Source organism: Lactuca sativa, chromosome 8 (assembly GCF_002870075.4).
Source record: "Lactuca sativa cultivar Salinas chromosome 8, Lsat_Salinas_v11, whole genome shotgun sequence".
NCBI classification, from domain to species: domain Eukaryota; kingdom Viridiplantae; phylum Streptophyta; class Magnoliopsida; order Asterales; family Asteraceae; genus Lactuca; species Lactuca sativa.
In genome coordinates, this window is record NC_056630.2 from 126165617 (window position 1) to 126237705 (window position 72089).

General features: G+C 38.3%; 2 protein-coding genes across 4 annotated transcripts in view; both read left to right on the top strand.

Annotated features, from left to right (window-relative positions):
• Window positions 1-3178, top strand: part of LOC111888018 (uncharacterized) — a 4742-nt gene extending 1564 nt beyond the window's left edge. For all 3 annotated transcript variants that reach the window (XM_023884133.2, XM_023884135.2, XM_023884136.2), the window contains 9 exons: window positions 1-537; window positions 641-880; window positions 958-1087; window positions 1176-1328; window positions 1404-1661; window positions 1747-1953; window positions 2045-2274; window positions 2361-2544; window positions 2630-3178. The exon at window positions 1-537 is cut by the window's left edge. In XM_023884133.2, coding sequence (XP_023739901.1) covers window positions 1-537; window positions 641-880; window positions 958-1087; window positions 1176-1328; window positions 1404-1661; window positions 1747-1953; window positions 2045-2274; window positions 2361-2544; window positions 2630-2827 — 2137 coding nt within the window. In that variant the 3' untranslated portion in view covers window positions 2828-3178. The remainder of the gene's footprint in view (window positions 538-640; window positions 881-957; window positions 1088-1175; window positions 1329-1403; window positions 1662-1746; window positions 1954-2044; window positions 2275-2360; window positions 2545-2629) is intronic.
• Window positions 3179-20855: 17677 nt separating this feature from the next.
• On the top strand, window positions 20856-24646 carry LOC111888013 (uncharacterized). The gene is made up of 11 exons (XM_023884128.3): window positions 20856-21313; window positions 21517-22191; window positions 22297-22423; window positions 22733-22885; window positions 22989-23209; window positions 23294-23351; window positions 23450-23656; window positions 23742-23938; window positions 24034-24112; window positions 24192-24332; window positions 24410-24646. The coding sequence occupies exons 1-11, from the start codon at window positions 21054-21056 to the stop codon at window positions 24458-24460; spliced, it is 2169 nt and encodes a 722-aa protein (XP_023739896.1). The 5' UTR covers window positions 20856-21053; the 3' UTR covers window positions 24461-24646.
• The last annotated feature ends 47443 nt before the right edge of the window (window positions 24647-72089 follow it).

Genomic DNA, 72089 nt, shown 5'->3' on the forward strand with positions numbered 1-72089 from the left:
AAGCAATGCTTCATTTACAGGCTTCAATACACCAGATATAAACATTCCGGTTTCTTTCACATCAGATATGTTTCCTGGTTTAGGTAAGAAGTTAGAATTCAGTAAAAACAATTCTGTAAGCCAAAGAAAGTTAAAAAAGACCAAGGCAAAAGTGAGACAACAATCTAGCAATCGTCCACAAGTTATCCTGACTCATTTATCTGAAGGAGTCACACAGTCTTGTGAGGAGTCTCCTGGATCTTGTTCACCTATGGATGTTTCTCCTTATTGGGGTGCTGCTGACTGTGCACCAACTTCTACCAACCCTGCAACCTCTCAGGTTCAAAATGAAGATGCTGTTGATACTACAGAGAAGCTTGGGGCCCAAAACTTTTCACCTTCTGTTACATCATTTGCTAGTGCTGACATGGCAGTGAGACAACGGCCACATCTGAAGAAGTATAAGCTGAGAACTGGTCGTGTTAATGTGTCCCATTCTCATAAACCTGAGCACACAAAGGCTACAGATCAAGAAACATGTGACAGTTGGCGAAAAAGGTGTTATTTTTAGCCCCCCACTCTTTTTTTTTTGTTATATATATTTTACATTTGTATAAACCTTATATGGTTTTGATTTCTGAAATAAATTGATTTGTTTCAGGGGAAACGAGGCTTATAAGAGTGGAGATTTATCAGAAGCTGAAGTATGTTATTCAAAGGGTATTAGTTCAATACAACATACAGAGACACCTGGCGTTTGTATACAGCCTCTTCTTTTGTGTTATAGCAATCGTGCAGCTACACGCATGGCTCTTGGAAGAATGAGGGAAGGTCTAAACGACTGTAGAATGGCTGCTGCATTAGATCCCAATTTCATGAAGGTCAACTTGAGATCTGCAAAGTACGATTTCTATCTGTCAGTTACTTATCAGATAAGAAAAATCATAATCTAATTTTCTTTTTACATCCTATTTCCAGCTGTCATTTACTTCTAGGAGAGGTAGATGATGCATCATACTATTATAACAAATGCTTGGAGTCCGAGGAAATCGTTTGCTTGGATAGGAGAATCACAATTGAAGCTGCAGAAGGCCTGCAAAAGGCACAGGTAACTAACTGCAATGCATACTTCATGTAGATGTAGCTTTGATGCATGTTTTGCCTTTGAAACTAAATTCCCAAATTACCCTTGGCAGAAAGTCTCGGATTATCTGAAGCTGGCTGCAGAGATTCTTGAACAGAAAACATATGAGTCAGCAACCAATGCATTGGGAACTATCACTGATGCTTTGTCAATAAGCTCCTATTCAGAGAAACTACTTAATATGAAAGGAGAGGCTCTTCTCATGGTATGTGAATGTGATTCATAATCTTTGTTAGTTTAATAATTGAAACTGACTGATTTGCCCTTACGTATTACACAGCTGGGGAAGCATAAAGAGGTGGTTCAACTGTGTGAGCAAACCCTAGATACAGCCGAAAAGAATTTTTCATCAGTATGCAAGATCTCATTAAGACTTTGGAGGTGGAACCTGATGTCAAAATCCTACTTTCATTTGGGTAGGCTTGAAATAGCTCTTGACTTAATGGAGAAACATGAGCAACTAAGAAGCAAGATTGTGGGTCCCGATGAGTCATTAGCTCATTTGGCTGTTACCATTCGTGAACTTTTACACTGCAAGGTACAGAATATGGATAGCTAATATTCTTGTTTGTTTCATATTAAATGTAATTCTAATTTTTTGTTGTTGTTGTTGAGGGAATCAGAATGCAGGAAATGAAGCCTTTCAGAATGGTAAGCATACAGAAGCAGTAGAGCATTACAGTGCTGCAATATCAAAGAGTATAGAATCACACTCGTTTGCAGCTGTTTGTTTCTGCAATCGTGCTGCTGCAAACCAATCTTTGGGAGAAATCATTGATGCAATTGGAGATTGCAGTATAGCTATAGCTCTCGACACAAGTTACCCAAAAGTATGCATCTTTCATTAATTTAATCCGTCTGTATTTAAATAATGATATACTACAAGTTCATAAAGTTGATTGCTATCTTCATATGGTGTAGGCACTTTCGAGAAGGGCCACCTTACTGGAAATGATTCGAGACTACAAACACGCATCTGATGATCTTCAAAGACTCATCTCCATTCTTGAAACACAATCACAGAATTCACAAAACTCTCACAAGTCTGCTAGTAATGGCAGTGTGAAAGATCTAAGAAGAGCTCGACGTCGTCTTTCTATTCTAGAAGAAAAAGCAAAAAAAGAAAGATCCTTAGACCTTTATCTCATTCTGTAAGTTTGTTATTAAAAAAAAAAATTAAATTAAATTAAAATTTCTTTTATCTTTACGTCTTATTATTATTGTGTATGATTGCTAGGGGATTAAAACCTACAGATGGAGCAGCGGATGTTAAAAAGGCATACCGAAAAGCAGCTCTGAGACATCATCCAGACAAAGTCAACCAACAATGGAAAGCGATTGCTGAATCGATTCAGATGGATGCTGACAGACTCTTCAAGATGATTGGAGAGGCATATGCTGTGCTTTCAGACCCCGCCAAGGTCTTTCTTCTACACTCTTCACCTTTTTTTTTTTCAACTTTTGAATCAAATTTCCTATTTTAACCTTGGGTTTGACTTTTTATAGAGGTCAAAGTATGATCTTGAAGAGGAAATGTGGGATGACATGGAGATAAACGTAGGCAGCAGTAACAGAAGAGGATCCGATTTTTTCGGTTCACAAGAATCGAGAAAGTCATACGGATACAGTAACGGTAACTCCCATTATTACTATTGGCAGCAGGAACCGAGAAAAAGTTACCATACCTCCTATCCACGTTGGTAAATTCATAACAAACACTGAAAGAAAATTTAATCACACATACATGACATCCAAACATCAAGAAAGGATCATATTTTTATTACATGATGATGAATAAGGTGGAGGGATGCCCTGGAGTTGCATACATGGTCTACAGATGTATACATGGTGAATTGGTGAAATCTGATTGATTATTTTTGTTCATTTATTATTGTGTTTATGCTTATCATTGTGACAGATACAATTGCTATTTGTCATTTTTAATGTTACTAAGTTGATTATCGGAGACTGGAAAATAACTCCCACTATATATTATATTATAGTATGTATATACATACACATCTCTTTTGAAAGTCAAAATAGCTCGCTTTTCTACTTGGATCTTAGATTAACCTTATATTGATCTACTCTTTAAACTTAGATATATGTCTAATTGACTTGATTTTTTAGTCTCATGAACATGATAATCAAAGTCACGCTCAAACTATGAAATATAATACTACAGTACAACTGTGTTTGGGCATTTTTAGATGGGTTAATTCATATATCGTACGCATATCATACTAAAAATATGGATTTTACACAATTTTGTTTAGGGCTGAGCAAAGGTTCAGTCCCGAAGCCGGACCGCTTTTAAACTAAATTGTTTCGGCTGTTGGTGCTTATTAATTATTAATTATGGTGCTGATTTTTGCATCCAAAACCGGGTTTCTTTCTCAGTTTCAGACTTCAAATGAGAAATAAAGTATACTCTTACTATTACTTTATACGGTTTTTACAATACAATAACTATTGGATTTCAACAACAATAACATTTTCCATGCCTCTGTTCAAGCATTTTTTTTTTAAATATTTTACACTCAAAATCAGTTTCTTACTTGTAAAAATAAGAAGTAAAGTAGACTCTTATATCTTTCGGATGATAACAACCTCATCTTTACTGGATTTTTCTATGATTTCGTATGATTTTTACAGGACAACATTTTACACAATTCTATGTCCAATTCCAAAACCTAGTATGGTTTAGTATTTTATTTGAAAACAGGAACAAGAAAACCTAAGAGGATACGGTACGGGACTATAACGCCATGGAGGTGCCTATGTGGCACCTCCATAACGCCGTCGTAACGCCACAAATACCGGCCCTGCTTCTCGTTTTGGTGTTGCTCGTTGCTCCTCGTTGCTGGCATAACGCCCCATAACGTCGGATTCTTTCTTTCTTCCTATTTCTTTTCCCTGTTTTTCTTCTTTTTATCTTCAGCTCAACGAGGTTAAGACTGGGAATACCATCCCCCTCTAGACGTCACGAATAGTTGCAGGTGATGTGGCAGCGTCGTGGATGGGTATGGGTGTGACCCATACCCAATGCTCTAAAAGTCTACTATTTGTTGAAAACCTAATATGGTACAGTCTGGTATATGTTCTTGGCCAGTCCGATTTGGTCCAAATGGTCATAATGCTAATGCCTAATTTTGTCTAAAACATGACTTTAGAAAATAAAATTAAATACCGTAAAACTTGAGCAAAATATGAAAGACTAGTTACAATTTTGTCTATAACATAACTTTCAGAAAATAAAATGAAATAAAACTTAGCAAAATATGAAAAGACTAATTACATAAAAGTACTTGGCCGTTTTATTTTTTTTACTTTTCTTGATTTAACGCTCTATTTTACTTATTATTATTATTTTTTAATAAAGACACCATATTTAAAAAAATGCATTTCCAACGTAACCACCATGATCCTCTAGGCCTTGTTTAGCAGACCACCATGATGAGGTGCAATCTATTATTATTATTTTTTCATTAAAGCCATCCAAATTACCAACTTTTTCTGTCAAAGACACCATATTTTGTGTTTTGTCATTCTTTTTTGTTAATAGACAATATTTTCCTTTTTTGGAAAATAGAGTTAACAACAGAAAACTTAAGTCATATATATATATATATATATATATATATATATATATATATATATATATATATATATATATATATATATATATATATATATATATATATATATAGAGAGAGAGAGAGAGAGAGAGAGAGAGAGAGAGAGAGAGAGAGAGAGAGAGAGAGAGAGAGAGAGAGAGAGAGAGAGAGAGAGAGAGAGAGGGGATCAACCGTAAAGACATATCTTAGCCTCTTATTAGAAATATTGAGTGGTTAAGATTAATCTAATATTCTTTTCTTTATTTCAATTTCAAAATGGCAACAATGGTAATTTTCTGCCAAAAAATCCAAAATTCCATCAAAGGGTTGAACTTCAAGGGCTAAATTCTTCAAAACAAAATTAAGATCAAGAGTCATATCCGCAGACGGTGAACCACGCACACACATTTTCTCTGCTCATTTTTTTTCACCCGTTAAGTTTTTCTACAATATTTTTATACTTTGAAAAAAAATGTAAAAATGTCAAAAGTTCTTAAACAATCTTTTAAAATTGTATTATCTTAATGATATATAACCAAACATAATTTTGTTCTCTAACAATTATAGTTTGATCTGTCATTTTTTCCTTATAAAATACATCAATAAATACTTTATTTCATTCACCTGCATAAACAAAATTTACACTCTATATATAAAATTAGTTAACTTTGAAAAAATATTTAATTACATGTTTACATAGAGACAAGTGTGAGAAATAAAGTCATTTGACCTAGAGACTATCACACCACCGAATATACTTCATGTCATCTAGGCATGATAGTTATGCGGGTAAATTAGATTTTAGGTTATCGGTTTGACGTCTGTTACTTAACCGAACCGTATTACTTCTGTTAATCCGCTTTTTGGTTGTTCAGGTCTAGTTTGAACAAATTTGGTTTCGTTACTCGAATAACACAATAAATCCAAAGTATTGAATTCGTCGTCTCTTACTCACGTAACCTCATCAACTTGTTTAATATCATATTTGTTATTGTATTTTTGGCACCCATTAACTTGGTCAAGCTTTGCATTCGCATACATCGAGTCTAGTGAATATATCATATATCATATATTAATATAGAGATATACTATATAGAGTAAAGCGTATGTAAATACTTATTTGAGTAAAAATATTAAACCACCCAAGTCACGTGTTTTAATGAATTAAATAATATAATACTATAACTTTTTTAAATTGAAAGTAATTATATAAACAATAATCACATTTTAAACGTATAACGTATTTATTTAGGTGAAAATAAAATTAAGCACAAAGGCTTAATAAAAAATGTTCTAAGAATGAGCAATATTGTCATTCTACTCAGTTAGAAGAATTAATAATAAGAATCCTAATTATTACTTGAAAGTAAAAAAAATCTTGTAGGTAAAGGAACATAAGGTTGAGATATATTACCACTCTAGATTTTGGTTTCAATGGAGATGTGAGAATCAACCCATGAAAACACACAAATAGAATACAAAAACTTCACCAAAAGTGAGGAAAAGATTAATAATAAGAATAAAAAGACTACGTATATTAAATCAATAACAAACCTTGTAACAAAAGAGTCGAAATTTTTTTAGTGGCAATACATTCATTGGTATACTTTGCAAGGAAATGAAATTATGCCTACACGTAGGTAAAGAAGTATTCTGAGGAAACCTTGAGAATGCAATGGCCATAAAATACCATCAAGTATATATGAGTTAAAAAATGAACATGATTTAATCAATTTGTTCCAAAAAAATATCATTAAGTTGTGGTGCAAGAAAAAATGCCTTATTTATAAGTATACTAGGTGAATACCCGCACGTTGCGCAAAATACAATAATATATTGACAAAATTGCAAAAATGGTCCCTATGGTATGCATTTTTTGGGGTTTTAGTCCAAACCATGACTTTTTTTGATTGGTGGTCATTTTGAGGTAGTTTCGTTGCGTTTCGGTCCCTCAATAAACTGAAATGAGTGTAATGCCCTTGGGATATTTATTTTCTATTTTTCTTTCATTTTCTTAAAATTTTATATTCATTTATTTATTTAAAAAATTAAAAAAATAAGTGGGCCCTCTCTCTCTCTCCACACACACAAACAAAATCTTACCGGCGACACACAAATGCCACACCTCTCCTTACCATTACCTATGCCTTTCTAAACATTTCTTCTCCACCCCAAGAGGCTTACCTTCTACACAATTTAAAACATATCGGAGCTGATATATAGCATATGAAGCAATAAACGACAATGGTAAGGGATCAACGGACGTGGAGGTCCTCATCCTTACCGACTACACAGAATAGATAAAACATTAGTGGATGTGGAGGTCCTCATCCCTACAACCGCTCTCTGGTAACTCCTACTTCCATCATCGATGCATCGGCTTTATGATTTTTCCCCTCCCGGTAACTCCTTATTCCATCATCGATGCCTAAAGGGTTTGCTATGATTGGTGTTTTGTGATGTTTAGCTTGAAATAGAATGTCAGAGAAGGAAGCCCTAGATTACGAAAACTTGGATTAATCTTGAATTTCTTGTACCAAAGCTCACATCGGTAATGATAAGAACATATATACATATATGACCTAAATTTCAAAATGTTAGGACCACTTTTTGGGGTGATTTGCTTGCTGTGATAGGTAGCAAAGACTTCCTAGTTTATCATAGTAGAAGCCGGTTTGGCTGTTGGGGTTTTGGGAGGAGTCAGCGACCTGAAAGTTGGAGGAGAGGAGGATGGGCGCGGAGACGTTGAAGCCGTAGATGGTGGCGTCTTGGAGGATAAATCGAGGTTTTTGGGCTGAAGAATTGCCCATTTGATGAGTATTCGCTTGATTATTTTACGTTTCTTACCACCGTGGTGGTGGCACTGTTTGACCGGCAAGGTGATTGGTGGTGTTCAATGGTGGTTTAGGTGGATCAGAGGGATAGTAGTCTAGTAGAAAGAAGTGTTGAAAATGAAGATGGGGTGGGGTTTTTTTTTTTTTTTTTTTTTTACTTTTTCTTTACTCTGGAGAAAGAGAGAGAGAGACCCCTATTATTTTTTTAATTATTAAAATACATAAATTAATATTAGATTTAAAAAGAAATGAAAGAAAAATGAAAAATAAATACCCCAATGGTATTACAGTCATTTTAATATGACAAAACTGCAAATTTGGTCCTTGTGGTTTGCCAAAACCTTTGGATGAGGTCCAAAAAGTTTCCAGCTTGCACCAAAGGTCCAAAATCAAGGTTTTCATGGGATTTTAGTCCATTCCGTCATTATCCGTTTGTTTGGAGCCGTTAGTGCCATCACGTGCCCTCCATGTGAGGGCATTTTGGTCATTTTAGGTCCTTATTTTAAATAATATCATATTTCTCCTTTATATACATACTCATACGCAATCCCCTTCTTCTTCTTCATTTTTATTTATAGAGAAGCAACAAAAAGGGCTTCTTCTTCTTCGTCTCTCAAAGGGATTCTTCTTATTCGTCTCTCATTTACTTCTACTGCTACGAGATTCAAAAATGGTGCTCTGCTTCTGTGGGAACGTTGCTGTTGTGCGAACCTCATGGACCTCACGAAACCCTTGTCGTCGTTTCTATGCATGCCCTAAAATGGTAAGCAAACTCATATTAGGTTATGATATTTCGGTAGTTATGCTATAACTCTTCTACTTTAATGTATTCTTGTAGGGATCCAGATTTGGATTTTGGGTGGTTCGATCCCCCTATGTGTCAAAGATCAACTGTTATCATACCAGGACTGTTGGGAATAATGAATAGGTATGAGGTTGAAGTGGGTCAGCTGAAGATGTGTTTGCTTCTTCTTCTTCGTCTCTCAAAGGGATTCTTCTTATTCGTCTCTCATCTACTTCTACTGCTACGAGATTCAAAAATGGTGCTCTGCTTCTGTGGGAACGTTGCTGTTGTGCGAACCTCATTGACCTCACGAAACCCTAGTCGGCGTTTCTATGCATGCCCTAAAATGGTAAGCAAACTCATATTAGGTTATGATATTTCGGTAGTTATGCAATAACTCTTCTACTTTAATGTATTCTTGTAGGGATCCAGATTTGGATTTTTTGGGTGGTTCGATCCCCCTATGTGTCAAAGATCAATTGTTATCATACCAGGACTGTTGAGAACAATGAATAGGTATGAGGTTGAAGTGGGTCAGCTGAAGATGTGTTTGCTTGTCTCGTGGGTTTTGTTTCTGTTGTTTGTGCTGTTTTGGAAATAGGAATTAGAGGTTAGGGATTTTTTTGTTGGTAATAACCACTTAAAATGTTGTCTTTTGGTGCTAGAAGGTTTAATTGTGGTTTATATATGTTGTAAGTGTTGTCTTTTGGATCATTGTATATGTAATGCTTTTATGATAATGGGAAGTGTAATGGTTTTATCCTTTTATGAATATGAAATTATAAAGGTTTGATCTTAACATGATATGCAAGTGTAATGGTTATTCTCTACGCTTGAATATGCAATTGTAATGGTTTTACATGAATACATTAAGTACATTGCCATAACATCTTCATGCTTTGACAGTACAACATAAACAAATAACAAACAACATTACCAAAAGGGGACCATAACAGATAAATGCCAAAACACAATCATTACCAACAAAGGGCATTAAACTACATTATCAAAACATTGGAGTACATTGTTCCATAAAAGGGCATCAAAGTACATTATCAAAATGGAACCAAAAAAGGCAAAAAAGTACCAACTAAAGTGCATTAACAAGTCTTCACAAACATAAAAAGTACTTAAACATCAATTCCCATCTTTGGCCTTGCAGGTCCTGACATTATGATCCTTTTGCTTACACTTACTACATGTCACAGTCAAAAACTTCCTGCTCAGTGATTAAGTTTCATTATCATTTTGAATTTGACTGTTTGCTTGCCTCTTACGTTGCTGGATTTCAATCCTTTCCTCTGCTATAATCCTTCTTTTCTTTTTTGGCCTGCCTATAACTTTGTTGTGTGGTGGAGGCACGAGAGTTGTTGGGCAGTCACTCTTAGGCCACATGGCTCTACCTTTGATAGGCTCCACCTTGAAGGAGTACATCTCTTTCCATGTATCAAGCCAATACACCTTATGCACATAGGTGTATAGTTCTCCCACCTTTTCATTATTGTCTGCCATTTCATTTAGGCTTGCCATTGCATGCTTGCAAGGAATTCCAGTAAGCTCCCACTTTCTACAACTACACTCCTTTTTCTCCATGTCCACCACATGTTGATCATTCCATGGACCTTTAACCTGATACTTTTGTCCCCCATTCCATCGTGCATGATACTTACTAGCTAGTGTTGTGTTTGCTTCCAAAATCCTAGTACCAGTTGGAGTTAATGGACCTTGACACTTGTTTAACACCTTCATCACATTGCATACTTTCTTCATAAGGTACTCTCTGATGAACTCCAAACAACTGATACTGAGTTTCTCTCTCCCTTTAACAAGTTTTCTATTGAACACTTCACAAAGGTTATTCAATAACATATCTGAAATTGCCCTTCCTAATAGTTCATTAACAAAATAACAGTTAGTGTATATCTATACTATAATAAAAAATAAGACAAAAAATTGAGAAAATACCTGAAAAATGACTTCTAGCCCAATGATGTGGATGGATTTTCAAGAGCCACTGATATGCTTCTATGTCATAATTCCTTAGCTCTACCATTACAACTTCAAACTCTGGTATGGTGGTGGTTGTAGCACACCTCCAAAAATACTCCTTGTACTCTGTAGTCTTAAATAACTTCCTCATGTTCTGGTATATGTGTCTAATACAGAACCTGTGTTCTGCATTAGGGAACAATTGTTCTATGGCTGGTAGAAGACCCTGCTTTCAGCAAAAAAAAAAGTAATTAACATTAGTCTGTAATGAAACTAGTATGCAATATTAAATGTAACTATAGTACCTTCTGTCCATCACTGATAAAGGTGAAGTTGGAATTTGAATACAAGTCAAGATCTTCTGCAAGACACTGAAGAAACCATTTCCAAATTGAAGTGTTTTCACTTTCAACAACAACATATGCCAATGGGTAGGTTCCATTGTTGGAATCAACACCAACTGCACTTAGTATTTGACCTGGGAAAGGTCCCTTCATGAAGGCCCCATCTAAGCCTAAAAATTCTCTCAAACCTGCCTTAAATCCTTTCTTCAAAGGACCTAAACACACGTATATCCTTCTGAATTGTCTGGTTGGGGATGAAACCACATCAATCTTTACAATTGTACCTTCATTTGTCTTTTGTAGCTCTAGTACATAGTCTCTCAAAGCTGCATATTGCTTTACGTAATCCCCTGCAACATTTTTGGTGGCTAATGCTTTTGCCCTAAATGCTTTCTCTTCTGAAATACTAACTCCATAAGTTGATTGGAGTTGCTCTTGTAGGGCACGAACAGGCAGTCCAGGATTAGCTTCAATCTGATCCATAATACATTTGGAAAGAAATGTTGCTGTGCAAGATCTGATTTTTCGTGTTTAGAGGCAGATGTGTTTCTGATTATAGGTCTTAATAAACCAATAGTCCTGTTCACTTGACCTAGATGCATGAAGTTTCCATGTGCATTTAACTTTATCTGAGTTTACATCTTTACCCTTTATCTTTTTCCCAGAGGTAGGTCCACCTACCCCACTTGCATTTAAAAACTACAGTTCCATCACAAACAACTGTTAATCTACTCTTGTCGTTTTTTGTGAATGAGATATTCCTCCTTGTCTCTAAAGCATGCATGACAATTTTATCTTTCAATTCTTTCTTGGCTTTCTATTTCTGCCCAATATGAAAAGCTACCTTGTGCACCTCACCAGCAGAACATAAGGTTTGTTTCCCCAACTCTTTGATCATTTCTCTTCTTTTCCTGTTGTCCCCTGAATCATCACTTAGTGAATCCCACTCGTCATTATCAATTACCTCCAAATCCTCTTCTTCATCACTATCTTCATTTCTTTGGCCACCCATACTTTGACATCCATTGAACTCTGCTTCTGTATCAATATTTAGATTGAAATCCTCCATGTCAATGTCAACATCTTTAATTATGTTGTCCTCATCAATCATAAAGTCACTATCTTCATCTTTACTGTTTTGATTCTCAAACTCAATGTCATCAGACTCCTCTTGTCTCCACTTATCATTGAAAGGAATATTATCTTGGTCTTCAAACCCATTAAATGGGATGCTATCTTGGTCTTCAAACCCTTCAAAAGGTTGAAAGTTTGTCATTAAATCATCATCTATGTTGATGTTAGTTGAAAATTCATTGACTCCTTGAGGATCATTATCCATGACAACTCTATACCCCTCATCTGCAAATCCTTCTACACCCTTACCATTTGATTTGTTCATGTCAAGTTCTTCATTCACATCAATCTCTTTGTTTAACTCTTTTTCTGCATCAACTACAACAAATTCATCTGCAAATCCTTCTACACCCTTACCTTTATCAACTTCACCAATTGCCATTGTTTTTTCACCACCTTCCCAATCCAAGTTAAGCTTTCTACTACAAGACGATGCCACTTTACTATGTTTCCAACCTTTAGACCTACTAAATTCAGGTGTTGCTGATTTGTATAATGTTAATGCTAACCCTAAATCACCCTCACCAACATCAATTTGGATTGGAGTTACCACTTCATGAGCAACTACAAGTGATGAGGGTCTAAGAGGACCATGATTGTCCATGTCTTCTATTATAACCCTTCTTGGACCAGTTGGGGACATAAAATATGTAAGCAAGTTCGTTTGACCTTGCACTGTGTACACTTTAATCATTTTGTTATTATGGGTAACATACCGTGAGAGATTACACACATCATCATCGTTACCTAATGCTCGGAGTCCAAAGTCAAATCCTTCATTAGGCAAACAGAAATGGTAATACATGATTTCAGTACCATCATACCCTAATTCTCTCATCATCAAGTCTAGTTCATGAACAGAAAATTCATCAATGTCGACAACATCAAAGTACCTTAGTTGGCCATTAATATACTTGATATTTGGAAACTTTGTGAAACTCCCTCCGTGATGAAGTTCAATAGAGAATATGTTGGGGTAACCATCTTCAAAACATAAAGAGACGATTGTTAGAGTTTTTCAAAGTTTGAAGCTTGATCATAAAATACAGAGTTTTTCTAAGTTTGAATCTTACTATAAACTTCTTGAACATTGACAATCTCTCCAACATTTCTAAGTCCCCACATTTTCAAAAGCATGAACACAATCCAATTTTCAGACGATCGTTAGGGTTTTTGCGTTTGAATCCAAAGAGGTATGAGTAGAAGACGAATGAGTGAATATAGTCTACAATCTTATTAATTGAAGTGGCGGCAACGGAGGCTAGGACCTAAAATGACCAAAATGCCCTCACATGGAGGGCACGTGATGGCACTAACGGCTCCAAACAAACGGACAGTGACGGAATGGACTAAAAACCCATGAAAACCTTGATTTTGGACCTTTGGTGCAAGCTGAAAACTTTTTGGACCCCATCCAAAGGTTTTGGCAAACCACAAGGACCAAATTTGTAGTTTTGTCTTTTAATATTTAGAGGGACAAAAAACATAATGAAACTAGCTCAAAAGGATCATCAATCCAAAAAAGTCGAGGTTTGGACTAAAAAACCCCAAAAAATGCATACCACAGGGACCATTTTTGCAATTTTGTCTAATATATTTGAATGTTTACAAATATATGTTTTTTAAATATATCTTTGATGTTATTGTTAGCTCTTATATAATAAATCTTATATAAGTTGGTATAAACATTATTTGTTTTGAATTATATGATAATGTAGATATCTTTTAAAGTTATATAATCCAAATTGTCTCAATGGCCTCTACCTACAAGTTATTCATAGTTATTTAAAACATTAAACATTGTTTTTGTTTTTAAAGGTAACAATATAATTTTTTATATAATTTTACTTTTAACTATTTTTGTTGTAAGTTATTTCAAATAACGTATTTGGACACTCTTAATTATTTTAATTTGATTTCAGAAATTTAACTTTTTAAAAATTTATTTGATTAATATTGTTAGTTTCTTTGATTGTAATTATTTAAAATAATAAACATTGTTTTTGCTTTTATAGATAACATTATAATTTTTTTTATATAATATTACTTTTAATTAGTCTTAGTGTAAGTTATTTTTAAGCTACTTATTTGAAAATTTTTAATGATTATAAAAAATAGTTTCGTGGTTTTTTGGTTAATTTAGGATTACAATTTAAGTTTAATACGATAACTTATAAATTTTAATTATTTATAAAGTGGTATCTCATTTTTTTTCAAGTTTAACTAAAAATTTGATTTAAGTTAACCGTTTAACATTATATTGAAATTAATAGTTTAAGTATTTTGTATTAAGTCATAAATTATACAAAAGTTTAAATAACAATTGCTTACATATGACAACCTATTTAAACTAATAAGTTAATTATAATATGTTAAAAAATTAAAGTCATAATTTTATAAATAGAAGTAAAATATGATATTTTAATATTGAAGTTTAGGTAATTTATAATTAGAATTTAGTTTTTACATTAATTTAATATAATTAACCAATTTATAATAATTATTAAAAAGAAATTGCAAAGTCATTGATGTTTCAAATACATGTGGTGCAAGTAAAAATGCCTCTTTTATAAGTATATCAAATATAACAATAACGTTGTTGTTAAATTTAATATAATAATCTGTCTACTAAATTTATATAACGTATTGATTATTTTAAATTATATGTTAATATATACATCTATTATAACTGCATAATCTCAATCGTTTGAATGACTTTTACTCGCGAGTTACATATGAATAAAATTAAATATACTATATGGTTTAATATTATTTATAGTTGTTGTTATTGTTAATTAATTTGTTAACATCTATTTGCTTAATGTTTTAATTTCTATTATTATAATTATTTAAAACATCGAACATTGTTTTTTGAGTTTAAAGGTAACAATATAATCATTTATATATAGTTATTTTTAACTATTGTTATTGTAAATTATTTTAAGCTACTTATTTGAAAACTTTTAACGATTATAAAAATATCTTTAGGAAATATTTTAGTTAAATTGAGATTACAATTTAATTTTTGCATTTATCACAACAATTTATCACTTTTAACTATTTATAAAAGATTCTTTGGTTTTTTAAGTGGAACTGAAATTTATATTTAAGTTAACCTTGTAATGTTATATTTAAATCAACAATTTAAGTATTTTGTCAAGACTGTTCAAAGGTTGTAGTTTTATACTGATAATGGTTTATATACAACAACATATTAAATCTAATAAATTAAATATAATATGTTAAAACTTAAAGACATAACTTTATAAGTAGAAGTGAAAATATTATTTTAAAATTGAAATTTAGTTTCTTTATGATTACACTTTAGGTTTGATATTTATTTAGCCTTATTAACCAACTTATAATCATCATTAGTAAGATAATACAATTAATCACTTTTGACTATTTACAAAATATTCTCTGGGATGTTTAAATTAACCTAGAAATTATATTTAAGTTCACCCTGTAATGTTATATTTAAATTAATAATTTAACTATTTTATACAAATTGTTCCGAAATTGTATCTTTAAAATGATAATGGTTTACATTCAACAGTATATTAAAACTAATAAATTAATTATAATATGTTAAAAGTTAAAAAACATAACTTTATAAGTAAAAGTAAAGATATAATTTTAATATTGGAATTTAGCTTATATCTGATTACACTTTAGGTTTGATACTTATTTAACCTTATTAACCAACTTATACTTATTATTAGAAAGAAATTGAAAAATAATGAGAGTTTCAAATGAATGTGGTGAATGGAAAAATGCATGGGAGTTTCAAATGAATGTGGTGAAAGAAAAAAATGTTTTCTGTATAAGTATATATAGATATAGATATAGATATAGATATAGATAGATATAGATACTAATGCATTGAACGGGAAATTGGTTTTGCCATGTAGAACCACAGTTTCAAAAAGAGTTGCCGATTACTATGTTGAAGAAAAGGCAAAGTTGAATAAGTTCTTTAGTAATCCCCTAACGAATGTGCATTTGACCACCGATTGTAGGACAAGTTCATGTCAACGATCGAGCTATATGGTGGTCACGACCCACTTTATTGATAAAGATTGGGTCATACGCAAAAGAGTTATTAACTTTAAATCTTTAGATAGTTATAGGGGAGAAGACATTGGGCACACGTTGTTGACTTTTCTTGAAGAGTGAGGTATCAATAATGTAATGACCATAACCGTAGACAATGCTACTTCAAATGATAAAGAAATTGAATTTCTAATGAAAAAACTATCAAATTTATATGATGGGGGGGGGGGGGGGGGAACAATTACACGTAAGGTGTATGACCCACATCCTAAACCTTATTGTTAAGGATGGGTTTGATGAACACCAATCTAGTATTAAGTACATGCAAAAGGCCGTTAGATATATTAGGAATTCCACTCAACAGATTCAAAGGTTCAAAGAATGCATGAAAGAGTTAAATGTGAAATCCAAGAAGCTTTTGTGGAATGATTACCTAACCCGATGGAACTCCACGTACGAGTTATTGAAGATTACGATGGAGTTGGAGAAGGTTTTTGAAAAGTTTGAAGTTAAAGGTAATTCCATATTCCATTACATTGTTTTTTGTTTTTTAAAAAAATCAACATGTTTGTAGATTTTTATGTCCACTTTGAACTGTCATATCTTGTTCATTATCTATCCAATTTGCCTGATTTTTTTTTCCAGCATGTAGATCACAATTTAAAATTCAGTTTACACTATTTTTATGCTATTTTTGGTTGTATATTCAATGAGATATATGCCCTTAAACATGGGGTATCGAAGCTATTTTTTGTGATTCAACATGTTTGCAGATTTTTATGTCCACTTTGAATTGCCATATCTTCTTCATTATCTGTCCAAATTGCTTGATTTTTTTCCCAGCATTTAGATCACAATTTAACATTCAATTTACACTATTTTTATGCTATTTTTGGTTGTATATTCAATGAGATATAAGCCCTTAAACATAGGGTATCGAAGCTGTTTTTTTGTGATTCAATGTTTGCAGATTTTTATGTCCACTTTGAACTGCCATATCTTCTTCATTATCTGTCCAATTTGCCTGATTTTTTTCCAGCATGTAAATCACAATTTAACCGTCAGTTTACACTATTTTTAGGCTATTTTTGGTTGTATATTCAATGAGATATAGGCCCTTAAACATGGGGTATCGAAGCTGTTTTTTGTGATTCAACATGTTTGTAGATTTTTATGTCCACTTTGAACTGCCATATTTTCTTCATTATCTGTCCAATTTGCCTGGTTTTTTTCTAGCATGTAGATCACAATTTAACATTCAGTTTACACTATTTTTATGCTATTTTTGGTTGTATATTCAATGAGATATAAGCCCTTAAACATGGGGTATTGAAGCTATGTTTTTTTTTTTAACTAACACTTATTTTATTTTAATAGATCCTACATATGTTCGAGATGTTGTGTCCCCCATAGAAGAAGATTTCAAAATTTGTAGAGCTATGGTTGGATTTCTCGAGAAATTCAAGGTAAAAACCGACATAATATCGACGTCAACAAAACCTATGGCACATCGTCTTTTTGCAGAAATATGCGATGTGTACAAGCACATTAGAGATTGGGTGAACGAGAAGGATATGATTAAAAAATATGAAAAGTATTGGGACGACCTTGAAAAATTAAATGACTTTTTGTACTTTGCGATCGTATTAGATCCACGATTGAAGTTTGAGTTTCTTCAACAAGCCTTTGAGAAATTGATTAAGTTGAAGAATATTGGAGAACCTCCCATATTCAACTCGAAAGTCACTTTGAAGGTTAAGGCCTTAAAACAGGACATTGAAAAAAAATTTGAGAAATTTTTTAATTTCTATAAAGCAAAGTTCGACAATACCGAGTCTTCTCAAAGTCAAACACGTGCTCATGAAGATGTAGTTATGCTTGATGACGAGAATGACTTCATGGGTGATTAATAATACAAGCAGATTACCCATCGACATCTACAAAAACGGAGTTGACACAATACCTAAACGAGCGGTCACTTAAATACAATAAAATTTTTGACATTCTACCTTGGTGGAAACAAAATGCATCTCTTTACCCTATTTTAGCTCGTATAACGAAAGGTATAAGTTTATTTATTTGTATACTTTTTTTATAATTATATTTTAACACTTTCTTTGTTTATGTTGATAGATATTTTGAGACTACAAATTTCTACTGTGATGTCCGAGATGGCTTTTAGTACAAGTGGGCGGATATTAGATACATATCGAACAAATTTGTCCGCTAATATATTAGAGGCCTTGGTTTGCACCCAATATTAGGTAAGAAAATCAAGGAAGCCAATTGTGGATAACATTGATGAAGTTTTGAAAGATGATGACGTCGCAAAAGAGTTGGAAAACGCAATAAACAATGAAGGTGGAAAGGGAAAAAAACCAATCAATATTCCCGAATAGCTAATTTGTATTTGGTCATTGTTATTTTGCAAAAAACTTAAGATTCATATTTTAATTTGGGTGTTTAATGTTTAATGTTTAATCATGAATTATGGATTTTTGGACTATGAATTATAAATTTTTGGAATATGAATTATCAATGTTTAATATTTATTTTCTTGAACTACAAATAGATTTTTTTATTTGGTTATTCGGATTATTTGGGTTATTACGGTTTATTTGAGTTATTCGGGTAAAAAAACATAGTGTACATATTTATTTGGGTTATTTCGGTCCTTTTGAGCTAATAACCAAACCAAAACCCGAATTACCTGACTCGGACCGGTCCCGTATTAGTATAATCGGTCCAGGTTTTAGTTCCCACTTTTCATCCAATTCGGGTTGTTCGGGTTCGGGTCGGTTCTGGCGCGAAGCACATCCCTACCCGCCCTATTTCCATCCCTAGGTAACTCCCACTATTGCTATTGGCAGGACCCGGGGAAAGTTTACCATAACTAATATCCATGTTGGTAATTTCATAACAAACACCGAAAGAAAATTCAATTACACATTCAACTATCAAAAAATGATTATATTTTTATTGAGGATTTAAGTTGCATGAAGAATAAGGTGGATTCGTGCAATTATTTTGTTCATTTATTTTTGTGTTTATGTTGTTGTTTCACTGTGACAAATACAGTTACTATGTCATTTTTAATGTTAAATTGATTACGAGAGTGACCTATGGATTGTACGATACAAATAAAAACATTGTTTAATGTATCAAATGATAGTTACTTAACCTTTGTCTCTTGATTACTTGCTACAGTCTTGTATATTTTGATAATTTTAAACGTTAAACTGTTCAAAAGTTAATTATTTGGGACGTAATCTGCCTAAAATGTTTCCTTAAAATGATTTTTAAACCTTCATTCAAATGATCATTTCAGATCACATACAAGCATTGACACTAGCCAACATAGAACAAGTAGGTGCATCATCAAATGCAACTAGGCCCCACCACCCCGTATTTAGCAAATATACCCTCAAATTTTCCATTTTGCTGAAATAACCCTATATGACATCTTCTTTGGCTGAAACTCTGTTCTTTTTTTTTCTTTTGCTAAAAGAAGTCCAAAATATCTCAAATTTCTGAAAAGCAATTTAATGTTTTTACTTTCATCTAATCTTTTACGTATGATGGACCTTTGTTGATTTTTCTTTTGGCTTCATCAACTACATATGATGGGTGTTTCACCCATGGGAGAGGTTAGTATAGGAAGGTGTGTCCTTTTACACACCTAAATTTTCAACAAGGTTGAAAAACATGCATTAGTTCAAAGAAGAAGGGATATGTTTGAAAAATTCATTTAATTCAAAAACATATATGTATCACCTATGGTTAGTCCAATAATGACCAACAAAATGGAATAGATGAGCCATGATCTCTTATAAATAGCAAGATGAGGGAAAACTTTGAAGTATCTTTGTGCTTGCCTCTTTGGTGGTTAATTGGTTATGACTCAATTAATGAGTTAAAAACTGATTAGTTGGGGCGTTTTTTTATTCTAATTTCGTTTATGTAGTTTTAACAAAATGTAATACATCATAATAGAATATGCTTCTATTATACGTATAATCATACAAAATCTTAATACATAATATTCAAACACTTAGAATGAGGTACGAGTCTCATGCACAAAGTCATTATCCTAATATATTCAAACCAGTAGTGAGTCTAGAATAAAAAACCATATAGATCTATAACCAAGTTCAACCATGCCAGTACAAGCATGGATTTGAAAACTGAATCGGACCGTACCAACTGGACCAAACCAGGTTGAACCGAGAACCAGGTTATCATTTTTTTATCTAAAAAAACCACTTGTTAGTAAACCAGTGGGAACCGATATGTTTGCTAAGAAAATGTTTAAACCTTTCAAAAATTCAGTTTTCAAATCCATGCTTGCATTAGCATGGTTGAACTTGGTTATAGAATATAGAACTATATTGTTTTCTATTCTAGACTCACTATTGGTTTGAATATACTAGGATAATGACTTTATGCATGAGACTTGTACCTCATTCTAAGTGTTTGAATATTATGTATTAAGATTAAGATTTTGTATGATTATACGTATAATAGAAGCATACTCTCATATGATGTTCGTTAATGACAAAATTCTATTTGTTCATTTTCATAAATGACCATATCCTTTTTCCCTAAGTAATATGTATTAACATGAATAGTTCTCAAGCCTTCATATATGAACATATATTGTTTTTCCAAAGTAAGATGTCTTAACATGCATATATTTCAAGTGTTTATGTCAAAATAACATCTACAATTTTTTTTAGGAAGAAATCGTGCCTAATATAAAAAAATCTCAATCAGTTATAACTTAACATTACATGTTCTATCATTCATTTAAGGTTAAGTTGTTTACTAAACTACCTTTAATAATCTAACGACCATATCGTCATGGTGTGCTCAAACAATTCGATTTTCTTTTAAACCCGTGCAATAGTTTTTCTTTTTTTAATAATTTAAATTTATAGGAAAGGATCTATCATCCATAATTAAGAATTAAGAAATCCCGTATTAAATTGTAAGAAAAGGAGGCAACTTTGAAAAAAGCATCGCCATAAAGTCCTCTCTGCAAGACTTATAACCGACGACAGTGGATGAACAGTTGACGCCTTTTAGGAATACAATCGAATCGATTTGGTGTTCATCGGAGTTCAAGCTCACTCCAAATCCCACGCCAACCCTAAATCTTAACATACCGAAATTGCAATGGCTAGAGTACATCCGGGGAATCTGAGTTCCCGAGTGCCCGATCATGAAACAATTTTTGATCACGTTGCTGAGCAGACTCGTAATCAAGAGTTTGAGAAAAGAACATGGGATACAGCAACCTCTCGTGGCGGTGGTCGTAGTCGTGGTCGTGGTGGTGGACGAAGTGAGGCCAGGTGTTGTTTTGGGTGCGGCGAACCTGGTCACATTATTCGCGACTGTCCGACGACTGGCTCTTTTCCTCGGAGTAATGGACGTAGGTAATTAACTTTTCTTCTCCTAATCTTTGGTTTCTGATGATCTCTCTCTTTACTCGAACCTCTGTGAAAACGATTGATATAATACATCTCCTATTACCGATTTCACATTACTGACTTATAGATTGTTCGTGTACTCACTTTTGAATCTATATTCTATCAAATTGTAGCTCGTTTTTTTTTTAAAAGAAGTTGATATGTGTCAGGGGAGGATTCCAAGGTTTAGGTAATGATCCATCGAGCTCTGATGTCATGGAATCCACTTCTGGGACGACCAAGTTTAGATTAAAACCACTGAACACATCAACTGAAGCTATAAGAAATTCAGAACCAGTGAAGCCCTTTGTTGATGAATTACTAGCAAAGATTAAAGATAAAGAACATGAGCTGAAATTGCGTGATGAAGAACTTGATGGTCTGTACCTTAAGCTGAACAAAGCTAATACGGAATTAAGCTCTGTTCAAACCAAGAATGAGGAAATGATTGTAAACATGAACAAGCTTAAAGACGATTTAGAAAAATGCAGAAACGAATTATCATCTGCTAGAAAAAAAGAAGCAGAGATTTCCCGGATGTATTTAGTAATGAAGAACAAGTTTGAAGAGCTTGAAGAAGCAAATGAGACTGCAGATGCTGAAATGAAACAGATGAAGGTAGAAACAGAACAATGGAGGAAAGCAGCAAAAGCTATAGCTTCTGTTTTAGATGGAGGTGAAGTATTATCTTCCAAGACACAAGAACTTGAATCTCTTGTGTTGTATTATAGCAATCGTGCTTCTAAAAGAATGTCACTTGGAAAGATGAGGAAAGCTGTAGATGACTGCAGAATTGCAGCTCGATTAGATCCAAGCTATCTTAAGGTCTGCCTAACAGCTGGGAAGTAAGATTTTAGGTTCCTGTTTTTTCTTTTAAATCATTTATCTTTTTAATACCACAATTTAAACATACTGTTACTTATCAAAGAATTTTGCCTTGTGTTTCTTAGCTGTCATCTGGAACTTGGAGAACTTGATGATGCAATTAAGAATTACAAAAAATGCTTGGAGTCTAGAGCGGTTTGCTTGGATCGAAGGCTTACTATTGAGGCATCTGAAGGCCTACATAAAGCTGAGGTATAATATAACCATATATTGATGGATTAAAATTTCTTTATATATATATATATATATATATATATATATATATATATATATATATATATATATATATATATTGTAAAATGGCTTCAAAGATTTCCAGCAACCCATACAACCAAAGCCTTGGACTCTTTTTATAGGCATGGAGCCACTACACCTGTACACTCTACTAATATGGGACATAATTCCTTCTTTCATGTTTGCCAACAAAACTAGACATTTATATCAGCTTATGATTTAGGGTTTAAATGGATGTATGCTATGCTACTTTATATGAATTTGCAGAAAGTGGTTAGTTATATCAAGCAGTCTGCTGAGTTATTGCAACAGAAAACTTGTGAGTCAGCAACTAATGCTCTGGAGATCATTATGGAGGCCTTGTCAATAAGCTGCTATTCAGAGAAGCTTCTTGAAATGACAGCAGAAGCTCACTTTCTGGTATTATATAGATTTATATTAGTAGAGTGATTTAGCTGATTTTTACTATAAAATATATTATTATTCTCACTAAATTGGTGTTGTGATATGTGGGATGTAACAGCTGCAGAACTATGAAAAGGTGATTCAAATGTGTGAGAAAACACTTCCTATGTCCGAAAATAATTGTGCTAACAATATTAACATTTCAAATGAGGGGCAAAAACGACAATTGAAGCTTTGGAGATGGCGCATGATGGCTAGGTCCTACTTTCGTATGGGTAACTTTGACATGGCCCTTGTTACCCTTGAGAAATATGAGCAACTAGCCCCTCATGAAACCAAGTAATAAACACACACACACACACATTACATGTGTATATTTATTGTGAAGAATGAAGTTAGTAATAAAAGTATGTATCTTTGTAGGACTGAGGATTCATCCTCTTTTTCAGTTGCCACTGTCTCTGAACTTCTTCGCTGCAAGGTACCATACATATTATGTGGTTAAGTTAGAGTGTATATATATATATTTTTTATATTGTTTTTTTTTAAAAAAAAAAATAAACAATTTGCCAAGTTTAGAGTGCTGGAAATGAAGCTTATAAAGGTGGGAGACACAAAGAAGCAGTGAAGCATTATAGCAATGCTCTACAAATGAGTATCGAATCAAGATCTTTTGCTGCTATCTGCTTGTGCAATCGTGCTGCAGCACACCAAGCTTTGGGTGAAGTTGTTGATGCCATTGCTGATTGCAATCTTGCCATAGCTCTTGATGAGAATTACCTCAAGGTCTCTTTTCACATATACATGTATTTTTTGGATATTGATTAAAAAATTCATGGTTTTAATAATAACACATTATCAACGTTTGCAGGCGATTTCTAGGAGGGCAAATCTGCATGAGAAGATAAGAGACTATGAACATGCAGCCCTTGATCTTCAGAGACTCATCACTCTTCTTGAAAAAAATAGTGAAGACAAGTCTGAAGATTTAAAAGTAGCTCGTCGACGTCTTTCTTCTATGAATATACATTTGAAGAAAGGAATGACTTTGGATCTTTACCTCATCTTGTAAGTTCTCATAATTAATCACATTATTAGTATCAGTCAATTAATACACATAGTTAACAAATTAGAATGGTTGCTTATTTACTGTTGTGTGATAGGGGACTAAAAGGCTCAGAATCTAGTGCTGAAATTAAAAAAGCATATCATAAATCTGCACTCAGACATCATCCTGACAAGGTTTTTTTTTTAATTTTTATATCAGCTAGACACAGTTCCATCTGACATATACATATGGTGCTTATATATATATATGCAGGCAGGTAAGTTTTTAACCAGATGTGAGAGTGGAGCAGATGGTGATGTTTGGAAACAGATTTTTGAAACCATACACAAGGATGCAGATAAGCTTTTTAAGATAATTGGGGAGGCATATGCTGTTCTATCGGATGCCAACAAGGTTTGTTAAAAAATGTACTCATGAGATTTAACTCATGTTTTAATTTAATTAACATTTGGTGTTTGTTAATTTTACAGAGATTTAAGTACAATCTTGAAGATGCAATGAAGGATGACTTCCCATGGTAACACGAAACTACTGAAGTATAGTTTACTTTTATTTTGGAGTTGGTGTTCGAGTCCTACTTGGAAGGTTTAAAATGTACAGTTTTCTTGCAAATGACACAAGTTATAAAATACCAAGGCATTATAAATAACTGTATAATATTAATTGATCATTGAAATCGTATTAAAAGTTGGAAGGTTTAAAATTTACCCTATTCATTGTATATTTTAGGAATAGGCTTGATGGAGAACTGAACTAGATTCATATCAATGCAAAGGTAGAAAACACTTTCTCTACACTTCTGTACCAATGCAATATAGAATTGCTGATGGCAATCAAAACCGAACTTCCAATCTCACCAAACAGTTTACTAGTAAGAGGAATGGAGACACGATTGAAATTGTATTAAAGATAAAATCAATACTCAGCGGACTTACAATGCAGAACTCACTACAACACTGAATCACTTAGAAATTACAAGTCTCACTACAATACTCAAATCTATACTACTCTCATCCTAATCTAACGACACATGAGTTCTCATACTAATCTTGTGAGTTATGAGCTCTCAACACACTCACACATACAAACATTATATACGACGGATCCAAATCCGAATGTAGGTAAAACCTGTGAGAACTTTGATAGATAATGAGCTGTAGTCCAATGGTTTCCAACTTTGACAATAACAACCCTCCTGCAACAAAACCTTTACAACCACACTACTAATAAAAGACAAAGTATACCCTCAATAAATTAAATATATAAAAAAGGATACAAACAATGGATAGTCCAAAAAAAAGAAAGATCATTACACAAATAATCATGTTCACAGATGTCAACCATTTAGTCAAGATGTCTAAAAGAGTAATATCAAAAGCAATTTTAACAACCTGAATCAACTTCTTTGATACTTTTTCCCCTATGAAATGAGTATCCACCAATCATCATTTAGCCGCCAAATGGATGCTCCAAGCCCAAAACTAGAATGTTATGATTCATCTTCACAAGCCCAAATAATCCAAGCCAATAACTTTCAAAGCCCAATTCTTCTTCTTTGATTCCGCTAAGCCCAATGATGCCTCGGGAGCCCACTAAGCCCGTCTCCAATCAACTCGCAACCGCAACAAGCACCGAAAAACCTACAAAATATCTCATACAAATATGATCTATAATAAAGAAAATAAAGAATATACAAATGCAATAATAATAAAAAAATCTAAAAATCTAAAATAAACTAATAAAATAAGGAAATAAAATAAGGTATCAAAACTGAACATGAGTGAGATCTCTAACCCCAATATCAAACAAAACTTTTAAAACCCAAATGATTTCTCAAGTAATTGACCCAAGTGCTCTATACTCTGATTTAATGGAGCAGCGAGAAACAGTGTCTTGTTTCTTACTTCTCCATGAAATTAAATTGTTACTGAGAAACACAACATAATACGTTACATACCTTCACGAAACAAGGCATTTGCCCAGTCTACATCCATAAAACCTTTTAAAGACAAACAATCAACCTTAGTGACACTAACCCATTTACCAGGATCATTTTTCAAAAAACGCAATAACCTAAGAGCAACTTTTAAGTGAGATTTCATGAGACTGTGCATAAATTGACTAAACACCTGAACAATATAAGAAATATCAGGTCTAGTATAGTCCAAGTAAATCAATTTCCCAATGAGTTTTTGAAACTCAGTAATATTTGTCAACAAAGAGTCAAACTTGTCAATACCATCAACCTTTATAACAACATTAGGATCAAGTGGTGTCTTAACAAGTTTGCACCCCTAACATTCCAAATTCATGCAACAATTCTAAGAAATACTTTCATTGAGGCAAACATATTCCATTATCAATATTTATAACCTCAATTCCAAGAAAAAACTTTGACTTTCCTAAGTCTTTAATTAGAATTTTTGATTTTAAAAACTCCTTGAATTTGTTTATCTCATCTAAATTATTTCCACTCAATATTATATCATCCACATAAACAATAAAACAACAATTGTTTCATTTACATTTCTAACAAATAAAGAAAACTCATTAACACTTTGAACAAATCTAAAATCAAAAAGAAAAGAACACAACTTCTCAGTCCATTTTCGTGGAGCATGTTTAAGGACATAAAGAGATTTTAACAACTTACAGACTCTTTTATCACCTTTAGTATGATATCCTAGAGGAAAACTCATATACACATGCTTATATAATTCTCCATATAAAAAAACATTGTTAATGTCAAGTTGAAATAAAGACCAATTAGAATTAATGGCAAAAGTGATAACAATCCTAACCATTACCATTTTGACCACAAAAGAAAAAGTCTCCTCATAGTCAAGTCCTCTCATTGGTTGTAACATGTAGCCACTAATCTGGCTTTATATCTCTCAACCTCTCCATTAGACTTATATTTAGTTTTATAGGCCCACCTACAACCAATTGGTTTCCTATAAAAGGGTAAATCAGTAGTTATCCAAGTTTGATTTCGATATAATGCCTCCATTTTTTGATCCAATTTGGATAATTTGTAGCCTCAAAATAAGTCTTTGGTTCAACAGTTTTATTTAAATTTGAAACAAATCACTTATTTTCATTAACTAAAAAAGCATAACTAACATTTCTTTCCATCCCATATTTATATTTTTCTTCAATAATATAATCATTAAAATTTTGAGGTAATTTTGATTCACGATTTAACCTCTTATCTCCTAAAGAATTATACTCGAGATGATTAGATGAAGTATATATATTTTCCTCAGCTTGATTGAGAAGCTCTTAAGTAACCAAATCAGGTTGATTAGTACCTGTCGTTTCATCCTAACAAGATCCAGTTGCACCTATATATTGGGTACCATCCTGGCGAAAATCAACTGCATTTCATAGAACGATTTGCAACAACATCATCATCTTGATTGTTACTAACATAATTTCTCATGAAATGATTATCATTCACTATATCAGACACAATCACCTCATCATAGGAAAATGGAACCTAAGGTTTAGAATTACCAGACAAAGAAGCATCAGGAAACATAGAACCATCATCATATTTAGAAGCCCTTTTATATGGAGAAACCGTTTCATAAAGCTTCACATCCTTGGAAAAGAAAGAAATTTTGTTATCAAGTCTATAAAGTTTATAACCCTTTTTCACATTAGAATAACCAATTAACACACTTCTCATATCGTTCAACAAATTTATCAGTCACATTAAATCTAGCAGCAAAACACAAATAACCAAACACCCTAATATTATAAAAAATAGGAGGATGTTTATAAACTAATTTAAAATGAGACTTTCCTTTAAGAACATAAGAAGGAAGCCTATTTATTAGAAAAACAGTTATAAGAACAACATCACCTCAAAACTTCTTAGGTAATCCATACTGAAATAAAAAAGATCTAGAAACTTTCAAAATATGTCTATGTTTTTTTCAATCACTCCATTTTGTTGTGGTGTATAAACATAAGTAGTTTGATTTACAATACACGTACTTTAAAAAAAAAGTTTTCATTCGAACATTAACAAATTCAGTTCCATTATCATACCTAACAGTTTCAATTGTAGTATTAAATTGATTTTCAAGAAACAAGTATATGGCTTGAAAACAAGAGAAAACTTCTTCTTTGGTTTTTAACAAATATACCCACGTAGCTCTTGATATATCATCAACAACAGTTAGAAAAAAAATCTAAAACCCCTAATGCCAACGATCATGTAAGGACCCCACACATCAACATGAACAAGTTCACCTAAAATATTAGTTTTGTGTTTACTCAAAGGAAAATACTCTCTTGTTTGTTTAACTTTATGAAAAACCTCACATGGAGGAATAGATTCATTTCCAAATTTCAAAGAATTCTATAAACAGTTTAGGGCTTGATCAGCAGAATGACGTAACCTTTTATGCGAAATTAATTTTGAGACACAACAAGTAGTAGACTTAGACAAAAAGATACCTACCATTAGTTTTATTATTAAGATAATACAGTCCTCTAAATTCATTACCAGTCTCCACAGTCTCATTGGATAGTGAATCCTGAACAACAAACTTATTTTCATCAAAAAACAACCTGACATTTATTATCCCTACATAACTTGTTAAAAGATAAAAGATTAACATGAAAACTAGGAACAACAAAAACATCAAGTAAAGATATAGAATTAGACAGGTGCATATTTCTAATTTTATTAACTCTTGCAGTTGATCCATTAGGATGATCAACTCTAAGATTTAACTTGGAAATATCAATAGTGTCAACCAACTGTGGTTCAACAACAATCATATGTTGACTAGATCCTGAATCAACAACCTACTTATTATCATTGGAAAACACATTATTACAAGCAATACGTATTGGATAACATATCCTTAGCAAATTTCTTATCAATTAGAAGAGAAAGAATCTTAGCATATTGATCAGAAGTTAGATAGTGTTGATCAGCTTTGTCCACAGAACATGTAAAAGTGCTAGAAGACTCATTAACATGTGAAGCAACAACAGGAGCATTAGTTGAAAAATTGTTAGTGTTATTGAAATCATTTTTAGACTTGAAATCTTTTGGACAAAACAATTAATTTGTAACACTTCTCAATAGTATGTCCCTTAAGGCCATTTTGCTTGCATTGAAGGTTCTGATTTCTTCCTTTAAACTTCCTAGTATTCAGTAATTTTACCAACAAAGCCAGAGGGCTGAGATTTATTTGAAGAAACAGTTAAAGAACCATGTTTTTTATTAGACTCTTCTCTAGACACAATAGAGAAAGCAATTTTCACATTTGCTAAAGGTTTAAGAAGTAAAATATGACTTTTATCTTGACTAAAAGAGTCATCTAAATCACTGAGAAATTGCATCAATTTCATTAACTTTGAATGATTATTAAATTGAGTTGCAGCTTCACATGTACAGTCAGTCAAATTAGTAAGACCATCAAATTCTTTCCAAAGTGCATCAAGTTTATTAAAGTAATCAGAAACACTTAAGCCGCTTTGAGTTAAAGAACTAATACGTTGATGCAAATTAAAAACAACTTAACCATCAACCTTATTATAAGTATCATGCAACCCGGTCCAAATATCAAGAGCATATTCAAAACATGCATGACCAACACATATAGATTCAGCTAAAGATCCTAAGATCCAAGAACAGGAAATAGAATTTACACGATCCCACTTAAGAGATTTAACATAATCATCCTTTTGTTTAACAATTGTACCATCAACAAATCAAATTCTATTTAGAGCTTTCAGAGATCTTGTCATAAAACTCCTCCACACCCTAAATTTTTTAGTTCCAATAAGTTTAAAACCAATAATAGTGGTAACAATGTTATCAGAAGGATGCAAATTATAGCACCAGATGATTTCAAGGTACTTTTTTTGTAATTATTTATTTACTTGTTTAAATCAGCTATTTTGCTTTGGGCTTAGTGATTTGGGCCTTCTATGTGTGGGCTTAGTCAAGGCCTTACGTTGGGCGTAATCCTGGTGTACGCGGGGCATAGTTGGTCTAAGTGGATTGTGTATGGCATGCATGTACGCGCTGCGTACAAGGATGTACATGCAACGTACATGATCAGACCCAAAAACCCTAATTTTTAGGGTTTAAGCCCTATATAATGTCATTAAGTCTCAAGTGCTAGCCTCCCTATCAACCTCTAGTGTCCTGAAACCCTAAAATCGAGTCTTAGCTTCCATTGTTGAGTGTGTGAGCCTTTGGGGAGCTTTTGGTGTTCATTTTTCTGCATTTTGAAGGGTTGAGGAAGCTAGAAGTTTCTTAGTATGAAGAGGAGGTCTTGGATCCAAAATCACCATATTATTTGCCAAGCTTTTGAGGTATCAAGTTCTCATCTTGATAACAAGATGCTTAGATCTCTTTTTGGGCTAAATTATTATGTATTTAGCCAAGGTTTGGATGGATGATGGGATTAGGACATCCCAAATGCTTATTCTTTCAGATCTAAGATTATCATGGACTCATTTGGCATAAAGGTGCCAAATTTATGGAGTTTAGGGATCTCATGCTTTCATTAAGTCCTTTATTAAGTCATTGTTGAGCTTTAGAGCTTCTTATGGTGATGCATGTACGTAAAGTTAGCAACTTTACGTGATATTTCAGCTTAAGGAGGTCAGATCTTCATTCTAGAACAAAGTCTTAATGGGTTAGGTGCTGAATCTAGAACTTGGCTGAATTGGAAGAGTACGTTGGGCGTACAAGCCTGTACGCACAACGTATAAGCCTTCGAGCCAGTATGCTTAGCGTACCAGCTGAGCACGCCCAACGTACTCAGTCGATGGCATTTCGATGTTAGGCCTTAAGTTTGGGCCTCATTTTGGGCTTAGAAGGTTAGGATTTAGTTGGGCCATCTGATTTTAGGAGTTTTTGGTCCGGGAACATTATTGGGCCTTGGGCTAAGGCCCATGTGAAGGGATTGGGCCCAATTGTAAATTGGCCCATATTTTGGGCCTTGATTGATTGTTTGACTTCTAAGGCCATTGGATTGTGGTTATGGGCTTCATTCTTAGACCAAGCTAGGTTAGGGGCAAAATGGTCTTTTTACCCCAAGTAGGGATTTTTTATTATGATGTAGATCCCAAATGTTAATTGGTTGTCACTTGATAACTCAGGGAGCTATAGCACCAGTAGTCAGGGATCATTCGTTTCTTTCAACTTTTCGAGGTGAGTTTCCTTACTAGGTTTAGCGGGTCTAAGGCACCAAGGTCGAACCTTGATTGGTGATGTTGATATACTTGTTGTCTGTGTGATACTTATATGTTCTTGTATATGTATGTTTATTGGGCGGGGCCCGTTATGCGAGTGTGGGCAGAGCCCATATCTCATTGGGCGGGGCCCGTTATGCAAGTGTGGGCGGGGCCCATTATATGATATGTTTGGTATGTGGTATCTTAGGGAATTCACTAAGCTTTGTGCTTACAGTTTTAGTTTATGTTCCAGGTAGTTCCGGTTCCAAGGGGAAGAGCTCGGGATGACTGCATCGCACACACCATATGGATTTTGTTTATGGGACATACTCTGGTTTTTATGATGTTTGACATATTTACTTTAATGGGTTGTATGAACAATGTTTTGGAATACTGTGTTTACTTAAATCAGAAATGAAATTTTTGGGTCATAATTTTTGGATGTTTCAAGTTGGTATTAGAGCATTGGTTTGAGGGATTCAGATACACCCTCAGGTGTGTCTGAACTCAAATTGAGGATATGGTAAGAGTTTTCAAAAAGAAAAATAAATTCTTAGAAAGAGTTTTCTCAAAAAATGGAAAGGTGTGGTACATGCAATCAGTATAGCTTAAGTAAGTTATCCTAAAATACCCATACATGTTTATGATATGTTTTGAATTGTAAATTTGTGAATCACATGCTAGATTAGGGCTAAGGATCTAGGAGAGATGCCTTTGTATACCAGTTGTATGAGTTTGTATACTTGCATGCTAAACTGATCAGTCATTAGTAGGATGGCCTGATTAGGTTATGTTTGGTTCTGATTACTTAATGCTCGAATGCTGCTTGCTTTGTGCTCTTAGGAATTCTAACTAGCTTCAGCTAACTAGTGAACGAATATGCTAAGTTAGATATTATGGGAACTAAATAATTTTAGAGGGTTAGGTTTTAACTATATTGCGCAGCTCTTATTTGAGTCCAACCGTTGTAGTGTGAGACCTCTCATTCGAAGAATTATCTATTTTTTGTAATATGTAATTGTATTCATGGGCTAGTTAGAGGAAGTTAGCGGGAGTTCTTTCTGTAGCTGATGGCAGAGAGTGGTGTGGAGTTTGCCCTAAGAAAACCTAGGATGAGATCTAGTGCTGGGAGCCTTATCTGTGGAGGAAATTGTTTGGGATATAAGGTAACTTGGTTGAGTTAAGGAACTTCTTGTGGAAAGTACGGATAGATGTGGAAGATATTATGGGCCTGTACTACTGGAAGCAAAGGATCCATACTCGATTCAAGGAGGTTTGCGATGAAGCCAGGGAGCTTGTGGAGTTGTGATTCCCCAATGTATATATTTTAATGCGTATTCTGATGGTTTATGTGCTCTATTTTCAGTATGTTGGTATTGCGAGGCATACCATTTGGCAATTATGGTGTAGGGGAGGGCTCAGGCTTGGGTTTTGGAGTCGGGCAGCTTGATGACCAGACGAGGGAGTTAATCTGATATGAGATTGCATGATATTTGACACGGTCAAGGAGGGTATTCTGGAGATTCTTGATGAGCAGTTGAGCGCCTTTGGCGCAGAGATTGTGGCTTTGGTCGGGACGCGTTATTTGACTTTCAGGGAGTTTCGGGCATGTGGAGCAGGTGGTTAGCAGATGTTGCTAACGCCTTTTGTACCAACCGTTGTCCTGAGGGGGACAAGGTCAGACTAGCTTCCTGTCTCTTGAATGATAGGGCACGTGAATGATGGGAGGAGGTAGGACGTGTTGTAGGTGATGATGTTGTGGATTTAATGACCTGGGGTGATTTCTCGACTAGGTTTTGAGCTGAGTTCGCATCGGGGATTGAGGTTCAGTAGTTGGCGCGAGAGTTCTAGGATCTCCGACAGACTACTGAGACTGTGGCTGAGATCACCGCTATGTTCATGGAGAGGGCACTTTTGGTTCCGTAGTATGTGGCGGACGAGGAGATGATGAAGCCCTGGTACCATGAGATGCTGAGGAGTGGTTCTGGCTGCTTCAAGTGCAGTCGGATCGGTCATATCAGCAGGAATTGTACTGCTACCACCATTATGTTGGATTAGTGTCTAAGTCCATAACTATTTTGGTATGTACTTGACCCGATTATGAGCATGGTCCTTTTGGGTTGCCTTCACCATAGCAATATGTAGGATGATTTAAGGAGAGAAAGGTTTAAATATGATTTATTAATATATTATGAGAATAATATATTAAAGGAGAAATCATATTGTTTAATTAATATTAGTCAAGAATTAATTGATAATTAATTTTGTGGCTAAAAGGGATTAATTAAACTTAGGGGACTGAAGTTGTAATTATAAGATAATTATAATTGGGCTATGGATCACCTAATAATATATAGGTTGGACGAATTCTATGGGAAGCCCATTAGAAATCGTCCAAGGGATATGTTTAAGGAGTCCATGGGCTGCTTAGGGCCTAAGCAGTCATATTAGGGTTTCCTAGTTGTAAACCCTAATAGCCTACATGTATATAAAGGGCCCCTATGCCCCAAAAACGTGGACAAGTCTTCCATTAGGGTTTCCAGCCGTTTTTGGGCAGCCTCTCTTCTTCTCCTCTTCATCCAAGTTGCATATGGTGTTTGTGACTCCATTAGAGGTGCAACACTTGAGGCACTAAGCTTTCTAAGGCCAATCCAAGCCAGGAACTGATTGTTATTGCTATATAACAATCAAAGGTAATTCTATAAACCCTAATTCAGTTTATAATATGTTAGATCTAAGTTTATTAGTCTTGGATTCAAAGCATGTAAAATAGAGAAACCTAGATCCAAGCATTAGGGTTTGTATGAGCACATAGGACTGTTTCTTATGCATAAAACCCATCAGTGGTATTAGAGCCATTTGTTTTTTTTTTCAATTAGCTTTATTCAAATGTATGAACTTGACATATTAGGGTTTATGGCTAATAAACCCTGGAGGCTTGATTTTTGAAATTAGGGTTTTTAAGCCCTAGATTTCGAAATTTTTGGTAAGATTTCCTAAACCTTTTTCTTTGGCCCCAAGATTTCGATTTTAGGGTTGTCTAACCCTAGAATTTCGAAATTGCCTCTTTCCCCATGATTAGATCCTAAATTTTAGGGATTTGGATATTGCCATATCTTGTAATTATCCTTTAAATGTTTAAATTTGGTAATTAAAGATTTTGAATATCCCATCCCATAATTTTGAATTCTAGGGGATTTAAGGGATTAGGTTAAATTAATTGTTTAATTTAAAAGATATCCTTACCAAAATAAAAGATAATTGTCAAATTAATTAGATAATCATTACCTTATGTGATAAACTTGATTTATTTGAATTATTTGATAGATATCTTGCAAGAAATTAAATTAGGTCATATTTAGATAATTACTAATTAATTGGTTAATTATTATTATTAGTATTTTGATCTAGAATGTTCTTGCTTATGTTTTGAAAAGTTTCAAAACTTGCCCTCAAGTTTTGGAATTTAAATTGTTTGATTAAAAGGTTTAATTTTGAAAAAGTCTAAATTCTAAAATCCTAAATTTGAAAAAGTTCAAATTACATCCTTATGGTTTTATTAAATTAATTAAAGTGCATAATTAAAGGTGATTTAATAAACCCATAAAGTTTCTGGTTTACATTTAATTAAATTAAAAGTATAATTTACTAAGTTAAACCACCTAGTATTTTAAAAGTGTAAAATACACCCTATACTATATATAACATTAAAAGTCTAATATTATATATGTATGAGTAACCAGTCAGTCTTACCGTTAGTAGGCCTCATTCACGAAGCTGGTCTATAAGGGGTGTTTAAGGAAATTGCCTATAAAATGGCGATTGAATGGGTATCCACTCTTACCCACCGCACTCTTAACTAGTGGAGGGTCGTTAGCCGAACGGGTCGGATAGGACAGAAACCTTCCATTATAAGTATAATGAAGTACAAAGTAACTAAATGCTTTTTCAAATTCCCAAATCATAGTTACTTTAGGCAAAATGTGAAATTGTATGCTAACCCATGGAATTACACTTCGTACCCTTGTCAAACGTTAGTGGAGCGTGTGTGGTTAACCGGCACACTAATTTGGGGATGATATTGGTGGCGAAGGGTGGCTCGATGCTTATCATAGATCAATGGAGCGTGTGTGGCTAACCGGCACATTGATTAGGTGATAGTAGCATTGGGCGCACCACGTGATTCGTATGGTTATTCACACCTTATTTGTGATCCTCGGCATCCCAGTCACAAATAGTAGGGCATAATCGAGATTAAACCTGCCATTGAAAAGTTCAATGAATCTCAACAGATCTAGGAGTTTCAATTCATTTAAAACTTAATCTTCCTTTTCGTTTTTCATGGTGGAAATTGGTAAATCGTCATTTACCTACCTTCAAATATTCTGCAACTAGATTACGGCATCCCTCTTCTAGGTTGTAGAGTATTGTGTTGGATCCTAGCTTGATGTTTCATTTGGGTGTTACATCAAGAATTCTAATCAACATAACTTGAATTTTCTCCCGTTTTGTAGATGTCTGAATCTTACAATGGTCTTCCCAAATCCCATGGAACAAGTTTTCCGAATGAAGATGACGTTCCGAGATATGATCAAGGAAATGAGAGTCATGCTTCACTTCCTCTACCTCCTCCAATTGTTCTCCCTGAACCACAAGTTCAAAGGCTTGAAAAGTTCAAGCTCACTCAAGCCCTTTTGGCGAGTAAACACGAAGATGGGAAACCTGTGTGTGCACACGTCTTAGAGATGAAGTCACACATTGATAGGTTAAGCATGTTGGGTGTCGAGATTTCAAGTGAGTTGGCTGTTGACTGGGTTCTTCAGTCACTTCCTGAATCATATAGTGATTTCGTTAGAGAGTACTATATGATGGACCACGACGTGACCCTTATTGATCTCACCTATTTGCTTATAGCTGCTAAATCAGCAATGATTTGGCGTGCTAATCAAGCAAATTTGTCTGGTGAATCAAACTCCCAAACTTCAATGGACACTGGCAACATTGGAAGTCCAGAAAGAACTAAGTCTGTGATTGTCCGATGTGCTGTGCAAAAGGAGTCCATTTGCTTTTATTGCCAAGAGAAGGCGCATTGGAGACGAAGTTGCCCTAACTACCTGAGAGATCTAAGAGATGGGAGAGTCAGGAAGTATGGCTCTGCTTCAGGTAAAATCCATTATCTAACTCTTTTAAGTTCCTATTCTAGATTCTTAATACATGATGTAATAAGATTACATTTTGATGTTTTGTAGGATCAAAGAAAAGCGAGGAAGCTTAAGGGAAGAAGTGAGCTGAATCTAATCGTGATGAAATGGATTTCGATCGCATTACTTGAAGAATGGATTCTTGAGCTACTACTTGGAGTTAGAATAGATTGTTAAGAAATATGTAATAACATAGTTTTTCAATTGAATTGCATTATAAGGACAAAATTTTTCCGCAATAAAATGAATTTTGATTTTATCTTATTTATTTATCCTTGCAATGGCATGTATGAAAAATTGATGTTCGAATGTTTCTATTATTAGCAATAATGAATTTGATTCTTAATTATGTTATTTGTGGACATATCAAAAGTTTACCAAATAGGGAGAGTTTCTCATCGCCCAAGTTTCAATTGGACAGAAACTTGGAATCATGCAATGTGTATTGTATGATGAATGAAAAACTTTCACATTTGGGAAACTTAGACTAATTCTTTGACAAAGTGTCAATTGAAGGACTAGGAGATCGAGTACACTAGGTCGTACATTGATCAAGTCTACCACAAGAGTGACAAAGATATTCGTCATGATTTACTAAAGTTTAGTAAATATGGTTATACTTATAAGATTGAGTATAATTCTGAGTTAACTGAAATAGTTTCAATCAATAGCAGAACGAATAAGAAGAATCAGGAAGGCAGAAAGATAAAAGTTTCTCCATTCTAAGAAGAAGGGAGAGTACCTTTTATTGTGTTTTATGATGAAGTCTTAATGATTAAGAACCATATCTCAATTGATCCTCTAAGTGAGTCTTAGTGCATTTGCATGTCTAAGAAGAGGAATCGAGAATTGTAGAAATGGTTAAATCAAAGAGCCAATCATACTTCATTCCAATATCAAGTCTTAGAGTCATATTCCAAGATTGTGACATTGAGTGACAAGTCTTAAGTAGGTTTATAACACTCATCAAATGTGGAATTTGGAAATGTTTTCTTATTCTTGCACATTTGAAATTGGTAAGTTATGCTGTCTTGGATAAGACAAAGACCAACTAGGACCAATTATGTGAAGTGTTTTGTCTTGATAAGAACTACACTAACTCTTGAATATTTGCTTTGTCAAGAAATGTTTCTTGACAAGAGAATCTTATATGTCAAGGAGTCAGTGGGAGTCTTAATGGTCTTGAAAGGTTTCAAGAACAAATCAAGAATATACCTTATCGATCATCACTAGCACACGACTTGAGGTTTACAACCTATCGTGCTGACATTATTTTGTTTTTGTGCCATTCCAATTGAGTTAATTGCGTATGTGAGTTCTATGAGTTCTCATTTGAATGCATAATAGAGCCTTAGTCGATGGAAAGTACATTGATATGTAAGGACAAGTTACTAAACTACTTGGAAGACATGGTGGGCACTCGTGTTACCATAGGGCAAGAAATCAAGATTAAGAAAGTTCAGTCCATATGAGTTTGGATTTGTCGCAAACCTTGGTTTTGGAAAATTCACATGGATAGGAACTCATACACCATAAAATCTAAGTGTCATAAGATTCCCTCCTTCATGAAAATGACTGTGAGGAAATGCTTTCACTAAGAGAAATCTTAAGAAGATAGCAATTGTGAAAATTGTATTCTAAAATTCGATTATGGTTACGGCATCCCTTTCCATAGTTCGAATTATGAGATTTGGCAATTAGTTTCAACATTTGGAACTTAGTAACACAAGTTCTGAATTGTTTAAACACACATATGAGCTATCTAAGACAAAGGTGTATAAGGTTAAAAAGCCTAGATAAAGGCTTATCGAAGCATCTGGTATTAGAAATATGAATTTCAGAAATTCAATAGGCATTGTTTTCTGAAAGTTCATTTGTTTTCTGAATACATGTCAAAGCTAGTGGGAGCATAAGTGTTATGCTTATATGATAATAATCATCATGATAGTGGGAGCATAAGTGTTATGCTTGTATGATTATTATGGCGAGTATTGCAAGTTAGCAATATTAAATATAGAAAAACAAAGATTCAATTTGCAAAGTTGCATGGGTTGAAAAGTTGTTTTAATATAATTAAGGGAGAGAATATTATACTTCATTTTAAAATCTAAAACTTAGATTGAGAAATTTTAACATTTTCAGTCAAAGGATACATTGTGTGTTCTTAAAATTCGATTATGATTACGGCATCCCTCTTCATAGTTCGAATTGTGAGAACATGACACATAAAATATTATGGCAAAAGATTGGTAAAGTATCATATCTTTATGTAAGACATTATGCATCGTGTCCCATACGCTTCAGGTATAGGATCGATTGCAAATGCTATAATATTTACCATTCTAAAATTTTTCAAATGTCTAGCACATTAAGAGGGAAAAAGGACTAGAATGGATTTTAACTAAAATTATTAAACAACTATCAAAGGACGATCCAAAGTTCGCTGAGGATTGGTCGCTTGCGAGTAGTTGGAAGTATGGTATTGGATGGACCATATCGACATTATTACGAATAGATAAGACTCTATTAAGAATGAGCTGTCATATGGCAAATGTGGAAATGTTTCCATATTGGGAGTTGGATATTGAGATTCTGTGTCTAGATTAGAAAACTTTATGCTAGAAGGATGTTCAAAGGAATGTACTTTGAATGTGAGACTTCACGTCTATGGAATTGTCTTGTAACAATTTCTAAGAAAGTACTTTGTAATTTCATTAGCCAAGTCTTGGTGACTTTTGTGCTATGACTTTACGAAAGGATCGTTGCGTAAAATGTTAGATTCTAGCATATTCTAGTAGTGGAAGAACCTTGTGTTCTTACACTAATAATGGGGATTGAGGAATTGTGAAATGAGAATCATTGGAAAAGTTTTCAATTGTTCTATTTCACAAAGCATGGACCATAGGAAACAAAGTGTGCATGCTTAGAGCATGGGACAATTGTTGTTGTAATTCAAGTAATGAGTTGATTATTCGAAACATTAAATGATAAATAATGAGTGATCAATATGGTGGATAAATAGAAATGTTTTATTTACTCTCACAAGTTTGGGGCCATATAGGATTAAGTATTATTGTCATGTTTCAGTTTGCATGTTTTGACTTCCAGAATAACTAGGTTATTCAAACATCCACAGTCGGTCATACGTTGGGAGTAGGTATGAATAAAGACTGTCATGAATCTGTCTGTAGATTGTCTGAAGCGTTGAGACATGGCACAAGTTTGCTGCAGAATTCATGAGTGCTTTGATAAGATTAGAGTATTGGATTAAACCCACGCTCACTTGGATCACTTCATGGATTTATCACGAGTGATTAGTGAGACGATAATATTGTATATTCTTGAAACCGAGACGTGTGAGTTGTTATTTGTTGGTCGGTTACACATTGATAATAAGTAAACGCACCAGTAACTTGGTGTTATAAAACTTATCATTGTGTGTGATTCGATCAATAAATGGAAGCGAGCATTTGAGTCGAAGTTTATCCATTCCTTTTACCCAAAGTGGGATAAAAGCGATATCTATGGGCCTCTCGATGATTTAGTGATGACACCTAAGAGCTTGGCCAAGCCAAGACTAAGTTGATGTGTTCAATTGTAGTCTGTTGTCAGTCGTCATAAATCGGAAGTCGGGAAATAGTATAGAGAGAATGATTGAAATTCATGTCTTATGTCTATACGATATCTTGAGAATGGAGGAATATATAATCCCTTATCTAGAGGACACGCTATCTGATAAGATCAGAGTTGACAGCGGCTTTTAAAAGCTACGATTGCTGATCAGGTTTTGAAGTCGTACGGAAAATAGTTATTAGACTTATCCAAGTGGGAGACTGTTGGATTAGTGTCTAAGTCCATAACTATTTTGGTATGTACTTGACCCGATTATGAGCATGGTCCTTTTGGGTTGCCTTCACCATAGCAATATGTAGGATGATTTAAGGAGAGAAAGGTTTAAAATATGATTTATTAATATATTATGAGAATAATATATTAAAGGAGAAATCATATTGTTTAATTAATATTAGTCAAGAATTAATTGATAATTAATTTTGTGGCTAAAAGGGATTAATTAAACTTAGGGGACTAAAGTTGTAATTATAAGATAATTATAATTGGGCTATGGATCACCTAATAATATATAGGTTGGACGAATTCTATGGGAAGCCCATTAGAAATCGTCCAAGGGATATTTTAAGGAGTCCATGGGCTGCTTAGGGCCTAAGCAGTCATATTAGGGTTTCCTAGTTGTAAACCCTAATAGCCTACATGTATATAAAGGGCCCCTATGCCCCAAAAACGTGGACAAGTCTTCCATTAGGGTTTCCAGCCGTTTTTGGGCAGCCTCTCTTCTTCTCCTCTTCATCCAAGTTGCATATGGTGTTTGTGACTCCATTAGAGGTGCAGCACTTGAGGCACTAAGCTTTCTAAGGCCAATCCAAGCCAGGAATTGATTGTTATTGCTATATAACAATCAAAGGTAATTCTATAAACCCTAATTCAGTTTATAATATGTTAGATCTAAGTTTATTAGTCTTGGATTCAAAGCATGTAAAATAGAGAAACCTAGATCCAAGCATTAGGGTTTGTATGAGCACATAGGACTGTTTCTTATGCATAAAACCCATCACATTATCACCTCAGTATCTGATTTGATTTTATTTCAATGCAATCAGAAGGGCCACAAGAAGGCCCATTATCCGAGTTTGGCTGTGGCAGGACAAGTGTCAGGACCCGCTCCTGGCGAAGATCAAGGCTTTCCAGCTGACGGTAGGGGAGGCACGTGCAACTCTCGATGTTGTGACGAGTATGTATATTCTCCTTATCTCTTTATTTATATTAAATTGTGTTCTTATGTTTATGTTTTTTATTTTAGGATCGTTCCTCGTGAATAATATCTATGCTTTGGTATTATTTGATTCGACGGCTACCTGATCGTTTGTATCTTTTGCGCTTAGCAATAGATTTGCTGGAGCTCCAGGGAGCTGGATTGTCCTCTAGATGTTGAGATTGATGATGATAGGTCTGTTTGGGTTGCGAGGGTTCATCGAGGTTGTACTCTCCAGTTATTCAGCGAGCAGTATCCGGTTGATCTGGTTCCCATTCCGCTGTGTAGGAACAAGGTTATCGTGGGCATGGACTGGTTGAGCCCTAATGGGGAAGTGATTGACTACGAGCAGCAGTTAGTTTGGGTTTGGACCCCAAGTGGGGGAGAGTTGGTGATTTAGTGTGAGAGACCATAGCATGGGCCGATTATTTGTTCTGCAGAGAGGGCCAAATGCTATCTTCATCAGGGTTGTTCGGTTTTTGTCGCCTATGTCATGGATACCTGGGATAAGGGTAAGGCAACCGTAGATGATGTGTCGATCATGCGGGATTATCCGGATGTGTTCCAAGAGGATTTGCCAGGGGTACCTCTAGAGAGACAGGTGGAGTTCAGGATTGATTTGGTTCCAGGTGCTGCTCCGATAGCCAAAGCACCGTATCGGCTGAACCACTATACCTGAATTTGAACATTGCATGAGAGAATTTAGCAACTATGACAAAGAGGCATATGAATGGCTTAGAAAGATTCCTCCAAAACACTAGGCAAGAAGCCATTTCACAGGTACATAACTTACAGTAAATTACTATATGTTAAATGTGGACTTGTACTTTAAAAGTATGTTGTTCTTTTTAACTGGCAGAGCAATCTATGATATATTGTTAAACAACCTTCATGAGGTATTTAAGAGCAAGATAATAGAGGGAAGAGATAAGCCTATCATAGGTTGTTTGGAGTATATTAGACAATACTTGATAAAGAGAATCTGTAATGTTATGAAGGTGATGGACAAGGCAAAAGGGCCTTTTACACCTACTACAACAACCATATTGGATGTAAACAAGTCTCATGCATCACATTACATTGCTAGGTGGAATGGGGGTGAGAAATACCAAGTCACTAGGGCATGGCAAGATCAACATGTTGTAGATGTTAGGAACAACACATGTACTTGCCGAAAGTGGGAGCTAATAGGCATCCCATGTAAACATGTCATTGCAACCCTTTATGAAATGACCAAGAACTCAGAGGATGTTGGTGACATTTATAGGTGGTTCAATAAGGTATATTGGTTGGATACATGGAAGAATGCATATTCCTATAAGGTAGATCCCATAAAAGGGAGAATAATGTGGCCTAAAGGTTTGTGTCCCACCACACTTATCCCTCCAATACATCATAAGCAACCAGGTAGGCCTACAAAGAAGAGGAAGAAAAGTGAGGATGGAAAATTGAGTCAGAGTCAAAGAGGGAGTCAAAGTCAGAGTGGTAATCATGGTGTAAGTCAGGAAGAAGGCTATAAAGTTGGTCCTGATGGAGTTCAAAAATTAATAAGGAAATATGTTCGTGTAACATGTGCAAAATGCAAAAACAAAGGTCACAACTCAAGGACAAGAAAATGTCAAGGAGGTGGATGAAGGTGGGTTGCCAAGCTAGGTGGAAGTTGAAGATCAAGGTTGTGTTTGTTTTGATAGATGTTATTTGCTACTTTTGGAAGTGTTTCGATGTTATAAAACTTATGACTTATGGTTATTTTTGTTTTCATTAGTATGATAAGTATTAGAACATATATATGGTTGCATATTTTGGGATAATGTAATTGCACCATATGGTTGACAGTTTGGTTGATGTGTTTGTAGTCTATTATGTAGTTGCAGCCTTGGTTATTATGGTTTTTGGTTATTGTTGTGTATTATGTAATTGAAGTCAATTATTCAAATTAACCTTTCTTGTAAAGCAATTCCATAAAATTCACATTTATATCAGGAAGTCAGTTACTACATAAACAACTTACTTTGACCTTACAAACAACTACAAAGAACCTAGGTCAAAGTACCAAAAACCATTAATCCACCCAAAAACCACACTTTTATCGATATTCAACAAAAAAACCCAACCCATTGCCCTAATACTCAAACCTAAACATACCATATGAACAAAATCACAAAAAACACCCAACTAGCCAACAACAGAATCTTTAAAGTTGTGCACCAAGCTTGCATTCAGTTCATATTTCTAAATAGTCCAGGAATAACGAGTTTAGACCTTTCACACATGGGGGAATCAACCCATCCGATGAAGCGCCAAGCAGAAGCCTTCAAAAAGGGGAAAAACAAATGTTATTAGATTAAAAATCCAAATGGGTGTAAACAGATTTCTTTACCTTTTGAGGGCAAGCATAGAAACGTCTGCTTGGGTTCTTCGGTGTCCATGAGAATTTAACAACATCAAACTTACCACAAAAACATAGAACCATTGTGTGATTAACTAACAAGACGATCGATAACAAAGAGAGAAGAGAGAAGGAAGAGCAACTTGAAAGTTAGAGAACAACGTTTGGGGAAGAACTTGAACGTTTGGGAAGTCTGTGGGATTAGTGTCTAAGTCCATAACTATTTTGGTATGTACTTGACCCAATGGTGCATGGTCCTTTTGGGTTGCCTTCACCAAAGCAATTTGATTGGAGAAATAAATAGAGAGAGAGAGGTTATTATGATTTATTAATATGTTATACGAATAATATATTAAAGGAGAAATCATATTTGTTTAATTAATATTGGTCAATAATTAATTAAGAATTAATTTTGTGATCAAGTGCAATTAATTAAACTAGAGGGGCTGAATTGTAATTATGTGATAGTTACAAAATAATAAGGATTATCTTAAATATAGGGTGAACGAATTTAAGGTGATAATGCCTTAGAATTCAACTAGGATAAGGGTTTCTAAGACTTATCTTATGGTTGCTTGGTGGGCAAGCAACTAGATAAGGATAAGGACTAAAACCCTAATCTTTACACCTATATAAACCCCCTAAGGCTCATGAATTCATCCAACCCTTCCCAAGAAGTCCTAAGGACGAATTCCTACCTCTCTCCTCTCTCTTTATATCTTCTCCATTTGCTCTTGGTGTTTGTAAGCCATTAGAGGAGTGACACTTGTGACTCTAAGCCTTCCAAAATCAATTCAATGAGGAATTGGGATTGTTATTACTACATAACAATCAAGGTAATATCTTAAACCTAATTATATGTTAATATTGATTTCCATATGCTAGAATTAGGGTTTATAGTCTTGGATTCAAAGCATGTACAATAAAGAAACCTAGATCCAAGCATTAGGGTTTGTATGAGCACATAGGATGTCTTATGACCAAAACCCATCAGTGGTATCAGAGACTAGCTTGGTTTCAATTGTATTGACGCATTGTATATCTGAAAAAAAATTCGATTTTTGGTGTTTTGGAGGCTGGACTCGCCGAGTCCATAGCTGAACTCGCCGAGTCCAAGGTGACTCGACGAGTCAACTCGTCAGATAGAGCTTATCTTGGGATTTCTTGCTGTTTTTGCATTGGGATAGTTACCTTATCATGTTAGATCAATATTAATCCGATTATATGATATATTTGACTATAATTTTTGATCTAATTGAAGATATTTATCAATCAATAAGATAATTGTTTCCTTATGTGATAATTGATTAAATATTTTGAGTAAATTGATAAATTGTTTTGCAAGAAATCATTAAATAAATCAAATATGGATAATTATGTGATTAAATGTTAATTTGAATTATTTGTTATTTGATCCTTGTTGTTATGAAAAGTTTCATATTTTGCCCTTTAGGTTTTATAGTTTAAATTTGAACCCAATAGTTTTGTAGTTTTGAAATTTAAATAGTTGAAACCCTAATGTTTTGAAAAAAGGTTTCAAAACTTACCCTCAAGTTTTGGAATTTAAAAGTTGATTAAAAGTTTAATTAGGAATGTTAAATTCTAAAACCCTAGTAATGTTTTGAATAGTTCAAATCACTCCCTTATGGTTTTATTAATTAATTAAGGAGTATAATTAAAAGAAGTTTAATAAATCCATAAAAGTTTAGGTTTACAATTTAATTGAATTAAAGGTATAATTGTTAAATTAGACCACCTAGTATTTTAAAAGTATAAAATACACCCTATACTATATATATAACATTAAAGGTATAACATTATATATATGTATGAGTAAAAGTCAGTCTTACCGTTAGTAGGCTTCATTCACGAAGCTGGTCTATAAGGGGTGTTTAAGGAAATTGCCTATAAAATGGCGATTGAATGGGTATCCACTCTTACCCACCGCACTCTTGACTAGTGGAGGGTCGTTTGCCGAACGGATAGGATAGGACAAAACCTTCCATTATAAGTATATTGAAGTATAAAAGGGAAGGAAATCCGAAGAATACCTCAAAGAACTCTTGTTTTCCCTTGAATCTCTACTCTACAATTCTTCTCCTTGCACCTTTCTTCTTCTCCTTCTTCAAGCCTTCACAAATGCACACAAGATCACTTAAAACACTCAAGATTGAATTAGGGTTTTCTCACAGCTTCTGAGGGTGAAGGAGGCGAGATTGGGGGCTATAAGGTGGCTTAAATAGTGGGCAACCCGGGGATTTAGGGTTTCTCCCAGACAGACAGACTCGCCGAGTAGCCAGCTAACACGTGCTCGAAATCCCGTCCCTACTCGGCGAGTCAGGCTATGAACTCGCCGAGTCCCTCTTGCAAAACTTCAAAATAAATACTAAGGAATCATCATATCGGAGACGGGTCGTTACATGAGGTCAAAAGAGTAATTATTGGATTAGATTTGAAAAAATTCTATGGGGAGGGACTAGAACTGTAAATATGGGAAAGATGTATGTGGAGCCGGGTATAAAGGCCAAACCCTAACCCTACGGACCATTGATGTAGCCGCCATCATCGGAACTCCTCCGGCAGCTGCTCTCACCCCACCTCCCTTCCAGCCACCGCAATCCTTTCCCCCAGCCGCTACTCCCCTTTGAGGCTCCTTCATCCGTCGTTGCTTCGCTAGGGATTGCCGTTGTTCCAGCTCCACTACCGAAACCGATGTGTACAGTCGAGATGGCCGCCAAGATCGACGACCGAGCTAAAAATGTTGCTGCGAGATTCGTGAGCGACCGGAAATGCTAGAAAGCTTATTTGCCACCTCTACCTCTCTTCTCCTTCGTTGTTCTCAGTGAATCGACGTTGTGTACGTCGATTGGTGTCGCTAGCAGCCCTGTGGCTGCCGTTTTGGGCCACCGTCACTCTTGGCCGCCGTCACAGTTGCCGCCTGCCACCCGTAGTGGCTGAGTTGGAGATGTCTCGGTATTCAGATCATGTTTTCGAGTGTGCACATACATCTACTTGATTGGGAGTCAAAAGGAACCGCCGGCTGTAATCGCGAACCACCACCATTGCCGCCTCTCCGGAGTTCTGCCATCGCCAAGCACCACCAGGTGGTGGTTGTGTTACTTGTCCAAGCATAAGGGTGGGTGTGTGTGTTATTTCAATGATGTATGTTTAAGATTGGTTGATCGGAAAGCCGGGAATAGCCACCGCCACCGCCACCGCCGGCCACCATGGTGTGGCAGTGTGTGTGTGTTAGTTAGTGTGTTAGTGTGTATGGTTATGTTTTGATCAAACATTGTAATTGTAATTATTTTGGTTAATAATAAAAATAGTAGTAACCACCACCGTAAGGTGGTGGCCGCCGCCGTGAGCCGCCATCGACCACCACTACCCGAGGTGGTAGTGGGTGGTGCCCCGCTAGCAAACCCTAATGGGCTTAGAGATTGGTTTTGGGCCTATTGGGCCATGTTTGAGTGAAAACCCTAATTAGGGTTTAGAAAACCCTAATTGTGAGTATTGGGCCTTAGACTTATTGGACCCACTTTTGGGCCATTGAGATGGGATTATATATTAAGCCCAATCACTCCATCTCATTTATCTAGTAGAGTAAAGAACTTAATGGACTAAGTCCTTAATGAGCTAATTGAGAAAATGCTAATATTGGAGAGGTTATCAGCACACGCACAACAATTATTTAATAAGTGAATATTAAATAATAATCATTGGCAGAAATTAATCTAAGCAATAATGGACTTAATGGATTAAGTCCCTAGTGTGTTAAGTCCTTAATGGGTTAAGTAAGAAACACTTAACCCTAGTTATCGGTTGAGGTGAAACCCTAATTTCACTTGGGCTTTGTGTGGGCCATCCGAGAATAATCAAATGGGCTAGAGTAATTAGTTGGGCTTTAAGGTAAGGCCCATATGAAGGATTGGGCCCAATTTGGAAAATTGGGCCATAGATGGGCCATAGTTGGGGCCTAGATGGTTGTATGATATTGGGCCCTAAAATGATACATGTGGGACTGGACTGATCAATTGGGCCTTAAGGGAAGTCCATGTAGAGGTTTGGGCCCAATTTGGAAAATTGGGCCATATGTTGGGCTTTGATCCCTGGTTGACTTTGGGCCTATGGTTTGGGCCTTGGGCTTGGGTAAGCCAAGCTAGGGGTAATGTAGTAATTATCCAAAGCATGTATTTTTAGTTATGTGTTAGAACCCAATTATTAATTGGGTGTTATTTGTCGTTGACAGTTCGGGAATCTGTCAACCAGCAGCTGGGGTGGAGTCTGCGGGACTTCAGCAGTGTGGGATTGTGTCTACGGGACTTCAGCAGTGTGAGGTGAGTTTCCTTCCAGTAGGAACGGGTCTAAGGCCACAATGTCGACCCGTTTAGCGAGCAGTAGTTTTTCGGATGTTGATCTGATGCAGTAGTTAGTATGTTTGATGCCTTCGTGGCTCAGACAGGATTTATGTGTTATGTGTTCCGGGCTACGGCCCGATGTAGTATGCAGTATATGTGAGTTTATGCCAGTTGATATGTTATGATATGCTGTGTTCAGTTAGCTTCGGACTTCGGTCTGATGGAGGGGCAAGGCCCCAGTCAGTTAGCTTCGGACTTCGGTCCGATGGAGGGGACAAGGTCCCAGTCAGTTAGCTTCGGACTTCGGTCCGATGGAGGGGACAAGGTCCCAGACAGTCAGCTTCGGACTTCGGTCCGATGGAGGGGGCAAGGCCCCAGTCAGTTAGCTTCGGACTTCAGTCCGATGGAGGGGACAAGGTCCCAGACAGTCAGCTTCGGACTTCGGTCCGATGTAGGGGACAAGGTCCCAGTCAGTCAGCTTCGGACTTCGGTCCGATGGAGGGGGGCAAGGCCCCAGTATGTGCTTTATATGTTATTGCATGGTATGTGGTAGTTTGGGGGAGCTCACTAAGCTTCGTGCTTACGGTTTTCAGTTTTGGTTTCAGGTACTCAGTTTTCAAAAGAGGAGCTCGGAAAGATTGCAGTGCACACACCATTTGTTCAGCCTGAGATGTTTATACTCTGATATATTTGACAATTGTTAAGATATTTTGAGATACATTCTTTATGATTCTTATATGACGATTGATGAACATGGTTTTATTACTATTTTAAAACGAAATTTTCAGACTATATTTTTGGGATGTTACAAGTTGGTATCAGAGCCTTGGTTTGAGGGATTCAGACATACTTGAGAGTGTGTCTGGACTCAAACTAAGGAAGTGGTATAGAGTTTTCAAAAGAAAAACCATGGTTACAAAAAGATTTTGAGAAAAGAAAACAATTTTAGAAAAAGTATAAAGAAAAGAGTTTTAGAAAAAGCGAAAAGAGTTTTGAAAAGAGAAAAGGGTGTGGTGCATGCAATCAGCTGAGCTCAAGTAAGTACTCCCAAATTACCCATACAAGTTATGTTATGAATATCAGTATCAGTTTCAGTTCTAGTTTCAGTTTCAGCTTCAGTAGAACAGCATGCTAGAATAGGACTAAGGATTTGGGATGATGACTTATGTGCCTGCTTTATGTGTTTCAGCTTGATAAGAATTTCATGCTAATAATGAGTAGACAGTAGTAGGATAGCCTGTGTAGGTTATGCATGATAGTATGAGTTTAGCATTGTATGCTAGTGCAGTTTCTTGTTATGAGAATAGTTTTGCCTGAGTATGTTTCCCTTATCCGAATGCTGCTTGCTTCGTGCTTTGTAGAACTCTGAGTGATGGGAGTTAGCCATTAGGTGAATACGTCACATTACATGTGATCAGGATTGAATAATCTCAGAGTGTTGGATTTGGCCCTACTGCACAGCTCTTGTTTGAGTCTAACCGTTGTTGGGACGAGACTTTTACTCGAAGGATTATCCGAGCCTCATTGCATGTGATGGTATTCAGGTGGTGACTAATTGGCATTACAAGGAGGCCTTCAGCAGCTGAGGACTAGTTTGGGTGGAGTCAGAAGTTACCTAGGGAAAGCCTATGAAGGTAGTAGCAGAGATCAATAGCAGTGGAGTGACTTGGTGGAGTCGAGGCAGTTCTTGAGGAAAGTACGGATAGATGTGGAAGGTAGTATGGGCCCGTACTACTGAAAGCAGAGGATCCGTACTCGAATCAAGGAAGGCTGAGATGGCATGTTGCCGAGTATAGTGACGCTACGTGGTAGACCAGATGGTAGTTCTGGTGTCGACAGGGGATCAGGCTCGGACTCTGGAGTCGGGCAGATTGATGATCAGATGAGAGAGTTCATTTCATTTGAGAATTTTGCGCAGTATCACTGACCAGACTCCTGTGATCCTCAGTGTGATCAAGGAGGGCATTATGGAGATTTGTGATGAGAGGCCGAGTGCATTCTGCACTGAGATAGCAGTCATGATAGAGACCCGTACGTTGATGTTTCGGGAATTCACAGTTTGTGAGGCTTCAGATTGTCAAGGGGTTAGGGACCCCATTGTTAGCGGCAGATGGTTGGCAGATGTTGCCAACACATTTCGTACCATATGTTGTCTCGAAAGGAGACAAGATCTGACTTACTTCCTATCTCCTGAGGGATAGAGCAAGAGATTGATAGGAAGAGGTTGGTAGTGAGTTGAGTGATGACGTGGTTGATGTTATGTCATGAGATGACTTCCAGACCAGATTATGGGCAGAGTGTGCCCAGGCGATTGAGGAACAGCAGTTGGCGCAAGAGTTGTTAGATCTCCACTAGACGACTAAGATTGTGGTAGAGGTCACTACCAAGTCTCAAGAAAGAGCTTATATGGTACCACAGTATGCAACAGATGAGGAAACAAAGAAGGTAAGTTATCAGAACATATTGTAGAATGATAGCAGGGAGGTTGTGAGTATCTCGGAGTGCAAGACCCTGAATGATATGACTTCTAGAGCTCGAGAGCGGGATATTGACTTAGAGCACATTGTTAAGAGGGAACCAGATCAGTTGCTTATAGTAAAGGGTCCCGGGAGGAGACCGTAGATTTTAGATCAGCTTCTGAGAGGCCAGCGGGGTCAGAATCGGTGCAGCACTTGTGGGAGACTGCACAAGGGAGCCTTTTGTTCCAAGGGTTGAGTAAGTGTAACCCTGTGTTATCCTCGGTTCGTTTCTGAATTACATTTTCAAGAGATGTCATATGCCAATTGCATACCGAGAAGCATTAGTGAATAGTGATAGAGCAATCCCCCAGATTATGGGATTGGGAAAGTACAACATCATCTTGGTTTATTCCAAGATCGAGGAGCAGCACGAGAAGCACCTGTGGGAGGTGCTAGAGACTTTGAGGAGGAAGAGAATTTTCGCAAGGTTCTTTAATCGTGAGTTCTGGTTGCACGGGGTGCAATTTCTTGGGGTACCTCGTCAATCGGAAGGATATTCTAGTCAATCCGGCCAAGATAGAGGCCGTGATAACGTGGGAGATTCCGATGGTCTCCAATTGAGATTCGGAGTTTCCTGGGTTTAGCGGGTTATTACCGGAGATTTATTCGAATTTTTAGAGTTGTGTGATCTTTTGGATTAGCTAGTGTTGAAACACTAGCAATGGTAAGTGTGGTTTCTAGCAGATTGGTCATGGGTGGTGAGAAGGATTAGGAATTCTTCCAGTTTTGTGTGCTGTAGGGCATTAGCTAAATCAAAGTGGGGGAGAATCACCCAAGGATTTAGAAGCGATGTAGTTTTGAGACTAGGATAAGTTTCGTATCCTTATTGGGAAGGAAGATAGCCCAAGTGGTTGTATGGTTTGAGGATAGTGTGAGATGGAAGTCGGAAAAGCGTGTGTTCGATCCAGTATCAGAGTGTTGTAAGCCTGCGGGTGTAGCCGTAGCATTCACTAGTAGTCAGATAGCATCAGAGTGTTGTAAGTCTGCGGGTGTAGCCATAGCATTCACAAGATTAGCAGATAGTACTAGAGTGATGTGAGTCTGTGGGTGTAGCCGCAACCTTCACTAGGTTGGTAGATAGCGTGAGTGCGTTGTTAGGACGCAGAAAAATCAGTAGTGCTCACCATTTCAGGTATAGCATTAAGGATATGGAAATACATGGATTGGATTTCGGAATTTCCCAGACGGATTAGACCTGGTTAAGCCAGTGATAAGACTATAGAAGCGCCACTACAGAGAAGAGAGCAGAGAAGCAGTGGACTGCTTGAGGTCATTTATGACATAAGGCTACCAATGATCATGTAGCAATCGCGTTTAGCTTTGGGTTTGGTGACGTCAGGATTCGACGCATGGAACGAATCAGTTAGAGTAGAAGGCCGTTAGGGCCACAGTGTCAGGATAACTAGTAGCAGCTAGATCCATAGAAGGATTTCGTTTAGAAGTCGTGCGAGGCGGCTAAGTAGGGAGTCCTTTGGCTCTGGAGTTGGGCTGGAGCCCGATATTTTAGATGATTGGCGAAAAACTGAGACCAGGTAGGTCTCGATAGATGTTGGGAAGCAGCCATGTGGCAGCATATGGTTTCAGACAGTTAAAGTTTCAGGCAGTTCAGTGTTCAGATAGTTCAGTGTTTCGGGCAGTTCAAGTGTTTCTGGCAGTTCAGTATTTCAGGCATTCAATGTTTCAGAAATTTCAGTGCTTCAGACAGTTCGGTGTCTCAAGCAGTAATAGTATTTTGAGATTTCATGTATAGATAGAGTCACATATAGCTTGGGATATGCTAAGTCACTCACAACAGGATTATCCGGACGTTGGCTAGGTATAAGTGAATCGCAGGGATAAGTGGATTTGTGATTCTGTTTTCTAGTGTGAGCTTTGAGTTATCAGAAGTTGAGTAGGCAGCTGAGTAACAAGTGGATTGGATTTAGCAATCATGAATCAGTAGAGTGGTGTGTCAGGGATTCGGACCATCTCAAGACATCAGAATTTTGATGTGATCTTGTTGCGAGGAAGTAGTTCGCCTACAGATGTCTGGGCTTTGCGATGATTGGTCACAGCTACCCTGAGAAGGTTAGGCTGTACTCAGGATTATGGCCATGTTACTTGAGAAGTGAGCGGGCAGGGAATAGTAAGGAATGATTTCGAGGACGAAATCTAATTTAAGTGGGGGAGAGTTGTAACGCCCCGGTTATTTAAACAAAATAACAAACGAAAGTCTCGGACTAAATTGTGAAGAATTTTAAAAGTCAGGGGTTTAAAGTGAAAATTCGGGGCTTAAATTGAAAAGAAGTGAAGGCTTAAGGATTTATTGGCAAATTAAAGATTTAAACTGAAAAGATTTTATAGAGTCGAGGGCTAAAAGTGTAAGTGTTGGATTCAAATTGAGAATTAATTATGGAGGAGGGGTTGTTTAGCAATTTTGGGTCTTATTATGAAAAGAATTTTAGAAGCTGAGGTGAAACGACCCAAAAATACGACCCAAAAATTTCACTTTTCAATATAACCAAAAACCATAATCTCAGTATCATATCATAAAACCATACGTGATGTATCCCAAACATAATAAAAACACTGTGCGGAAAACTGTATCATATCCATGTCATATCAAAATCAAAAACTAAATCAACTCCCAGGATAAAAGCTGAAGCTGTGGTGTGTGCGATGCCATCATCCCAAGCTCTTCCCTTTGCTTGCGGAAGTACCTGAAACCAAAACTGAAACTGTAAGCACGAAGCTTAGTGAGCTCCCCCAAACTACCACATACCATACAATAACATATCAAGCACATACTGGGGCCTTGCCCCCTCCATCGAACCGAAGTCCGAAGCTGACTAACTGGGACCTTGTCCCTACATTGGACTGAAATCCGAAGCTAACTAACTGGGGCCTTGCCCCCTCCATCGGACCGAAGTCCGAAGCTGACATCGGACCGAAGTCCAAAGCTGACTGGGACCTTATCCCCTACATCGAACCGAAGTCTGAAGCTGACATCGGACCGAAGTCTGAAGCTGACTGGGACCTTGTCCCCTACATCGAACCGAAGTCCGAAGTTGACATCGGACCGAAGTCCGAAGCTGACTGGGACCTTGTCCCCTACATCGGACTGAAGTCCGAAGCTGACTGAACATAGCATAAACATATCACTAGCATGAACACACATAAATCCTGTCTGATCCACGAAGGCATCAAACATGCCAACTACTGCATCGGATCAAAATCCGGATACTACTGCTAGCTAAACGGGCCGGCATTGTGGCCTTAGACCCGTTCCTACTGGAAGGAGACTCACCTCGTGAACTGGCTGCTGAGTGAATGACTCTGAGGGCTAACTGTTGCTGCTCCGGTATCTCCCCGGCTACAAGTCCATAAACACACTCAATCAAATACTAAACACTGCACTGGGTAAAATGACTCTTTTACCCTTGGTCAAAGTCAACTCTAGGTCAAAGTCAACTCTAGGTCAAAGTCAACCCACAGTTGACCTGACTCGCCGAGTTGGGCCGCCAACTCGCCGAGTCTCTAATCTCACTTCTCAATCCTACTCGTGGCTACTCGTCGAGTATGACATCGACTCGACGAGTACCCTCTCGATCCAAGAACTCAGACAATCTTCATCCGACTCGCCGAGTGATATGAACAACTCGACTAGTTGTTCTTGAGCTTAAGAAGATTGCCTTGGACTCGCTGAGTTGTATGAACAACTCGCCGAGTCCCTCCATTACTGAGTCTACCCTCAAACTCGCTGAGTCCACTCCACTACTCACTGGTCCCACTCGACACCGCTCAAAAGGAAGAAATCGGGGACTCGCGACTCGACTCGCCGAGTCGTTCTTCCGACTCGCCGAGTCACAGCCATGCAACTATTCTACACTCGATTCTGCTCGAATCCAATACATGCAAATGATAGATCTGAGTCCAATAAGCTGATTTACCACGTAAAGTTTCCAACTTTACGTGTACAAACACATGAAAAAGGGAATAAAGGCTAAAAAGGCACTTAAAAGGGTAGATCTAGGGTTATGATGCAAAATAGCTCCATAAAGGCAATAGATCTGGGCTCTACAACTCCTAAATGAACATATCTAATGATATCTCGACATAATAGGGCTTCCATATCAACATAAGGCTTGAGAAAAGCATCAACTAGATCTAGAGGGGGTTTTAAAGCATAAAAGGGAAGGAAATCCGAAGAATACCTCAAAGAACTCTTGTTTTCCCTTGAATCTCTGCTCTACAATTCTTCTCCTTGCACCTTTCTTCTTCTCCTTCTTCAAGCCTTCACAAATGCACACAAGATCACTTAAAACACTCAACATCGAATTAGGGTTTTCTCACAGCTTCTGAGGGTGAAGGAGGCGAGATTGGGGGCTATAAGGTGGCTTAAATAGTGGGCAACCCGGGGATTTAGGGTTTCTCCCAGACAGACAGACTCGCCGAGTCCAGAATATGGACTCGCCGAGTCGCCAGCTAACACATGCTCGAAATCCCGTCCCTACTCGGCGAGTCAGGCTATGAACTCGCCGAGTCCCTCTTGCAAAACTTCAAAATAAATACTAAGGAATCATCATACCGGAGACGGGTCGTTACAATTCTCCGCCACTTATCTCAGACTTCGTCCTCGAAGTCTGCTACGGCTGAATCTGCAAATATCTCTGGGTAGTGCTCTCTCATCTCCTCCTCAGCCTCCCACGTCCATTCAGACCCCTTCCAGTGCTGCCACTGCACCTTCACTAACTGAATTTCCTTGTTCCTCAAGGTCTTGGTCTTCCGGTCCAGAATCGCGACCGGCCTCTCAATATAATTCAGGCTGCTATCAACCTGAATATCCTCTAGGGGAATGACTGCTGACTCATCCACCAAACACTTCCTCAACTGAGACACATGGAAAGTGTTGTGGATCTGACTAAGCTCCTCCGGAAGATCTAACCGATAAGCAACCCGACCCACCCGGGCCAAAACCCTGAAAGGACCAATAAATCTGGGCCCAACTTGCCCCTCTTCCGGAATCTGATGACACCCTTCCAAAGTGAGACCTTCAGAAGGACCATATCTCCCACCTGGAACTCCAAGTCTGAACGCCTCCTGTCGGCATAGCTCTTCTGCCGACTCTGCGCAGTCTGCAGTCTACTATGGACCTGTTAGATCAACTCGGTCGTCTTGAGCACCACCTCTGTGCTCCCGATGACTCGCTGGCCGACCTCGCCCCAACAAATCGGGGTCCTACACTTCCTCCCATACAGCATCTCAAAGGGAGGTCGATCAATGCTCGCATGATAACTGTTGTTATACGAAAATTCCGCCAACGGAAGATACGTATCCCAACTGCCACCGAAATCTAGAACACATGCCCTAAGCATGTCCTCGAGAGTCTGAATCGTCCTCTCGCTCTGCCCGTCCGTCTGAGGGTGGAAAGTGGTGCTGAAATGGAGACGAGTACCCATCTCGTCGTGGAACCGCTTCCAGAATCTGGATGTAAAACGGACATCTCGGTCTGACACCACCGATATCAGCACTCCATGACGTGCCACGATCTCCCGCACATAGATATCGGCTAACTTCTCCGCCGATATACTCTCCTGGATCGGGATAAAATGGGCACTCTTCGTCAACCGATCCACTACTACCCATATCGAATCCACTCCTCGTGCGGTCCTAGGAAGCTTGGTGACAAAATCCATGGTGATGTCCTCCCATTTCCACACGGGAATGTCTAACGGCTGCATCTTGCCGTGAGGTCTCTGGTGCTCCGCCTTGACCTTCCTGCAGGTCAGGCATCTCTCAACATACCAGGCGACATCCCGCTTCATGCAGGGCCACCAATAATCAGGTCGAAGATCTCGATACACCTTCGTCGCCCCTAGGTGGATAGAAAATCGAGACTTATGAGCCTCGTCCATCAGCACTTGCCGTACTCCACCCCAGTACGGTACCCACACCCTCCCGTGAAGCGTCAGCAATCCCCGACTGTCATAATCAAACGAGGCTACTCGGCCCACTATCCTCTCACATTTCTGCCTCACCTCCTTGAGGCCCTCCACCTGAGCCTCCTTGATCCGCTCCAACAACGGGGTGATCACTGTCATCCTCAAACACAGATCTCTGATAGGGGCCTCCGACACTTTGCGGCTTAGGGCATCGGCCACCACGTTGGCCTTCCCTGGATGGTAAAGGATCTCACAATCATAATCCTTTAGCACATGCAACCACCTCCTCTGCCTCATGTTCAGACTCGGCTGATCCATAAGGTACCTCAAACTCTTGTGATCCGTGTAAATAGTACAACGGACCCCATAAAGGTAATGCCTCCAAATCTTGAGGGCAAACACAACTGCCCCCAGCTCCAAATCATGGGTAGGATAATTAGCCTCGTGAGGCTTCAACTGTCTCGAGGCATAAGCTATCACATGGCCTCGCTGCATCAATACTGCTCCCATACTTGTGATCGAGGCATCACAGTAGACTACGAAGTCCTCTACTCCCTCTGGCAAGGTAAAGATCGGAGCCTCGCACAATCTCTGTCTGAGGGTCTCGAACGCTGCCTGCTGCTCAGGCCCCCAATGAAATACCATCGACTTCTTGGTCAGTCGGGTGAGCGGCACTGCTATCTTGGAGAAATCCTGAATAAATCTCCGATAATACCCTGCCAACCCTAGGAAGCTCCGAATCTCAGATGGAGACTTCGGGACCTCCCACTGCATCACGGCCTCTATCTTGGCCGGGTCTACCAAAATACCCTTCTGGTTGACGAGGTGACCAAGGAACTGCACCTCGCGCAACCAAAACTCACATTTGGAGAACTTTGCGAAAAGTCTCTCCCTCCTCAAAGCCTCCAGCACCTCCCGCAGGTGCTCCTCATGCTGCTCCTGCGTCTTGGAATATACCAAGATATCATCTATGAATACTATCACTGACCGATCCAGCATCGGCCTGCACACGCGATTCATGAGATCCATGAACGCGGCTGGAGCATTGGTGAGCCGAAATGGCATCACCACAAACTCATAATGACCATACCTGGTCCTAAAAGCAGTCTTCTGTACATCCTCATCTCTAACCCGCATCTGATGATAACCGGAGCGTAGATTGATCTTGGAGAACCAAGACGCTCCCTGAAGCTGATCAAACAAATCATCTATCCTCGGAAGTGGGTAACGGTTCTTCACCGTTACCTTATTCAACTCCCGATAATCTATACACATACGATGCGACCCATCCTTCTTCCTCACAAACAGGATCGGCGCTCCCCAAGGCGAACTGCTCGGCCGAATGAAACCCTTGTCTAACAGCTCCTGCAGCTGTGTAGACAACTCCTGCATCTCAGGGGGAGCTAGTCGATATGGTGCCTTGGCTATCGGAGCCGCACCAAGAATTAGGTCGATCCTGAACTCAACCTGTCTCTCAGGAGGTATCCCCGAAAAATCATCGGGAAACACATCCGGGTAGTCTCGCACTATAGGAACATCATCAACTGTCGTCTTGCCCTTCTCCCGGGCATCCAAGACGTAAGCTACAAAACCGGCGCAACCCTGCTGAACATAGCGCCTCGCCCTTGCAGCGGAACAAAAGGTCGGTCCTCGCTGTGGCCTCTCGCCCTGAATCACTAACTCTCCCCCACTGGGAGTGCGAACCCTCACTAGCTGAAGCTCACAATCAATCACCGCCCCATTGGGGCTTAGCCAATCCATGCCCACAATAACCTTATTCCCTCGCAGGGGAATAGGTACCAGGTCCACTGAAAACTGCTCATCAAACAACTGAAGAGAACACCCTCTATGCACTCTGCCGACCCTCACGGTCCTATCATCTGCTATCTCAACCTCTAATGGACAATCCAGCTCCCCAGGAGCTCTACTAAATCTCTTGCTAAGCGCAAGCGATACGAATGATCGGGTAGCCTCCAAATCGAACAATACCATAGCAGAAATGCCGTTCACAGAGAACGACCCTAAATAAAACATGCAATCATAAGCAATATTCAAACGATAATAATAAAAAAAAGAGATGAAGGGAAGATACATACCCGTCACCACATCAGGAGTCGCTCGCGCCTCCTCTGCTGTCATCTGAAACGCCCTACTCTTCGCCACTGGCGCATCAGCTCGGCCCTGCCGGCCATCTGTAATCCTCAAAGTAGCAGGGGTAGGTGCAACCACCTTCCCTGTTGCGGCTAAGCTCGGACACTGGGACTTTTTATGTCCCCTCTGATTGCACTGAAAGCAAATCAGATCTGATGCTGCAACGGCAGTAGCAGGAGCCGTACAATCCCTGCTCAAATGTCCAATCCGACCGCACTTGTAGCAGCCGGAACTCCCTGCCTTGCACGCTCCCTCGTGCATCTTCCCACACCTACCACATCGACCGTGGCTCGGCTGTCCCCTGGACCTGTGATCTGAAACCCTGGGCTTTTTGCCCGAACCGCCTGAACCCGAAACCGCCTCCAATTTCCTCTTCTTCTCCATCTCGAGATCAATCTCCCTCTCTCGAGCCCTAGCAATCATATCTTCCAGCGTTTTACAGCTGGACCGGCTCACAAACTGGCGGATATCGCTCCGCAACATCTCATGATAACGAGCCTTCTTCATTTCCTCATCAGCTACGTACTGAGGAACGAGAAGAGCCCTCTCCCTGAACTTGGCGGTGATCTCCGCCACTGTCTCTGTAGTCTGGGTGAGGTCCTGAAACTCCCTAGCTAACTGCTGCACCTCAATAACCGGTGCAAACTCCACCCTGAACCTGGTAGAGAAATCAACCCAGGTCATGGCGTCTAATGCTGCATCATCCCCAATGGCATGTCCGACCTCCTCCCACCAATCCCGTGCCCTGTCCTTCAGAAGACAGGACGCCAATCTGACATTGTCCCCCTCGGGACACCTGCTGGTGCGGAAAGCGTTGGCCACATCCGCCAACCATCTGGTACTCGTTATGGGGTCTCGCGCCCCATGATAGTCCGGAGCTCCACATGCCCTGAACTCCCTGAAAGTAAGGGTGCGCGACCCCATCATGGCCGCCACCTCGGCACGGAAGGTGCCCAATCTCTCATCCATCAGCTCTAGAATTCCCTCCTTGATCGAACCGAAGATCACAGGAGTCTGCTCTATAATGATGCGCGTAATCTCCGAAGAAAGAAACTCTCGGGTCTGCTCATCCATGCGCTCGTCCCCCGAGCCTGAACCTGATCCCTCCCCGGCACCTCCACTGCCGGCTGCTAGTCTAGAACGCAAAACCACCATTCTGAAACACATCACAACTACATCAGAAAACTGAAATATCTCAAGGGATCATTGATACTACAACTAGCTTCTTGGTCTTGTCTCGGCCTTTCTTGGTTCGAGTATGGATCCTCTGCTTTCAGTAGTACGGGCCCATACTACCTTCCACATCTATCCGTACTTTCTTCAAGAATTGCCTTGACTCCACCAAGTCACTTCTACTACTACTGATCTCTGCTACTCTCATCCTAGGCTTGCCCTAGGGAAACCTCAGACTCAACACAACTAGTCTTCAGCTGCTGAAGGCCTCCTTATAATGCTAATTAGCCACCACCTGAACACCATCACATGTGACGAGGCTCAGATAATCCTTCAAGTAAAAGACTCGTCCCTATAACGGTTAGACTCAAACAAGAGCTGCGCAATAGGGCCAATTTCGGTACTCTGGGATTATTCAACCTTGATCACATGTGGTGTGACGTGTTCACCTAATGGCTAACTCCTATTACTCAGAACCCCACAAAGCACGAAGCAAGCAGCATTCGGATAAAGGAAACATACTCAGGCAAAACTATACTCATAACGAGAAACTGTACTAGCATACAATGCTAAGCTCATACTATCAGGCATAACCTAAACAGGCTATCCTACTGCTATCTACTCAATACTAGCATGCAATACTCATAAAGCTGTAACACATAAAGCAGGCACATAAGGCATCCTCCTAGATCCTTAGTCCTATACTAGCATGCTGTTCTACTGAAACTGAAACTGAACACATAACTTGTATGGGTAATTTGGGAGTACTTACTTGAGGTCGGCTGATCGCATGCACCACACCTTTATCTCGTTTAAAAAAAAAATTTCTTTCTTTCTAAGTGCTTCCAAAACTCTTTAGAAAACATTTTCCTTTTAAAAAAAATCTTTCTATCTTCCCCTTAGTTTGAGTTCAGATACACCCGGAAGTGTATCCGAATCCCTCAAACCAAGGCTCTGATACCAACTTGAAACGACCCAAAAATACGACCCAAAAATTTCACTTTTCAATATAACCAAAAACCATAATCTGAGTGTCATATCATAAAACCATACGTGATGTATCCCAAACATAATAAAAACACTGTGCGGAAAACTGTATCATATCCATGTCATATCAAAATCAAAAACTAAATCAACTCCAAGGATAAAAGCTGAAGTTGTGGTGTGTGCGATGCCATCATCCCGAGCTCTTCCCTCTGCTTGCGGAAGTACCTGAAACCAAAACTGAAACTGTAAGCACGAAGCTTAGTGAGCTCCCCCAAACTACCACATACCATACAATAACATATCAAGCACATACTGGGGCCTTGCCCCCTCCATCGAACCGAAGTCCGAAGTTGACTAACTGGGACCTTGTCCCCTACATCGGACCGAAATCCGAAACTAACTGATTGGGTCCTTGCCCCCTCCATCGGACCGAAGTCCGAAGCTGACATCGGACTGAAGTCCGAAGCTGACTGGGACCTTGTCCCCTACATCGAACCGAAGTCCGAAGCTGACATCGGACCGAAGTCCGAAGCTGACTGGGACCTTGTTCCCTACATCGAACCGAAGTCCGAAGCTGACATCGGACCGAAGTCCGAAGCTGACTGGGACCTTGTCCCCTACATCGGACCGAAGTCCGAAGCTAACTGAACATAGCATAAACATATCACTAGCATGAACACACATAAATCCTGTCTGAGCCACGAAGGCATCAAACATGCTAACTACTGCATCGGATCAAAATCCGGATACTACTGCTAGCTAAACGGGCCGGCATTGTGGCCTTAGACCCGTTCCTACTGGAAGGAGACTCACCTCGTGAACTGGCTGCTGAGTGAATGGCTCTGAGGGCTAACTGCTGCTGCTCCGGTATCTCCCTGGCTACAAGTCCATAAACACACTCAATCAAATACTAAACACTGCACTGGGTAAAATGACTCTTTTACCCTTGGTCAAAGTCAACTCTAGGTCAAAGTCAACTCTTGGTCAAAGTCAACTCTAGGTCAAAGTCAACCCACAGTTGACCTGACTCGCCGAGTTGGGCCGCCAACTCGCCGAGTCTCTAATCTCACTTCTCAATCCTACTCGTGGCTACTCGTCGAGTATGACATCGACTCGACGAGTACCCTCTCGATCCAAGAACTCAGACAATCTTCATCCGACTCGCCGAGTGATATGAACAACTCGACTAGTTGTTCTTGAGCTTAAGAAGATTGCCTTGGACTCGCTGAGTTGTATGAACAACTCGCCGAGTCCCTCCATTACTGAGTCTACCCTCAAACTCGCTGAGTCCACTCCACTACTCACTGGTCCCACTCGACACCGCTCAAAAGGAAGAAATCGGGGACTCGCGACTCGACTCGCCGAGTCGTTCTTCCGACTCGCCGAGTCACAGCCATGCAACTATTCTACACTCGATTCTGCTCGAATCCAATACATGCAAATGATAGATCTGAGTCCAATAAGCTGATTTACCACGTAAAGTTTCCAACTTTACGTGTACAAACACATGAAAAAGGGAATAAAGGCTAAAAAGGCACTTAAAAGGGTAGATCTAGGGTTATGATGCAAAATAGCTCCATAAAGGCAATAGATCTGGGCTCTACAACTCCTAAATGAACATATCTAATGATATCTCGACATAATAGGGCTTCCATATCAACATAAGGCTTGAGAAAAGCATCAACTAGATCTAGAGGGGGTTTTAAAGCATAAAAGGGAAGGAAATCCGAAGAATACCTCAAAGAACTCTTGTTTTCCCTTGAATCTCTGCTCTACAATTCTTCTCCTTGCACCTTTCTTCTTCTCCTTCTTCAAGCCTTCACAAATGCACACAAGATCACTTAAAACACTCAACATCGAATTAGGGTTTTCTCACAGCTTCTGAGGGTGAAGGAGGCGAGATTGGGGGCTATAAGGTGGCTTAAATAGTGGGCAACCCGGGGATTTAGGGTTTCTCCCAGACAGACAGACTCGCCGAGTCCAGAATATGGACTCGCCGAGTCGCCAGCTAACACGTGCTCGAAATCCCGTCCCTACTCGGCGAGTCAGGCTATGAACTCGCCGAGTCCCTCTTGCAAACCTTCAAAATAAATACTAAGGAATCATCATATCGGAGACGGGTCGTTACATGAGGTCAAAAGAGTAATTATTGGATTAGATTTGAAAAGATTCTATGGGGAGGGACTAGAACTGTATATATGGGAAAGATGTATGTGGAGCCGGGTATAAAGGCCAAACCCTAACCCTACGGACCATTGATGCAGCCGCCATCATCGGAACTCCTCCGGCAGCCGCTCTCACCCCACCTCCCTTCCAGCCACCGCAATCCTTTCCCCCAGCCGCCACTCCCCTTTGAGGCTCCTTCATCCGTCGTTGCTTCGCTAGGGATTGCCGTTGTTCCAACTCCACTACCGAAACCGATGTGTACAGTCGAGATGGCCGCCAAGATCGACGACCGAGCTAAAAATGTTGCTGCGAGATTCGTGAGCGACCGGAAATGCTAGAAAGCTTATCTGCCACCTCTACCTCTATTCTCCTTCGTTGTTCTCAGTGAATTGACGTTGTGTATGTCGATTGGTGTCGCTAGCAGCCCTGTGGCTGCCGTTTTGGGCCACCGTCGCTGTTGGCCGCCGTTACAGTTGCCGCCTGCCACCCGTAGTGGCTGAGTTGGAGATGTCTCGGTCTTCAGATCATGTTTTCGAGTGTGCACATACATCTACTTGATTGGGAGTCAAGAGGAACCGCCGGCTGTAATCGCGAACCACCACCATTGCCGCCTCTCCGGAGTTCTGCCATCGCCAAGCACCACCAGGTGGTGGTTGTGTTACTTGTCCAAGCATAAGGGTGGGTGTGTGTGTTATTTCAATGATGTATGTTTAAGATTGGTTGATCGGAAAGCCGGGAATAGCCACCGCCACCACCACCGCCGGCCACCATGGTGTGGCAGTGTGTGTGTGTGTGTGTTAGTGTGTATGGTTATGTTTTGATCAAACATTGTAATTGTAATTATTTTGGTTAATAATAAAAGTAGTAGTAACCACCACCGTAAGGTGGTGGCCGCTGCCGTGAGCCGCCATCGACCACCACTACCCGAGGTGGTAGTGGGTGGTGCCCCGCTAGCAAACCCTAATGGGCTTAGAGATTGGTTTTGGGCCTATTGGGCCATGTTTGAGTGAAAACCCTAATTAGGGTTTAGAAAACCCTAATTAGGGTTTAGAAAACCCTAATTGTGAGTATTGGGCCTTAGACTTATTGGACCCACTTTTGGGCCATTGAGATGGGATTATGTATTAAGCCCAATCACTCCATCTCATTTATCTAGTAGAGTAAAGAACTTAATGGACTAAGTCCTTAATGAGCTAATTAAGAAAATACTAATATTGGAGAGGTTATCAGCACACGCACAACAATTATTTAATAAGTGAATATTAAATAATAATCATTTGCAGAAATTAATCTAAGCAATAATGGACTTAATGGATTAAGTCCCTAGTGTGTTAAGTCCTTAATGGGTTAAGTTAGAAACACTTAACCCTAGTTATCGGTTGAGGTGAAACCCTAATTTCACTTGGGCTTTGTGTGGGCCATCCGAGAATAATCAAATGGGCTAGAGTAATTAGTTGGGCTTTAGGGTAAGGCCCATATGAAGGCTTGGGCCCAATTTGGAAAATTGGGCCATAGATGGGCCATAGTTGGGGCCTAGATGGTTGTATGATATTGGGCCCTAAAATGATACATGTGGGACTGGACTAATCAATTGGGCCTTAAGGGAAGTCCATGTAGAGGTTTGGACCCAATTTGGAAAATTGGGCCATATGTTGGGCTTTGATCCCTGGTTGACTTTGGGTCTATGGTTTGGGCCTTGGGCTTGGGTAAGCCAAGCTAGGGGTAATGTAGTAATTATCCAAAGCATGTATTTTTAGTTATGTGTTAGAACCCAATTATTAATTGGGTGTTATTTGGTGTTGACAGTTCGGGAATCTGTCAACCAGCAGCTGGGGTGGAGTCTGCGGGACTTCAGTAGTGTGGGATTGTGTCTACGGGACTTCAGCAATGTGAGGTGAGTTTCCTTCCAGTAGGAACGGGTCTAAGGCCACAATGCCGACCCGTTTAGCTATGAGTAGTTTTCGGATGTTGATCTGATGCAGTAGTTAGTATGTTTGATGCCTTCGTGGCTCAGACAGGATTTATGTGTTATGTGTTCCGGGCTACGGCCCGATGTAGTATGCAGTATATGTGAGTTTATGCCAGTTGATATGTTATGATATGCTGTGTTCAGTCAGCTTCGGACTTCGGTCCGATGGAGGGGCAAGGCCCCAGTCAGTTAGCTTTGGACTTCGGTCCGATGGAGGGGACAAGGTCCCAGTCAGTTAGCTTCGGACTTCGGTCCGATGGAGGGGACAAGGTCCCAGACAGTCAACTTCGGACTTCGGTCCGATGGAGGGGGCAAGGCCCCAGTCAGTTAGCTTCGGACTTCAGTCCGATGGAGGGGACAAGGTCCCAGACAGTCAGCTTCGGACTTCGGTCCGATGTAGGGGACAAGGTCCCAGTCAGTCAGCTTCGGACTTCGGTCCGATGGAGGGGGGCAAGGCCCCAGTATGTGCTTTATATGTTATTGCATGGTATGTGGTAGTTTGGGGGAGCTCACTAAGCTTCGTGCTTACGGTTTTCAGTTTTGGTTTCAGGTACTCAGTTTTCAAAAGAGGAGCTCGGAAAGATTGCAGTGCACACACCATTTGTTCAGCCTGGGATGTTTATACTCTGATATATTTGACAATTGTTAAGATATTTTGAGATACATTCTTTATGATTCTTATATGACGATTGATGAACATGGTTTTATTACTATTTTAAAACGAAATTTTCAGACTGTATTTTTGGGATGTTACAATATCGAGATTTAAACATGCTATTGAAAGTTCATTGAATCTCAAAGGATCTAGGAGTTTTCATAGATTTAAAACTTAAATTTCTTTTTACGTTTTTCATGGTGGAAATTAGTGAATCTTCATTCACTTGCCTTCAAATATTCTGCAATTAGGGTTACGACATCCCTCTCCCGAGTTGTAGAATATTGTGTTGGGTCCTAGCCTTAATATTTCATTTGGGTGATTTACTAAGGACTCAATCAGTCAACTAACTTGAATTTGTTTTCTCCCGTTTTGTAGATGTCAAAGTTCGACAACTATGGTCTTCTCAAATCCCGTGGAACAAGCATTCCACATGAAGATGATATTCCACGATTCGATCGAGGAACAAGAAATCATGCTTCACATCCTCTACCTCCTCCAATTATTCTCCCTAACCCACAAGTTCAAAGGCTTGAAAAGTCAAGATCACTCAAGCCCTTTTGGCAAGTAAACATAAAGAAGGAAAGTCCGTGTGTGCACACGTCCTAGGGATGAAGTCACACATTGATAGGTTAAGAATGTTGGGATCCGTTGTCTGTGAGGAAATGGCTGTTGATTGGATTCTTCAGTCACTTCCCAACTCATATAGTGAGTTCGTAAGAGAGTACTATATGATGAACTACGACGTGAACCTTATAGATCTCACCTATATGCTTATTGCTGCTGAATCAGCAATGATTTGGCGCAATAGGAAAGCAAAGTTGATTGGTGAATCTGCCTTCGAGACCTCTATGGATATAGACAATGGAAACGAAAGACATGATATGATCGAAAAGTTTGATCACAAGACAATGTCTGAAGTAGTTCCATGTCATGTTCCAAAAGAGTCAATTTGCTTTTATTGCCAAAAGAAAGGGCATTGGAGACAAAGCTGCCTCATTTACCTAAGAGATCTAAGAGATGGGAGAGTAGAAACGTATGGCTCTAATTTAGGTAAAATCCATTGAATAACTCTTTTAAGCTTCATTCTAGATTCTGAATACATAATGTGATAAGATTACAATTGATGTTTTGTAGGATCGAAGAAAAGAAAGGAAGCTTAAGGGAAGAAGTGAGCAGAATCTAACCATGAAGGAATGGATTTCGATCGCGTTTCTCGAAGATTAGATTCTTGAGCTACTACTTAGAGTTAGAATTAGATTGCTAAGAAAGATGTATTAGCATAAGTTTTTCAATGAGTTGCATTGTAAGGACAAATTTTTCCGCAATAAAATAAATTTGGATTTTATATTTTATTTATTTATCCTTACAATGGCGTGTATGAAAAATTGATGTTAAAATATTTCTATTATTAGCAATAATGGATTTGGTTCTTATTATGTTATGGAAAGTCGAGAATTTACCAAATAGGGAGAGTTTCTCATCGCCCAAGTTTCAATTGGACAGAAACTTGGAATCATGCAACGTGGATGCACGATGAATGAGAAATTTCGTATTTGGAAATTAGACTAATTCATTGACAAAGTGTCAAGTGAAGGACTAGGAGATCGAGTACACAAAGTTGTGTGTTGATCAAAGTCCACCATAAGAGTAACGAGATATTCGTCATGATTTACTAAAGGTTTAGTAAATATGATTATACTTATAAGATTAAGTGTAATTCTGAATTGATTGAAAAAGTTTAAATCAATAGTAGAACAAATAACAAGAATCAAGTAGGCAGAGAGATAAAAGTTTCTCCATTCTAAGAAGAAGGGAGAGTACCTTTTATGCTTTATGATAGGTCTTAATGATTAAGAACGATATCTCAATTGATCCTCTAAGTGAGTCTTAGTACAATTGTATGTCTAAGAAGAGGAATCAAGAATTGAAGAAATGGTTAAATCAAGAAGTCAATCATACTTCGTTCCAATAACAAGTCTTAAAGTTAAGATTGTGACAATGAGTGAAAAGTATTAAGAAGGTTTAAAACATTCATTAAATGTGGTAAGTTGTGATGTCTTAGATAAGACAAAGACCAACTAGGACCAATTTATGAAGAGTTTTGATAAAAGCTACACTAACTCTTGAATATTTGTTTGTCAAGAAATGGTTATTGACAAGAGAACCTTATATGTCAAGGAGTCAGTGGGAGTCTTAATGGTCTTGAAAGGTTTCAAGAACAAATCAAATAAACCTTATCGATCATCACTAGCACACGAGTTGAGGTTTACAACCTATCGTGTTGACATTATTTTGTTTCTGTGCTATTTCAATTGAGTTAATTATGCATGTGAGTTCTATGAGTTCTCATTTTGAACGCATAAATGGCAAAGCACCTTAATCGATGAAAGGTACATTGATAGGAAAGGGTGAGCTGCTTAACTACTTGGAAGACATGGTGGGCAGCTGTGCTACCATAAAGGCAAGAAATCAAGATTAAGAAATTCGGTCCATATGAGTTTGAATTTGTCGTAAACTTTGGTTTTAACAAATTCACATGGATAGGAACACATACACCGCTTAAATCTAAGTGTCATAAGATTTCCTCCTTCATGAAAATGATTGTGAGGAAATGCTTTCACTAAGAAAGATTTTAAGAAGATAGTGATTGTAAAATTGCATTCTCAAAATCGATTATGGTTATGGCATCCATTTCCATAATTTGAATTGTGAGGTTTGGCAATTGTTTACACACACATATGAACTATCTAAGGCAAAGGTGTATAAGTTTAAGAGGCCTTGATAAAAGATTATCAAAGCATTAAGTATTAGAAATATGGACTTAAGAAATTCAATAGGTATTGCTTTTCTGAAAGTTAAGATGTTCATAAATACATGTCGAAGCTAGTGGGAGCATAAGTGTTATTTCTATAGTAATCATCATGATAGTGGGAGCATAAAAGTCATGATTGTGTGATTATTAAGGAAAGTATTGCAAGGTTAGCAATATTAATTATAGAAAACAAGAGTCATACTTTGCAAAGTTGTAAGAGTTGAAAGGTTGTTTTGCTATAATTAAGGGAGAGAATATTATGCTTCATTTCAAATCTAAAGGTTTAGGTTGTGGGATGTTAATAAAATTTAGTCAAGGGTACATAGTGTGTTCTTAAAATTCCGATTATGATTACGGCATTCCTCTTCACAATTCGAATCTTGAGAACATAGCAAATAAAACATTATGCGTCGTATCCCATACGCTTCGGGTATAGGATCGATTGCAAATGCTTTAATGTTTGACCATTCTAAAATTTTCCAAATGTCTAGCGCATTTAGAGGGAAAAAGGGACTAGAATTGGTTTAGACTAAAATAAGTTGTCATATGGAAATTATGGAAATGTTTCCGTATTGGATGGACCATATCGACATTATTATGAATAGATAAGCTTCTATTAAGAATAAGTTGTCATATGGGAAATATGGAAATGTATCTATATTGGGAATTGAATATTGAAAATCTATGTCTAGATTAGAAACTTCTATGCAAAAGGATGTTCAAAGGAATGTACTTTGAGTGAGAGAAATCATATCTAAAGAATTGTCGTGTAACAATCTCTGTTAGAAGACTTTGTAATATCATTGACAATAGTCTTTGTGACTTTGGTGCAGTGACATTACGAAAGGATAGTTGCATAGAATGTTAGAATCTAGCATATTCTATAAGTAGCAAGAATTTGATATTCTTTAACTTATGAAAAACAGATTTGGAGTTGTGAAATGAGAAGGATTGGAAATGTGTTCAATGTGATCTATTTCACAAAGTAAGAACCATAGGTAAACATTGTGTGCATGCTATGTAACACCGTGAATTTCAAAATAATTTTTCGCAATAAAAAAAAACATTTCTCATTTAATTTCATAAAACATTAAGTTTCAAATTCCAATCTGTATCATACAAATCCCAAGATCACATAAATATATCAAAGTCCCCTGCGTGTGTACAGATCAAGCCGGCGCCTTCCCACGGTCATCGCTGGTACCTGAAACAACAACACTAACACTGTAAGCACGAAGCTTAGTGAATTCCCCAAAATACCACATAAAACACATATTAGCCACTCGAGGCTATAACTCTATGGGTCCGTGCACCCAACTCTGTGAACCCTCAGGTTCTAACTCTAGGAACCTTTCGGTTCCAACCCTGTAATCATGCACAGCATAAATCACATAGAAATAATGCAGTACAACACATGGCATACACATAACATACATACACTAACACATAGCTCTGATTACCTACTCAAGGTAAAGTATAGTGAGAAGACTCACCTCGCGCGTCTCGGTATCTCACGAACCCTGGAAACCCCTCGTGCTCGATCCTCCGAGCTCTAATCCTCCTACAACATCACATGACTCTAATTAACACTTTTTATCTCTAAGGTTGACTATCCCTAAGAAGTCAACACAGGTCAACGGTCAACGGTCAACTTCGACCGGACTCGGCGAGTGCACACGGCAACTCGGCGAGTCTAGACGTTCTCACCAAATCTCTAGGATTCCCTTTCTACACGTCGAGTACTCCCCCCCTGACTCGACGAGTTTCACCTGGCAGAAATCGCGGGGCCACCCCGACTCAACTCGCCGAGTCTCAAGAACGACTCGGCGAGTCCCAGCTCGACTCAGTCCACTTTTGACAACCCTCTCTAACTCGCCCTGACTCACTGAGTCAACCCCTGACTCGACTGGACCACTCACTGACCGGTCCAAGGCAATTTTCAAGCTACTCGCCGAGTCTGCTCATCGGACTCGGCGAGTCCGTGCCATGCAATCACTCAAACTTGCTTCTAAGGTCAGATCTACTCCAACAATTCATAGATCTGGCCCTCCTAGACTGATTCACCACGTAAAGCCCCAGACTTGGTGCATAAACAACCTCTATATGACCATATATGAAGAATTATCAACAAATCTCACTACTCAAGGTCATAACCTCCATTGTTCTCTATAAAGCTTGATGAATGAGGCTCTCTGGACCTCTATGGATCCAGATCTGAAGTCTCATCACTAGCAAGGGACTATTTGGCCATCCAATCAACTCAACAAGGGCACAAGAAACCCTAAAATAATTTATACTTCACAAAACAGGAGATGAGCCGAAATCATACCTTTAGATTGAAGAGCTAAGCTTCAAATCCACCGAATAGCAGTCTCCTTTGCCTCCTCTTGGCTAGAACCTCCCTCTTCTTTGCTAAACAACACACAAGTGTCAAGAAATGCTTCCTTTCTCTCTCAAATCGCTAAAGCACTCTAGGGTTTCTCTCTATGGACTGTTGGGTGCAAATGACGGCCATAAGGCCCTTTAAATAGGTCCCAAACCCGAGAAATTAGGGTTTCATTAAACAGCGTGGACTCGCCGAGTCCAGACGAATCCCGCGTCCAGAATTGCGACCCTACTCGGCGAGTTTGAGCTCCAACTCGCCGAGTCACCTCTCAAAACACAAAAAAACAAAACAATAAAATACCTGGGAATCCGGGCTGTTACAACTCTCCCCCACTAGAACTAGACTTCGCCCTCGAAGTCTCGCTCTGAAAATAGCTCCGGATGCTGCTCCCGCATCTCGCGCTCCGGTTCCCAGGTCATCTCTGATCCCTTCCGGTGTTGCCACTGAACCAACACCAGAGGTACCTCCTTGTTCCTCAGAACCTTGATCTTCCGATCTCTGATGGCTACTGGTCTCTCGGCATAATTCAGACTCGCATCCACCTGAATATCCTCTAATGGAACCACTGTCAACTCATCGGCAATACATTTCCTCAATTGCGACACATGAAAGGTGTCGTGGATTTGCCCCAACTCCGCTGGCAATTCCAATCGATAGGCTACCCGGCCTACCCTCGCAGTCACCCGAAATGGCCCAATATACCGGGGCCCCAACTTGCCCCGCTTCCTGAATCGAATCACTCCTTTCCAAGGAGAGACCTTCAGGAGAACGAAGTCGCCGACCTGAAACTCAAGCTCGGACCGGCGTCTGTCTGCATAACTCTTTTGTCGGCTCTGGGCGGTCAATAACCTCTGTCTGACCTGCTGAATCTGCTCTGTCGTCTGAAGCACGATCTCGGTACTACCCATCACTCTCTGCCCAACCTCTCCCCAACAAATGGGGGTCCGACACCTCCTACCATACAACAGCTCAAAAGGTGGCATACCAATGCTCGAATGATGGCTGTTGTTGTAGGAAAACTCTGCCAAGGGTAAATACGCATCCCAGCTACCCCCGAAATCCAACACACATGCTCGAAGCATGTCCTCAAGCGTCTGAATCGTCCGCTCACTCTGACCGTCTGTCTGGGGATGATATGCGGTACTAAAATGCAATCTAGTACCCAACTCCTCATGAAATTTCTTCCAGAATCTGGAAGTAAAGCGCACATCACGGTCTGAAACAATCGAGATCGGCACCCCATGCCGAGATACCACTTCTCTCACATATAACTCTGCCAACTTCTCTGCTGAAGAACTCTCACTGATGGCAAGGAAGTGAGCGCTCTTCGTCAACCTATCCACAATCACCCAAATTGCATCAACTCCTCTGGCAGTTCTCGGCAATTTGGTGATGAAATCCATAGTGATCTGTTCCCATT

Coding starts and splice junctions, on each gene's coding strand:
- LOC111888013 (XM_023884128.3), top strand. CDS start 21,054: ATGGCTAGAGTACATCCGGGGAATCTGAGTTCCCGAGTGCCCGATCAT. Junction 22,192..22,296: donor GTCTGCCTAACAGCTGGGAA/GTAAGATTTTAG, acceptor TGTGTTTCTTAG/CTGTCATCTGGAACTTGGAG. Junction 23,939..24,033: donor TTGGATCTTTACCTCATCTT/GTAAGTTCTCAT, acceptor GTTGTGTGATAG/GGGACTAAAAGGCTCAGAAT.